Raw genomic sequence first — 72089 nt, 5'->3', positions numbered from 1 at the left:
ACACAGTTCTTCCAGCAGGTCCTAGAAGGTTCCACACTCATTTGCTCTTTGATACAGGTGACCCTGAGGGCACAGATAATCTCCAAGGGGCCTCAAGAGCTCTCAGGGAGAGTGCTAACAACAAGATGACTGCAAAGAAATATGATGGTTCCAAGCCAGCTCCCTGATCCATCCTGTCAGAACTAATCACCCACACCATCATGCCAGAATTGATGAAACGTCTTGGGATGAGAAGCAAAATGTCTTCTTCTTCCTCAAGGAAAAGAATAGTTCAGCTGCCTTTTGAAAAAAACATGTTTAAGACAACTACGACCTGGATGACTGAGAATCTCCACAGACCTGAAAGGGAGCAGTTATCTGTTTTGATTTGGTGATGGTGTGAGAGGAGAAACACGGCCCTCGTAATCCACCAGTCACTCTCCTTCACATCTTCTGCATTCAGAATAGGACTTTTTCCAGTTAGTTGCTGAGTTTAGCTATCACGGCTGTACAGATTATGCCAGCGTAGTTTTTTGCTGACTCAAGGAAGATAGTTGTGGGGAAGAGCTCTCGGGCAATACAGTAAAAAGGTGCTGGAGAAATGATTGAAGAGTAGGAAATTCCTCAATGTAATTGCCTGCTTCAGGAAGTTGCCCAATAATAAGGTGGTTAAATGTGGGTTGCAAATCTGGCAGAATAAAAATAAATAAAAACTAGGTCAAGAGCCAATGTCTTTTCTCCATTTTCTGATTATGACCTAATGGCTCGGATGGTGCTTTGCTGCTGACAAAAACTCCAGAAGTCAGATGTTTCTAGCTCTACCTCTAGACTGTAATTTACAGATATTAGGTTGCCAATTCCCATTTTCAGTCTGCTCTGTGGCCTCCTTCACAGAGTTAGTGGCTAAATTTATTTCCATAAAGACTCTAAGAAAGTTCAGAATGTAATTCTTTTGGAACCAGTTTCATTTTGTACTATAAACTGCTTTGGAACTACTTTCATTTTGAAACCACTTTCATACATTTTAGATTTCCCTCTAGGGTTCAAGAGTATTATAATGGTTAGCCCAGTGATGGCTAATCTTTTTGTCATTGCGTGCTGAAAGCAATAAAGCAATGTGGTGAACCCCCCACAAATGCAGGCGTGACAATGGTGGGTTCCGGTATGGTTGGAACGGGCCAGGCGTCACCCACATGGATGCATGTGGCACGCATGCACAGGCGCATGGCGTGTGCATGCATTATACCTGCCTGCGATGACTCCACAAGCCTCCATGACCCTCCAGCTGCTCGGTGGAGTGTTGTGCAGGCTGCGTCTGCGCTATGCACGTGCGCAGAAGCACCAAAAGCTTAAAGGGCAGGTAAGGAGCTCAGACAGGTGGGTGCCCCCCCCCCCCGGAGCACCATACTGGAATGTTACCCGGTGCTCCAGGCAGGCTCCACTACCCCCGTACCGGGGCATACTTTCTGCAACCCATCACTGACGCATGGCCCCCTGTGCATGCACATGTGACACCCCTACACTCCCCCACCCCCCACACATGTGCCCCGCCTCCCTCACCCATTTTTGGCTTCCAGGTTGGTGTTGAAGGATTTTTAGACCCAAAATGGCATACCGGGGGGGGGGGCCTTGCGTGTTGTCCACACACCCTGTTTTGGCTTTCAGGTTGATGAAAAAGGCCTTTCAGGCCTGAAACGGAGCATGGGCAGGCTGCATGCACTCTCCCCCATGCCCTGTTTTGTGCTGGAAGTCCTCCTGCGCCAACCTGGAAGGCAAAAATGGGTGAGGGGCCTGCACAAGCACCCCTCCCCCTGCACATGCATGCACACATCCGCTGCATGTGCCCCACCCCCATGCACACACAGGAGAAAACAGAAGACCAGCTGGCCGACAGGAAGCATGTGCCAAAGGTGGGTTCCTACTAGTTTGGACCTGTTCGACCGAACCAGTAGTGTTATGCCAGCCTTTGCAGAACCGTCAGCGACCCAAGCTCGCCAAGCCCCCGAACCGGTTCCCCGGTGCCGCTGCCACCATATTCTTTTGGAGTTCTGTGCATGCACATAACAATTTCCATTGAACTGTGCATGCATGTGAAGCACGTGCATGAGTGAACCGGCAGTAATGCTGGCTAGAACCCCCAGTGCGCACACATGCACAATGGAGCTGGGCAGCGAGGGCTCTGCATGACACATGTGGCCCATGTGCCACAGCTTCACCATCATGGTGAAATGAATATTGTTAAATACTAAGCTCCATTTGTTCTGAAATTTCTTAAATGCTTCCTTTTCCAAGTGCACCTGAGAATTTCTCTGGAGATGTTGAAAGCAGCAGAGGTGGCCATGTTTCCTTCTTATGCAACTTCCCGTCACTGAGAAATCTCCCTTACTGCTCATAGTTCCTGGCTGCTCTTACTTTCTAGAAAACAAGTATTTAATGAAAGTGTTTGAGTCTAGTGGACTGTACCCTGCTAGGAAAGACCGTGGAGATTCTCATTTACCTGTTAGCCCTCATTTCATCAAATATGTGTAAATATATAACTTAAATTTCACCAAAGTTCTCTTCTCATTTCAGGAAAAATGAGACCAAGCTTCCTTCCATCAGAGCAGAAGGGGACAACTCGCCACAGCCAACATGCTGAGAAGCAATTCAACAATTAAATTTAATTATTTAAATTTAATTTTAAAAAATATTTTAAATTTTGGTCATTCACATTTTATTTTGTCCCTCCTTTGGCATCCTTTCTTTAATGATTCCATTGGACTATTTATTTGATATTAGGGTAATGACAAGTTGGACATGGCGAGTTGGACAAGATGAGTTAGACATGATGAATTGGCTTCAGAAAGTTGGCTGTGGTAAGTTGACTGTGGTGAGTTGGTCACCGCAACCATGGCAAGTTGCCGTAGACCCCCATCAGACTGGATGAGAATGGGTAACATAGAAAAACACAAGAGGATTCCTTTGACTTCACAGATATGGTAGACACCCATGGAGACCTAGACAGAGACAATAACAAGCATCTTTCCACCATATTCATCCCACTCCATCATTGGCACAGACACCCACAAATCCACAGCTCCAGGCTTTGATTTAAGATCAACTTGCGTTTGTAGCAGAAGACTTGGGGCAACCCAAATGACAAGTTTAGTAGGGCTTGTTTTGTTTGTTTAATCAATAGTTCAGAGGGGAAGGCAGCAGTAGATCTGTTGCACTGACATTGGTTGGAAGGGAGACTGTCTTCTCTGCACACTCACATCAATTAAAATTAAGGGCTTAATGAATAAAAGATGATGAGACTAATTGAAGCCAAAAAAAAACCACATACACAACCCCAGCCCACCATCCTTTGCAGAATTACCCCAGCCAAAGAATTTTCCACTGTCTTTGTGCAATAAATAACCATCTTGGGTTTGTTGTTTTTTAAGCCTATAAATAACCACTTTATGCACCACTGAGAAACTGTAACTTTGTTTTATAATTTAGGCACGCTTGAGAGTCGGAAAACGGCGGCACATGGCATATAGACGGAGAAGGAGTGCAAATGCTCAAACCTGGGTGCAATTAGAAGAAGCACATGGACTCCAGATGCTGACTGTGGGGAGAAATGTGGTGGGACATTGTCAAATGGCACAACCCTATTGAAACGACTAAGAGCTGCAATATTACAACCAAGAACCAGCTTTTAATTTTTTGCTGCTTCCCTGGGCAAAGTGCTGCTGAATATACGGTGGTGGTTGTGTTTAAGTGTGAGACACAACCTCCTCCTCCTTGCAATTCTTGCAAATCTGGTATATATTTCCTGCCCAAAATATACTTGATCTGCATGCATGGTATAGGAAAATTCCATTACAGGTTTTCTCCTTAAGGATGTATGACTCTGGAGATTCGCAGTCATCCGGGTCATAGTTACTTCAAAGGGTGATTTTTAAAAAAGCAAGTGGACTGTTTTTGTTTTTGCTTGAGGAAGAAGAAAATGTTTTGCTTCTCATCTAAGAAGCTTCATCAGTTGGGCTTCATCAGAGTCACCTTTTGTCTTTCAAATGCAGACAGCAAATGAAGACAGCAAAATCCACATTTTGGATAGAGGGAACTATTGGTTTGAAAGTGGGGGTAAAAGAAGCTATGATAGAAGAGGGGGAGGAATAAGACACACGTGTTGGCTCAGTGGCTAAGATGCTGAGTTTGTCTATCAGAAGGTCGGCAGTTCAGCTGTTCGAATCCCTAGCACTGCATAATGGGGTGAGCTCCCATTATTTGTCCCAGTTTCTGCCAAACGAGCAGTTCGAAAGCATGTAAAAATGCAAGTAGAAAAATGGGGGCCACTTTGGTGGGATGGTAACAGCATTCCATGCGCCTTCGGTGTTAAGCCATGCTGGCCACATGACCACAGAGATGTCTTCAGACAGCGCTGGCTCTTCGGCTTTGAAACGGAGATGAGCAACACCCCCTAGAGTTGGGAACAACTAGCACTCATGTGCGGGGGGAACCTTTACCTTTATCTCCAGTCTACCACACAACAATTCCAAGAAGATTTCATAACCAATATCACTCTGATTCAGGTGACCCCTAAGAGCACAGATATACCCCCAAATGGCCTCAAGAGCTCTCATGCAGAGTACTAATGATCAGATGAATGCAAAGGGATACAATCCTTCCATGCCCCCCCCCCCATCCTACCAGAAGCTTCTTGGATGTGAAGTGAAATGCCTTCTTCCTCCTCAAAGAAAAAAAACCTGTCCAGTTGCCTTTTGAAAAAGCACCTTTGGGACTTCCTAAATAAATAGCTTCCAATATTACTTTTATTTATACATGCACCCACGTGGCTTCGTTTTCATCCCTGTAGACAAGATCAAGATGAATTTAAGATGCAAAAGTGTATGGACTCACAGAACGTTCAGAAAAGGATCAGATTTGGTAAACCAATTTGTGTTTCTGTTTGCTTTAATGCATGAAGATCATAGGACAGCCATGGCAAATCTTTTCGGCACCAAGTGCCCAAACCAGAATACATGTGTGTGTGTGTGCTTGCCCAGAGCACCAGAAACCAAAGACCAGCTGGCTGGCACACATGCACATGCCAGAAACCAGAAGAGCAGCTGGCGACAGTGAGTCTGCCCACAGAGAGGGCTCTGCGTGCCACCTCTGACATGCGTGCCATGGGTTCGCCATCATGGTCATAGAAGCAGTTGTGAATCTAGGTTAAATATAAGTTCAGGCATAAAATAACTTTCCCCAGCCTTGAGACATTGTGCTCGTGTGGACTCCCCATCTAGCATGACCTTTAGTTAAAATTTTGAGAAATCAGTGGCCACTGTTAATTAATTAACTAACAATGGCAACTTTATATAAAGAAAACTTATGTAAAATGGTTTATAGATGGCACCTACCACCTGCTGGGTTAACCAAAATGTTCAAAAATATGTTTAGTAAATGTTGGAAATGTAACCAGAAATCTGGCACATGTTACCATCTATGGTGGACTTGTGTTAAAGTAAAAAAAAAAGGGGGGGGGCAAAAATACACATGTGGTTAGAAAAGATGTTAGGAAGATCTTGAAGCAGAACTTTTCCCATTAGGTAGAGAATCAGAAAAAAATTGTTCAACAAAATATATATTTAATATTGCATGTATTAAGAGCAGCAAGGATTGTATTGGCTTTTTTGGCTGCCGCCGCACACTACTACCTCATATTTAGCTGGTTGTCCACTAAGACTTCAACATCCCTTTCACAATTACTGCTGTTAAGCCTGGTTTTACCCAGTCTATATGTCTATGATTTTTCTTGCCTAAGTGTAAGATTTTACTACATTGAATTTCATTTTGTCAGATAGGGCCCAGTGTTCAAGTCTGTCAAGATCCATCTGGATCTTGAGCCTACCTTCTAGGGTGTTGGCTATTCCTGCCAACTTAGTATTATCTGCAAATTTGGTAAGTTCCCCTTCTATTCCCTCATCTGTCGTTTATGAAGATATTGAATGGTACTGGGCCCAAGATGGAACCTTGTGGCACCCCAGTAAGGATTATATTCCAGAAAAAGTGTGCTTTCTCAAAAGCGTAACCAATTTTGTTGCATACATCACAAACAATGACAATAAAGGCTTCGAACTGAGCAAGGGTGGAAACGTAATGTGTCTTCAGATGTTGTTCTGCCCTGCACTGTTCACATGGCACACTTAATACGATCCTTTAGAGACCAACCTGCTTCATTCACCCAGTTTGCTATGCGCTGTTCACATGGCACACATAATACGATCCTTTAGAGACCAACCTGCTTCATTCACCCAGTTTGCTATGCTTAGTTACTGCTAACCTCTACGTTTCTGGTCAACACAATACAAAAATAAAATTAAAATGCTGAGGCCCTAGGAAGTGTGCAGAGAACAAATTTCCAGAGAAGAGTGACAAAGGTAATAAAGGATATGAAGATTAAACTGTATGGTGAACAATTAAGGGAACTAGGTATGCCTAGGCTGATGAACAGAAGGACTACAGGTGACATGATAACTGTCTTCCAGTACTTGGGGGTCTGTCACAGGGAAGAGGGAATGGACGTATTCTGCAAGGCACCTGAGAGAAGGACAAGAAGTAATGGGTGGAAGCTTGTTAAAGAAATCCAGTCTAAGGAGAAATTTTCTGATAGTGAGAACAATTAATCAATGGAGTAGTTTGCCTCCTGGAGTTATGGATGCTCCATCACTGGAGGTTTTCACAAATACACTGGATGACCATTTGACCAGATATAAGATCTTCCGCTTTGAGCAGTGGGTTGGACTAGAATACCATCAAAGTCCCTTCCAGATTTATGATTCTAGGTTCTTTGACCTGATTACTTTTGATATCTTAGCACAGTATGTTGATGTATGTCAGTTTGGTTAGTTTATGGTTCAGGGTATTAAATGATCCATGGAAATGTGTTTATTCATAATAATATACACAATCCTGTATAACCATAACCTATGATTCCCAGTACTCCAAACAACACAGAAAACGTCGAAGAACCAACTTTCTCCAGTTGTTTCTAGCCAGCCTCCCCGATCTGGCAGAAGGACCATGCTCTGGATCCTGTCTGTTATAGAATGTCATCTAGAGACCAGAAAGTGGTTTAGCATCCAGGAAATGTGCCTTTTCAGCCCCGGTATCAGCCCTTTGGAACTGCATATCACTCAAAGTTAGGTTGTCCTCAACCCTACTAGACTTTTAGAAACCTGGTGGCGGGGAAAATGGGAGTAGTTGATTCCACATGTGTTGGTGTTTCTGAAGGAACCATTTTAAGTTCTTCTTCTTTTGCTTTTGTTATTTCCAATTTATTGTATTAATTTTTGTTAGCCAGGGTCACATTTGGCAAGATGGGCAGCCACATAGTCAAATTGGATGGATGGATGGATGGATGGATGGATGGATGGATGGATGGATGGATGGATGGGTAGGTAGGTAAATAGCTAAATAGGTAGGGATGGATGATGGATGGATGGGAGAGTAGATAGATAGATAGATAGATAGATAGATAGATAGATAGATAGATAGATAGATAGATAGATAGATAGATAGATAGACATTTTTTTTTAGACATTTTATTAAGATTTATAGGCCGCCCTTTTCCCTGAGGGGACTCAGGGCGGCTTACAATCGCAGGGAAGGGGGTGCAATACCAAAAGACAAACAATATGTGAACAAAATAAAATAATAAAACACAACTTACATTCAACAGTCAACACTCGGGCGGGTAAATTGGGAACCTATCCCCAGGCCTGATGGGAGAGCCAGGTCTTAAGGGCTGTGCGGAAGGTCTGGATGGTGGTGAGGGTACGGATCTCGACGGGGAGGTCGTTCCACAGGGTCGGAGCTGCAACAGAAAAGGCTCTCCTCCGTGTAGTCGCCAGTCGACATTGACTGGCAGATGGGATTCGGAGGAGGCCCAGTCTGTGCGATCTGATAGATAGATAGATAGATAGATAGATAGATAGATAGATAGATAGATAGATAGATAGATAGATAGATAGAGAGGCAGGCAGGCAGGCAGGCAGGCAGGCAGGCAGGCAGGCAGGCAGGCATAAAAGGATGGATGGATGGAGGGATGGATGGAGGGAGGGAGGGAGGGAGGGATGGTAGAGTAGATAGATGATAGATAGATAGATAGATAGATAGATAGATAGATAGATAGATAGATAGATAGACAGACAGACAGACAGACAGACAGACAGACAGACACAGATATAAATGGGTGGATGGGTAGATAGGTAGGTAAGGATGGATGGATGGATGGATGGATGAGTAGATAAATGATAGATAGATAGATAGATAGATAGATAGATAGATAGATAGATAGATAGGTAGGTAGGTAGGTAGGTAGGTAGGTAGGTAGGTAGATAGATAGATAGATAGATAGATAGATAGATAGATAGATAGATAGATAGATAGATAGATAGATAGATAGATAGATAGATGATAGATAGATAGATAGATAGATGATAGATAGACAGACAGACAGACAGACAGAAATGGATGGAGAGGGAGGGAGGAGAGAGAATATTATGCTGAAATTGTGGAGATAGCTGTTGGTAATATCAGGAGGGTCCCCAGTCTTTGAGTTGATCTCCCATGAAGAAACTGTCTATTCCATTGCATTATCCTCCCTTCTCAAGAACTTAAAGCTTTCCTTTCCTTTGCTTGCCACCCTTGATTAAAATAAAAAGGACAAACAATCTGTTTGCCTTCGGCAAAATTCTTCCACAGGCATAATAAATAAAACAATAAATATGTAAATAAAAAGTAAACAACACTCTCTGCTCATTCCAAGTTGAATAAGCAACTGCGCTGGATAGTTGGAATAAGGCACGTGGTAAGGAACGCATTGGCCCTGTTGCAAAAGAGCCATCAAATCCCTCAAATCCCAGGTCTTTTCGAAACTTCCAGTTGATCGCAAGGATTCTTGGGGACAGAAAGAGAAAAAGAAATAGAGGAATGTCCAAATATGCTATCAGCGCTGACCACATTTCCAAACAAGCTTTCAGTCGCTTTCCTATTTTTTAAGTGTCAAATGTTTCCATGGTAGTTTTGGAAAACTCTTGATAGTTCAAAATTAGAAGGAGCTGGATTTATGCTTTGCATGCATGGGCTGGAGTCAATTGAGACCCCACCCAGTTTCCACAACATAGAAAAGCTGCCAAGGGTAGTCTACCAAAGCCTTGACCTTTGCAGTTGCCTTTAATGTGGAGGGGCCACGATTCTGAGTTTATCAGCCTGTCTAGAGACAGAAATGCCATCATTAAATCTTTCACAGTCTCACGTAGGTCACCTTCATGTAGAGGGGAATACCAAGGAACTCAAGGAGTCCCAAACCAGCAAATTAAACAAGGATGACTGCAAATTAAACAAGGATGATCTACCCAGGCTGTTTGCTAAAAATCAACAGCATCGCATTATATACGATACTAGCTGGATACCCATGCTTTATGACGAAACTATGTGATTGGGCAATGCAGGAGAAATCTGGTTCACTCCAGTTCAATCCATTGGCTCAGTGGTGGTCGGTGATTGAAATACATAAAGGAATATTGCACCCACCGCCTTGAGTCCGGAAGCAGTTCCATAGGTGGAAGGCATAGACATGTTGGTGCGGTACCGACATTTAGTACTGTAAAGAGCCCCAAAGTGCTCCTGAGGGAAGGAGTGGAACATCTGCCAGTTTGAACTGAGGTAACGGAATGTGAGTCAACTGGCAGTTGGAACAGAATTCTTTATAGATGGGGAGTGGGAGTAGAATGTCTAACTCCTTGGCATCAGAGCGTATTAATATAAGGCAACTGGCAGTTGGAACAGAATTCTTTTCAGGTAGGGAGGGTGAGTAGAACTCATTAGCATCAGAGCGTGTTAATTGTTGTATAAGAAGTGCTAATGATCTGATGGTCATTTTGAAAAACCCTTTCTTAGTGAGCACCCAGAAGCCAAGAGGAACATAGGTGCCAAATTTCAAGTTTGTAGGCTTTACGGTTCTGGAGATTTCCTGGTGAATGAGTGATATTTGGCTTTTGTATATATAATGGCAGGATTGACCCAGCCATACAAGTAGTCTTTGACTTACAACTGTACCTGAGACTACAATTTCCCATGCTAACTAAGGCAGTTGTTAACTGGAGTGCCAGCCAATTTTACATTCTTTTTGGCCATGGTTATTAAGGAAATCAATGTAGTTGTTACACAAATCACAGGGTTATTAAGCAAATCCAGCTTTTCCCCATCGATTGTGCTAGTTGAAAGGCAGCTGGGAAGATTGCAAAGATCACACTACCCCAGGATGCTGCAATCCTGGTAAATACATGTTATTTGCCAAACATCTGAATTTTGGTGACATGATGGTGAGGATGCTGCAATGGTCGTAAATGTGAGGAGAATCGTAAGTCACTTGTTTTGATGCTGTTGTAACTTTGGTTGCTAAATGACTACCTATTAAAAATTGGACAAATTTTTAATTTCATAGGCTATAGTTCATTGTGTTGGTGAAAGGCCAGCTATAGTCTTAGCATGTTGCACAAATCACATCATTAGCAATAGCACTTAGACTTATATACCATTTCACAGTGCTTTCCAGCCCTCTCTAAACAGTTTACAGAGTCAGCTTATGGCCCCCAACAATTTGGGCCCTCATTTCACCCACCTCGGAAGGATGGAAGACTGAGTCAACCTTGAGCCTGGTGAGATTTGATCTGCCAAATTGCAGGCAACTGGCAGTCAGCAGAAGTAGCCTGCAGTACTGCACTCTAACCACTGCACCACCATGGCTCATTAAAACATAATTTAGTGCCTTTGTTCTGAGCATAACGCCAGACTACGTACTGCTAATTCACTACATGATAACAGATACAGCGGAAGATACAGATATTAAACCACCTCTTATAAAATTCTAAAGCTGCTGAAAGTTTGAAACGTAATGATTCCAAGTCCCATTGTATTAAATCTCCTAATTAAATTGCTTTTATGAAATCATTTAAAGACTCCGGCTCAATCCCTGAATTGAACAGATTCAACCATCTGCAAAGGCTTTTACATTTATTAATCAAAACTCTGAATTGGTTGGACTCCATGTGTCAAATGACTCTGTTCCACAAACAAAATTCACAGTTTGAAGGGCATCATTTCAGTTATTTGTATCATCTAGAACAGGGGTGTTCAACCTCAACAACTTTAAGACTTGTAGACTTCAACTCCCAGAACTGAAGCATGGCTGGCCACTTGAAATTTGATTTTTTTAAAAATCCAAAGTGTGTTTCTCTTAAAAAACCCAAAAAGAATTCCTCTTATCTGCAGGCTAGATCTGAATTCCACAAAGAGTAAAAGGCACTAATTGGAACAATTTTGCAATCTGCTCTCCAGCACCACCTTATGACCAGAAAGCGTCAAAATGCACAAGCCATGGTAAATTTGTACAAAAGGAAATCCAATATCAAAGATGGTAGAAATGAGAAGTTTAATCTAAGGATTGAAGTGAAGCTGTGGTCTCAGAAGATAGAACAATAGTTTGAAAAATACAGGCTTCATAGCTATTGATGTATCCTGTTTCCCTGAAAATAAGACCTCCATGGATAATAAGCCCAATCGGACTTTTGAGGGCATGCGGTAAAATAAGCCCTCCCCTGAAAATAAGCCCTCCCTCAAAATATTGCAACACAGCAGTAACCATGAGGTGACCACGCTCACCACCTCCTGCACCTCAAAAATAATAAGACCTCCCCCAAAATAAGGCCAAGCACTTATTTTGTGGGTCAACAGAAAATAAGATCCTGTCTTATTTTCAGGGAAACACGGTTACCAAGGCCCTACCTTCATTAGAGAGCAAAATCTATTGCAAATTCTCATTGATGTGCACCACAATTTTCACTTTGAACTGCAGATAATCCTGTACTACAGGATACACATGAGCACAAGAAACAGAAGTTTAAAAAGTGGGGTGTCGTGATAATAATGTTCAAACATTTGAAGGGCTGTCACAGAGAAGAGAGGAATTCTCCAAAGCACCTGAGGGCAGAACAAGTAGTAACAGATGGAAATTTATCAAGGAGAGACGCAACCTAGAACTAAGGAGAAATTTCCTGCCAGTGAGAACAATTACTCAATGGAACGGCTTGTGGGTGCTCCAACATTGGATGTTTTTAAGAAGAGATAGTCCTTTGTCTGGAATGGTATAAGGCAGGGGTGTCAAACTCAAGGCCTGGAAGCTGGATCTGGCCCACAAGGTACTTAGATCTGGCCCATGGGGCTGCCCTGGAAACAGTAATGGACCAGCCCGTGGTGCCTCTGCCAACAAAAATGGAGCTCAGGAGGGCTGTGAGCAGCCCTCCCAAGCTCCATTTTTGCTGGTGGAGGGTTGCAGGAGGCTGTCCCAGCTGAAAACGGAGCTTGGGAGCCCATTTTCACTGGTGGAGCACTTGGGCCACTGCAGGCACCTCTGACATGAGTGATATCGAGCTGGCCACGCCCCCTTACCTCCTGAAGTCAAACACAACCCTGACACGGCCCTCAATAAATCTAGTTTGATACCCCTGGTTATAGGGTCTCCTGCTTGAGCAGAGGGTTGGACTAGGACACTGCCAAGGTCCCATCCAACTCTGTATTCTGTACATTGAGGGCAAAAAAAAGAATGAAGAACTCATAGCCAAGACTATAGAATATAGGATAAAGCAGGAAAGAACTAAAATGTGGCAATAAGAGAAGGCATTTCTTGGATTAAAAAAAAATCCTAGCCTTGCCCACTAAAAGAAGACCATGTGACTTCCAGTTTTAAAAAAAGTTCAGTCAGACCTTCCAACTTCTTGGTGGGAAAAAAGAACTTGCGACATTGGAAGGTCTGAGTGAACTTTTTTTAAAACTGGAAGTCACATGGTCTTTTGGACTGCAGGGGGTTGGCAGCCTCCCAGCTAATCGGCACTGCAGGCTCATTCACACTTTCACAGCCTGCCAGCTGATCAGCACAGTTCCCAGTCAGAATCCTGCAGTTTCCCCACCCTGAATGGTAACCCCAGAGGGGCAAGGGGGCAGGGCAGGAAGAGGGGAGGGAGATAGGGGCGGGGCAGGGAGTGGGGGCAGGAAGGATGGAGGCAGGGAGAAGCCAGTGGTGAGATTTACCAATTTACCGAACTAAGCAGAATCTTAACATCCAGTTCAACTCAACCGATACAAACCAGCTGAAGCCCCCACTGGAGTTTTGGCTGCCAAAGTATAGAGGTGAAGGCGCATCTTCCAATATGTCACCTCAGATGACAGCTGAAAAGGTTGAAGTGGTCAACTCTTCTTGAAGGAGACAAGGGATCTATAGATCATTAGCAGATACTGCAGACCAAAGGTTGAGCCACTGTATACCTCCAACACAACATTTGTGTTGGGATTTCTAGTCAACAGCCTGGAATAATTCTTAACTAGGCTCTGAAAGGAAGATGTGGGAGTGAAAATTCTTCAAATCAGCCTTTGATTCTGGGAAAAAGTGATGACTAATGGTTAGGGGAGAAGAGAAACTTCAGGATTTGAAGAGATATGAATAGGAGGGACCATAAGAAATTAAGGCTCTCCAAGGCAGTGATGGTGAACCTTTTCAGCACCGAGTGGCCCAGTGGTGGGATTCAAATAATTTAACAACCGGTTCTCTGCCCTAATGACTATCTGGGTAGGTGGGGCTCAGTAGTCATGTGACTGGGTGGGCTTGGCCAACTCAAGGTCACTCAGGTCGTTGGGCGCTTCGCCTTAGCTGTTACAATATAGTAAGGGTTAACCGGAGAGGCAGTTTCTGTAAGCAGGTCAATAAAGATTAGGCTAGAAACAACACTAGAATATTTCCTTCCTGCCTTCCTTACAGGATTAGCCCTGTAAAGTGGAAAAAAACAAAAGGAGATTTCTTCCAACAATCGGTTCTCTGAACTACCTAGAAAGTTACGAACCGGTTCTCCCGAATAGGTGCGAACTGGCTGAATCCCACCACCGGAGTGGCCAAACCGGAACACATGTGCATGTGCTTTCATGAGCAAGCGCCAGAGCATTGGAAACCCGAAGACCAGCTGGCCAGTTTGTGCATGCCTGTTTTTTGGCCATTTTCAGGCCGTTTTTGAGTCATTTTCAGGCTGTTTTCAGGGAGCTTTTCAGGCCATTTCCAGGCTGTTTTCCAGGGCTCTAGCACCCACGAAGATCAGCTGGCACCAGAAACGAGAAGAGCAGTTGGTGATGACATGCCTGCCCACAGAGAGGCCTCTAGTACGCATCCCATAGGTTCGCCATCATTTTCCTAACAAAGGTTGGAGCGCCATCAATCAAAAAAGATTCGGTCTATGGCTGTAAAAACTCCTAATATATATATATATATATATAGATGATTGATAGATAGATAGATAGATAGATAGATAGATAGATAGATAGATAGATAGATAGATAGATAGATAGTAGATAGATAGATAGATAGATAGATAGATGATAGATAGATAGATAGATAGATAGTTAGATAGATAGATAGATAGATAGATAGATAGATAGATAGATAGATAGATAGATAGATAGATAGATAGATAGATAGATAGATAGATAGATAGATATGGAGATGATGGAGATGATGGAGATGATGGAGATGATGGAGATGATGGAGATGATGGAGATGGAGATGGAGATGGAGATGGAGATGGAGATGGAGATGGAGATACAGATACAGATACAGATACAGATACAGATACAGATACAGATACAGAGACAGAGACAGAGACAGAGACAGAGACAGAGACAGAGACAGATACAGATACAGATACAGATACAGATACAGATACAGATACAGATACAGATACAGATATAGATATGCTCCTTAGGATTATCTGGCTGCGCATTTACTTTAAGAATAAGCAGAGAAGATAAAACGAAAGGATTTATGCTCATAGAGACAGTTACAAACAGGCAGGGAGCAGGCAACTATGTAGCCTCCAGATGTTTAATTATATAACTTATCTTAATCAACCCAAGCCTGTCCTCTTCATTGTTCAGCTGTCCTGGCTCAGACACCTCTTCTGCACACCATCCTTTTCAGACTGGAAATAGCAAGCATTCACAGCCTCTTTTCCCCCCACTCAAGGGCCTAAGTAAATTCATGAGGATACAAAACTCCTACAATGCATTAAACTTCAATGTGGCTCACTTACTTGGTCTTATGGTGTCAGCCTTTCTGATAAATTGATCCCACCCCAAAATGGTTTGTTCGACAAATCTCAATTAACCAAGCCTTAAGAGGGTTAACCACACCTTAGAACAAGGTGTGCTCCTGACCAGAGTTGGGGCATATGGACAGATTCTCTGTATGCAAACACTGTCTATATATGAGCAATGTTAACAGCATAATGGTTTCATATAAGGCAGAAGTGCATCCCTCTACCCTGATATAATCATATGAATTAAATAGGGCAGCAGAGACAATAGATCCATTGGGCAAACATGAATTTATAAACCTTAATTATATAAACCACAGGCAGGAAAGCAATAATCTCACGTGCTGGTGATCATTGTCCATCAGCAAAGAAGTTACGGAAAAATATATGCATATTTGGTTGGTAGGCCAACCAAATCAGGGCTACAAATTAACTAGGCAACCATTAGAGGCCAGCAAGGAATAGAATAGAATAGAATAGAATAGAATAGAATAGAATAGAATAGAATAGAATAGAATAGAATAGAATTAAGATGAAGAATGGAATGGAATGGAATGGAATGGAATGGAGTGGAGTGGAGTGGAGTGGAGTGGAGTGGGAATGGGAATGGGAATGGGAACGGGAACAGGAACAGGAACAGGAATAGAATTTGGAAGGGATCTTGGTGTTTATCCTGCCCAGAGCAGGAGTCTTTATTCCATCCCAGACAAATGTCTATGGAGATTCTGAGTCAACCAGTTCATAGTTGTCCCAAAGATTCTTTTTCAAGAGACAACTGGACTTTCCAGTTTTGCTTTGAAGATGTTTCGCTTCACCAAGAAGGTCCTTCAGCTCTAAAAGAGCTTCTTGGATGAGAAGCAAAACGTCTTCAAAGAAAAATCAGAAAGTCCAGTTGCCTCTTGAAAAAGCACCTTTGGTATTCCAAACAAATGTCCAATCTTTTTTTTAAAAAAAACCCTCCAGCAATGGAACACCTAGGTCAGGAGGCAAAGTGTTCCTTTGACTAATTGTCCTCACTGTCATGCAAAACTAAAAGTTGGATAAGGCAGAAGCCCTGAGAGATGACCAAGAAAGTCCTCCTATCTCTGACACTGCACTGGCTAGGTGAACCCACCAAATGCCTTCAATCTTTCTTAGTATTACCAGTTCTCGAGATGGGAGTTGCATCAGATCATCCAAGGAAGGAACAAATATTACCACCATCCTGGCATTCATGAAGGAGGCATCCATTCTTGGTTTCTCTTCTGAGGGCATCTCTCTCATTTGTCCCTTTAGAAATGCGCTGTGCATGAAAAGATTTGCCTAAACAAAAACAACAAAGTATTTGGAAGCTCGGTTGCTCGTGATATTTAATACTTTGATTGGACAAAGCCGTAGGAATCACACAGCCTTGGCCTGGTTGGAAGGAAGGATTATATGACCACCCACCCCACACTTTTTTCCACGACTTTCTAACCAGTGAGCCAGAGAAAAAAGTTTCCCTTGCTTGTAACAACTGGTTTCAGGTTGATGACAATACACAAAGAAGATCCAATTTCCTCTCCTTCAATTGGCCAAATTGTCAGGAAGGCTATCAGACAAGAAAGAGGCTGTTTGCCAGAGGCTGGGAAAGAGAAGACAAGTTCTTAGCCCGATTTGTGATAAAGACTAATGAATATCTAATTTATATATATATATATAAATGGCTCTGTGTGTGTGTGTGTGTGTGTGTGTGTGTGTGTGTGTGTGTGTGTGTGTGTGTGTTCCAACATAACTTTGGAATGCCTTGAGCAATATCAAGCAAACTTGGTACACAGATGACTTACTCGCTGGAGAAAAATACTGTGAGGGTAAGACACCCCTAAAACCCCTTGGGGGGGTGTTCTGTTAAGATACAGCCTGTTGTGCCATAAAATGGCTTCTACTGTACAGCCCATGGAATTTCCATGGTAGTGGCTTCACGGTACTCCACAAGGGGGCTCCCTCTGGTAAGGGGAAAAATCCAAAATTAGAAACTATGTATGGTCCAGACATTTTCCCCCTATAAAAAAATACCCAAGCAATACCGGGTTAGCAGCTAGTCTGGAATATATTAGCAAAGTTAATTACTTTGCTGAAGTAATCAAAGTTGATTGCATAATAGCAGACAAGCACTTTCTCTGTAACCCACTGATATTCTTATTTATTCTATTGAAATCGGGTTGCAGTCAATTGCAGTCACATCATTCAGAGATTCCTATATCAATCTGAGTATATCAACACACTCAAGCCAGGAGAAAAAAAGAATGAATCATTCATTTTACCTAAAGGGTTGAGCCCATTTTCCAATGATTTATCTCCTGTTGAGGCTATAGCTCTTTTACACCTCAATGTTTGCCTGAAATTTTTAGTTTTTCCCAAGCAATATCCTATACATACCTATCACTTTATACATACCAAAAGTTGTGAAGCTCAAAATGAGGAAATATGCAGTAGTTCTGAACGAAAATGCTCTGATCTTCTAGAGTGTGATTAACAAAGGCATGCATGGTAGTGAAAGTGTATATACATAAATTATAATATTATATAATATATAATGCAGTGGTTAGAATGCATTACTGCAAGCTACTTCTGCTGACTGCTGGCTACAGTTCAGCAGTTCAATCCTGACTGGCTCAAGATTGACTCAGCCTTCCATCCTTCCAAGGTGCGTAAAATGAGGACCCAAATTGTTGGGAGCAATAATCTGACTCTGTAAACTGCTAAGAGAGGGCTGTAAAAGCACTATGAAGCATTATGTAAGTCTAAGTGCTATTGCTTGGGATGGATGGATGGATGGATTGAAGGAAGGACGGAAGGAAGGAAGGAAGGAAGGAAGGAAGGAAGGAAGGAAGGAAAGAAGAAAGAAGGAAGGAAGGAAGACAATGAAAAGGAAGGAAGACAATGAAAAGGAAGGAAGGAAGCTGTGTTGGTGCAGTGATTAAAGTGCTGTATTGCAGACTAACTCTGCTCACATCCAGGAAGTTCGATTCTGACTGGTTCAAGGTTGACTCAGCCTTCCATCCTTCCGAGACAGGTAAAATGAGGACCCAGATTATGGGGGCAAGAGGCTGACTCTGTAAACCACTTAGAGACGGCTGTAAAGCACTGTGAAATGTATATATGTCTAAGTGCTATTGCTTGGGAAGGAAGGAAGGAAGCCATGTTGGTGCAGTGGTTAAAGTGCTGTGTTGCAGGCTAACTCTGCCCACAGCCAGGAAGTTTGATCCTGACCGGCTCAAGGTTGACTCAGCCTTCCATCTTTCCGAGGTGGGTAAAATGAGGACCCAGATTGTTGTGGGCAATATGCTGACTCTGTAAACTACTTAGAGACGGCTGTAAAGCACTATGAAGCAGTATATAAGTCTAAGTGCTATTCAGGAACGTGCAGTCAGGGGAGGCAGGGGAGGCAGAGCCTCACCACTGTCATCATGAAAAGAAAAAAAATGTAAAAGGAAAAAGGCAAGAGCTGAGGTCAGGCTGAGCTAGTTGCTGCCAGAGTCACCGTGGATGACTCTGCTTAGTGCTTAACTGTTTTAAAAAGCCTCTAAACTCTCTATAGGTGGAGGCAGGAGGAGGCAGGAGAATGATGTGCCTCATCTAGTCTGACTTTAGGCATTTTATGATCACTTGAGCAGAGTTAAGCAAGGGTTAAAAGCCTAAAAAGTCCTGATGTAGGTGAGGCACGTCATTCTCCTGCCTCTTTCTGTAGAGGGCGCTTTTTTAGAGGCTTTTTTAAACAGTTAAGCAGAGTCATCCACGGTGACTCTGGCAGCAACTAGCTCAGCCTGACCTCAGCTCTTGCCTTTTTCCTTTTACATTTTTTTCTTTTCATGATGACAGGCAAGAGCAGAGTTGAAATCCTCTCTGAAACAGCTGGAAAAGGTATGTGTGGGTTGGATAGAAGGGGGAAGAATTTAAACTTCATCCTCAAGTGTAGATCCCTCCCCAAGTGTAGTTTGATTGCAGGCAGAGCCATGTTGCCTTTTCAAACACACATACACACACACACACACACCTGGATAAACTATATAAGCCCAGTTTCACTGATTACAAGTTTGAAAAGGCAACGTGGCTCTGCCTGCAATCAAAGGCTCAGATTGGCTCCCCTCCAGCTTCTCTGCCTCTTCTCTCACCCCAGCCTGCAAGTAGGAGGTGAGTGGGTGGGTGGACTTTATTGCGTTTCAGGCATTTCCTACCCAGACAGCAGGCTGCATTTGCAATGGTGGAGACTTCTCGGTATGCGTGTGTCTGTTTGAGAGAGGGGGGAGGGAGGGAGAGAGGGAGGAAGGAGGGGGAGGGAGAAGAAAAAGAATGATGGAAACTTTTTCACAAAGGAGAAAAACAAATGCTCTCACTTTAAATTGGAACTGAGCATGCCTGGCTGTGGAATTCTGGGAGTTGAAGTCCACAAGTCTAAAAAAATTTGAAACCCACCACTGTGCCAGTGCCTCACCAGCCATAAACCTCACCACATGTCACTGGTGCTATTGGTATATATAAATTAAATTATAAATAAAAGAGCTAGAACTTCTGTAAGCCATCCGGAGCCACTGTGAGTGAGCTGGATGGATGGATGGATGGATGGATGGATGGATGGATGGATGGATGGATGGATGGATGAATGAATGAATGAATGAATGAATGAATGAATGAATGAATGAATGAATGAATGAATGAATGAATAAATAAATAAATAAATAAATAAATAAATAAATAAATAAATAAATAAATAAATAAATAAATAAATAAATATGGATATCAGAAATTGGTCTCATCTAAGGGGGCTGGACCAGAAGATCTGCAAGATGCCTTCCAGCTCATTCATTCTAGGTAAAGGTTCCCCTAGTCATTCCCCACTCTTGGGGGCAGTGCTCTTCTCTGTTTGAATGCCAAAGAGCCAGCACTGTCCAAAGATGTCTCCATGGTCATGTGGCCGGCATGACTAAATGCTGAAGGTGCATGGAATGCTGTTATCTTCCCACCAAAGGTGGTCCCTATTTTCCTACTTGCATTTTTACATGCTTTCGAACTGCTAGATTGGCAGAAGCTGGGACAAGTAACAGGAACCCACTCTGTTACACAGTGCTAGGGATTCGAACTGCTGAACTGCTGACTTTTCTGATTGACTAGCTCAGCATCTTAGCCACTGAGCCACTGCTCAGTTCCCAGCATTCAATCCAGTGTAAAGATGCTGTGGTTTGGTGTATTTGAGATAGCTGGTATAGTCAGGCAAGGAACCAGAACAAGGAGTTCTGAAGCACAAAATCCACTGGGTTGCTTTTGGGGTCAGTCCCTCTGTCTTATCAGAGTCAGGACATGGCTACCAAATATCAAAAACATCTGCCAGGCTATCCCTTTACATGGATGATCAGAAGCTGCATGGAAAAACAACATCCGAAACAGAATCCCTGTTCAACATTGTCCAGCCAAGATATTGCAATAGTGTTTGGACAAATGTATCATGTATGTGAAAATTCATTGTCACTCTTTGTTGAGGCTGAAGGGTTCAAATGTATCCCGAGCATTTCTCCTGCTGTCTCAGTTATTGTGAAAGCCATGTGTTGCTTCAATGGTGATGACAGCAGCTGGAAGGCAGCCAAAAGATGGGGTTTTATGTTGTTGTTGTAGTTGTTAGATGCAAAGTAATGTCTGACTCATTGGGACCCCATGGACAACATTCCTCCAGGCCTTCCTGTCCTCTACCATCCTGTGGGGCCCATTTAAGCTCACACCTACTGCTTCAGTGACTCCATCCAGCCACCTCATTTTGTGTCATCCCCTTCTCCTTTTGCCCTCCATCGTTCCCAGCATGAGGCTCTTCTCCAGGGAGTCCTTCCTTCCCATCAGGTGGCCAAAGTATTGGAGTTTCCTCTTCAGGGTCTGGCTTTCTAAAGAGTAGTCAGGGTTGATGTCCGCTAGGACTGACTGGTTTGATCACCTTGCAGTCCAAGGGACTTGCGATAGTCTTCTCCAGCACCAGAGTCCAAAGGCCTCAATTCTTTGGTGCTCAGCCTTTCTTATGGTCCAACTTTCACAGCCAAACATTGCAACTGGGAAAATCATAGCAGAAAAAACGGGAAAACCATAGCAGGCCGTAATTTCTCCTTGTAACTCAAAGCACTGGCATATGTCTTTCCCTGCTTACTTTCAGTCTGAAAGCAATTTTTACACTTTGAATTCCAAATCCTTAATATTAGCAAGGATCCTGTGGCCTTCAGTGGGTTTTCATTCAGGACCTCTGCCCATTTTCAAGACGTAACCATCCAGCTTTTTGTTTTTCCTTTTGAACTCTGGATGAAGTTCCTCTGATGAGGCTCCAAGTGACTTTTGGAAGCTCAAGGGAATCAACTTTTTTTGATTTTTGGAAGCAAAATCACTCCCGCGGCTATGATGTAGCTGAGAGCTATTTAGGGAATCAGATTAATACAAACTCTTCATGAGCCACTGGCTGTATAACTATAGAGGAATGAATCAGCAGCCTGGTAGCCTGGAGGCTAGTTCTTAATTGAAAATGAAGAGAGAAAATAGAACCGCAAATCCAAAAGTTAAATAGCCTGGAAAAGATTTTATGCAATTGGAATGTTTGAAGGACTAGCTGAGAATCTGGGCAGAACTTAGTCCACAACTGCAATAAAATAAGATCAATAACAACTCTATAACCAATCGTAATAAGAATAATTTTCATCTGCAATCCACTTTATAAGAAGGCTTTTATTGAAATAAATAACACGGGCCTCTACTTGGAAAAAAAAAACTTTGCAATATAAGAAACAAACCATCTACAAGTTGATTCATAATTGGTATTTTTTTATTTAAAATATCAATCTTTTGGGGGGGATTCCAGGTATGATCAGGAAAAAAGTACTTGACATGTCTTCTCATTCTCCTCCTTTGCTCACCAGATACTTCTGAATGCTTTTAAGCAAAAAAAGGAGTTGGATCAATAGAAGCAACAATAAACTGGATCTCATTTAAAACGTAACAAACCAGATCCCTAACCATCTTTTTGTCCTGTTAAACCCACATCATTCTCATGTAATCTTGTAGGAAGTTAGCACCCACCTCTCTCCTAGAAAATGAAATATTTTAGGAAATATGAAAGGGCAGAATATTTCCTCTAAAAGGGAGGCAGAAACTCTGTTTCTCCCCCCACACACACACACACCTTTGTCCATGGGCCATTAAGGCCCGAACCAGTCTATTCTACATAACAAAGATCTACCCCTTTCAGGCAGACCCATCTAGCAAACAGAAACTCACCACAAGGCACCTGGGAAAATTACATCAGCCAGCAAGACAAACAAGCTTAGGTCTAAGGACAGCCTACAAAGTTAGCTAAAAAAAAAAACACCCCCTGGGAGTCTGACAGCCAATCAGAGTGCATTTCTTGCACAGGAGCAGGAGGCCTTGGGGCAGGGCCCAACAGAGGGTGTAAAACCCAGGGACTCTTAGCAAGGCAGCCCTTTTTTTCCTTCTTCAACATCTTTGAGGCATGTTATCCCCTTTTCCCCCAGGACCTCAAACCATGTGGTCCTGTCCACATTAAAACCATCTTTCCAAGCGGCCTCCATGTTTCCAGTGTCTTTTTCCCCACTTGCAACTGAAGCCAGAGGACATTTCTTCCAACAATTTGAGGAGAACAATCCGAAAGTAATCAAGGAGAGAATCAATCTGGAACTAAGGAGAAATTTCCTGACAGTGAAAACAATTAATCAGTGGAATGACTTCCCTCCAGAAGTTGTGGGTGCTGCAACACTGGAGGTTTTTAAGAAGACGTTGGATAGCCATTTGTACGAAATGGTATAGGATTTCCTGCCTGAGCAGGGGTTGGACTGGAAGACCTCCAAAGGCCCTTCCAACTTTGTTATTCTGTTGTTCTGATGCTGAACTGCCCAGTTTTTTGGGGATTGGGTGGTACACAATTTTAATTATTATTTTCTTCTTAATATTCTCCCACACTGGAGGATCCATGTTTTAAATCAATCAAGTGTTGATCCATTGATTGTGACATGAGTTGGCTGATGAATTGTGGGCTAAGAGAATGTGACTGGCCCAAAGCCACTCAGCTGGCTTTCATGCTGGAACTGGAATTTACAGTCTCCTGGTGCCTTAATTATTAAACCAAACTGGCTCTACTGGTGTACAAATTTAATAATACATTATAATTATGACACTATTTTAACCGTTATCTAAACAAGAGATGATTGGAAGTGAATGTTCTGACCTAGGCCTCTGACTCTGAAGCTGACTCCTCGTCCTGATAAAACCTCTTTTATTTAGGTTAAAGGGATTTCCTCTCCAGTAAAGTCCCGGCAAACAATCTTCCATGAGATTTCACAACTACAGACCTTTATCAGGCTTGGAAAGCTGCCAGGCCGATATCTTCCAAACGCCACGCTGTAGCAGCAAGTACTTGGCAAGAAGTCAGGAACAGATCTTCACTCTAATGAATTGAACTAATTGTCTCCTGCAAATTCCCCTCCCCTTTTGCTCCTCTTTATTCCATATGGGAGGGGCCATTCATCGTCCACCTGTGGCCTTACTCCCAAGTCAGCCCTTGTTCCTTAGCTGTTCCCTTCTCCTGGCAGCTCTGTGCATGCGCACATCGGGACAGGTTCCAGCTGTTCTTCTGTCCCACTGATCTCCGACTCCAAAGACAGCTGATAACTGTTAGACGGCCCTGGCCCTCTCTCTGCCTCCGACGCAGAGCCCTCATCAGAACCTTTCCTAGACTCCAGGACTGGTCCATGTTCCTTCCCAGCCTCCTCGCTGTCCGAATCTGCTGCCAGATCCACTGGCCACCTGTGGGCCACAACAGTCAGACTTGCAGCACAGAAGAAGAAAGCAAGTTGTCTATCACATCAAGCTGGCATGAAAAAGAGGAGCAAAAGGATTTAGATGTTGGTCTTGCCAAACTTTGTCTTGAAACCAAACACATTGAAAAGTTTAATCTGCTTTCCTTGAATGGTTGAATCACAGTGGTTGAGTTAAGTCCGTTAAAAAAAAGATGTTTGCAAACAAAAATAGAAAAGAAAGGAAGAAAATATAAAGAAATGGTCTCTGATATCCTTCACAGCAGTTATAAGTCCAAATATGGTCAAAAGGTTTGGAATTTCCCATGTCATTCAATGCCATGACTTGAAAGGGTGACCCAATTCGATGTAACCCTTATGGTTATGATCCCATCAAAACACCTGATCAAATCTTGGCCTGCATCTCTCCTAATGGAATCCAAAACCTATGCATGTGTGTTGAGTAGTCTTCTTTGTGCCTCAATCAAAAGAATTTACCACACCAAAATAACTTTCCATTTTTATGTGGTCTTTTATTTTCAGCTAAAAAAGTTATTATGAAATTTTAGGACACTGTTGTATTTACAGGAAGGCAAACCGTGGTTGCATCTCTGATCTTTTTCTTTTCTTTTCTCTGAGCTGCAAATATTCTCTTCTATCAGGATTGTGGTCTTTTAAGTTTTTTGTTATCGCTTTTGAATGGTATGTAGATATTGTTTATCTCTATGTGCCAATTGATGGCTGATTTGTTTGAGTGCCAGGCTTCCAGGAATTCACTAAAATTTTTGAACTTAGCTTGATTGAGGATGCTCACTGTCTCCCACTTGAAACTATGGTGAACTCTGTCTAGGTGTTGCACAATTAAGGAGTTTTATATATACAGTATCTTCGGACTGTTAGTCAGTGCTCATGGATGTGTGAGTAAACATGGAAGCAGAGAGTAACCCCACTCCTTTCTAGTAATGATAATGTTACCTAGTTGGGTAATGAAACATCTGGAAGAAAACCACCAAGCTCAGAGAGCACCAAGGACCTCTCATTTCAACCCCAAGTTACAAATATTCTCCTTTGCTGCTAAAGTTATCTCTGTCTAGGTCACTTGGATATCAATAAAATGACCTTGTATTTAATTAATCCTCCCACTGAGGACACTGAAATTCAGTTTCTTGTTTTGTCTGAATCACATCAGCTGAGTTGCAAGCCTTCCTATAAAACATAGAAAAAAGTCATTTATTCAAAACTTGTTCAAAGTCAATATTAGCTAGGCTGTTTTGTAAGAAATGTTCTACATAGTTCCATGCCCTCCAATGGTGACTTTCTGCTATCCCCCCCCCGGCCCCCTGTTTTACCTCTTCTCATTATCTCTTCCACTTAACTTTCTCAAGAGTGCTTCCTTCTTCATACTGAAGAGAAAGGGAAGGATGCTGTTGATGGTGTTTGATCTTTTTTTGTGGGAGGAGAAGGGAACCTATTTTTTTATTTTCCCTTTCTAGTTTTAAAGGTTGACTGGGGAAACTTTCAATTGGTTGGCTGGGCGAATTGCTAATTTAGTTAAATAATTAAAGAATGATGTTCTAAAGCAGGGGTCACCAACCTTTCGGACCTCAAGGACTACTAAATTCATAATTTTAAGTCCCGCGGACCACTAATATGATCTGCCTAATGACCAGCTGGGTGAGCATGGCAAGGTGGTCATGTGACTGGGTGGGTGTGGCCAACTTGATGCCACTCATGTCGAGGGATGCCTCGCCAGCTTCTACTCGCCCCCCCCCCCTCACAGCCACTCCTCGCCTGCCCACCCGGGCTCCTTAGGGCCCCAACAGGTAGCAGTTGTTGGAGCTAAGCAGCCACCATGAGAAAGAGTTGGCAAAAGAACTCAGTTCAAATTGGATCTGACGACTGAGAAGGAGGCTCAGCAGAAGAACCTCAATGAGGACTAGGAGCATAGGCTTTCCAAGCAGAGGGCTAGGTACCGATGCCTGGAGGCTCAGTGGGTGAGATGGCCAGCCAGTTCCAGGCCATGATGCAGTCCCACTGGAACGAGGCTCTCCGGCTCTTTGCCAGCAGCGTTTCCCTCCAGCCTTCGCCCAAAGCACCTCACCAGGAGGCTGAAGCAGACCCCAAGTTGGAATTTCTGCCCCCCTCTGAACAGCACAAAAAGACCCCAAAGGGGGAGACTCTCTGCAGCAACACAAGCATTCATCGCACGTATCCATCCCGGGGGGCGTAATTTGAGGACCTCTGATTTAGTGCAATATAAAAAATGCAAATAATTTTTCTGCGGACCACCCAAATTTTCCCATGGACCACCAGTTGGTGACCACTGTCCTAAAGTGTTTGAGGAGCTAGTATTTGGATAATTTTAAAAACCATTCTTATAGTGCAATGACATATTTCTGTCTACGGAAGTTTGTTTCTGCAAAAACTGGCATTTTCACAAGAATCTTATATGAGAAAGGCGCTGCTTTCAGCTAGATAACAATCTGGGTTTGAAAACACAGGATAGCAATCAAACAAAAACGAGATTTAATCAGTCATCACACATGTCTATGGAGATTCTCAGCCATCCAGGTCATGCTTGTCCCAAAGGTGCTTTTTTATTTTTCAAAAGGCAACTGGACTTCCTTTGTTTTTCCTTGAAGTCAGAACTGAAGAAGCTTCTTGGATGAGAAGCAAAACATTTTCAAGGAAAAAACCAGGAAAGTCCAGTCGCCTTTGGAAAAAGCAGCTTTGGGACAGAACATCACACATTTGTGATGCTGCTTTGAAGCTGGAGAGCAAAAAGAAGCACGCTTTAGGAGAGCCTGAACTTCTGGAAGTATAAACCTTGCTGCTTCCAAAAACAATATAGTGACATAGCAAAGAGAGGACCAACTGCAGGCATTTATTGGAGAAGCAGCTGCGACAGATGAACTATTTCCTACACCTCTTGCAAAATAAAACTCCTTAAAATAGACTTGGCCCTATCTATCGGCCAAAAATGGAATTACTGTCTCAATGCTTGATCTTCTCTTTCCTCTTCTTTCTCTTTTCCTTTTCTATTATATCCATTAGATGTTTTGCTTGTGATAGACACTAACATTTCAGGATTCACTTAGAACTAGGGGTTTTACACAGAGGTGAGTTGCCCTTGGTTCAGCTCGGATTGGGTGAACAGGTAGTGGGGGCAGCAGGAGGCTCTGCCCACCCACCCAGATGCTTCTGCGCATGTGCAGAAGTGTCTCACGTGTGCGCAAGAGCATACACACACAAGCGAACCAGTAGTAAAAAATATGGAAACCCACCACTGAGTTTATAGTTACAGGAGGACCCTGTTTTGCAGTCTTCAGAGTAGTCTAAGGTAGAGAAGACAAACATTTCTACCATTTTTTTTAAAAGAAAGGTATGATGACAGTCCCTCTGCCAAGGGACTTGCAGAAACAAAGGAGCCAATTCCATCTTTTATGTCTCCCAACTATCTTCCAAAAGAGCTCAAATTTCCATGATGCATGCTGTCAGGGTTCCAATTAAATCATGGGCCTCGACTCAAGTTTTAAAAAAATCCAGTTATTTATTAGAAGCAACATGTCAGCACATACCCAAGAGAAGCCAGCTCTGACCCCACATAATCTATGGCCCAATTATGACCCTGTTTCTCCCCCTCCCCCCAGGGGGTGTCATAAATCACATTCTCCAATGGAGCACTTTCACGGGCTGTAGAGATCATGCCCCTCTGGTTGTTGCAGGTAACCTGGGATACAGCCTTGAGAAAGGTATGTGTGGAATGTGCTTCTGGTTGTGGCTGTTGTGCTTCTCCATCAGTTCCACCCCCCTCTTGCCTATAGCAATTCAAGAGCAGGCCAGGGATGCTTTGCAAGTTGACATTCGGCTCCCCTCGCTTCTCACTACTTCATTAATGGCCACAACCATTTTTAGTTTAGCATATTTTACAAAATTTTAATTAGGATGATTAGCATCCAGGTTAGCTTTAATTTCTATATGTTACCTCAGCTAACAGAGAGAAAGAAAACCTGGAGAGTCGTGTGTTATCTGCAATCCTTTGACATCCTTGTCCCCAGAGATTAGCCTAATCTTCACGACATTCTTTCTAATCTCCAACACTTTTCAGTCCAGCTCAGGTTCTTAGCTCACTCCTTGGTGCAAAATTTAAAAAAATAAGTGCATTAGAATTCATCCATAGAAAGGAATCACCATGTCAAGAAACCATAACCCACACTGACAGGGCAAGCCATTAGTATATAAAATGACAGCGAACCCTACTTCTTTACTAGCACTGATGATATTACCTAGCTTGGTAATAAAATATCTGTAACAAATCAACCAAGCTCAGAGAGTATCAAGGATATACTCTCTATATTTATTCAACCCTGAGCAACAAATATTCTCTTCTATCAGTTCACACATGGCTATATGTTATTATATAACTTGTTCACCTAAAAATGCCTGTTTCAGCCCTGCATTTCTTATCCTCTCCTTCTGGTTATAATGGTATGTGAGAATGACCTTGGAGGAAAGATGGAAGACCTGAAGACTGGAAAACCAACATATAAAGAATATCTTATCACACAGAAGGAGAGGAGGTGTGGGAAGCATTTCAAAAGAGACTCTCCCTAATTTTCTACTGAGTAAAAAGTAAAGGAGCGGAAAAATGTTTTCAATCTTGCAAGATTCTGTTAATGTACCCTTGCAATACAGATAAAGTTCCAGGGGACTGGAGGCTAAAATCTATGAAGAACAGTTGCAGGAACTGGCTATGTCTAGTTTAATGAAAAAAAGGACTAGGGATAACATGGCAGCAGTGTTCCAATATCTCAGAGGTTGCCACAAAGAAGAGGGAGTCAAGCTATTGACTCCAAAGCACCTGAGGGCAGGACAAGAAGCAATGCGTGGAAACTAATCAAGGCGAGAAGCAACTTAGAACTGAGGAGAAATGTCCTGACAGTTAGAACAATCAATCAGTGGAACAGCTTGCCTCCAGAAGTTGCAAATGCTCCAACACTGGGAGTTTTTAAGAAGAAGTTGGATAACCATTTGTCTGAAGTGGTGTAGGGTTTCCTGCCTAAGCAGGGGGTTGGACTAGAAGACCTCCAAAGTCCCTTCCAACTCTGTTATTCTATATTCTAGAATGAGGGGAGCTCCGAGAAATGTTTCAGAAGAGATCTTCCCTAATTTTCTATAGAGTAAAAGAAAAGAAAGGGAGAAATTACAACATCCATTAGTCGTCATTGTCGTCCCCCCCATTTTGAGAAAAAAATAGTTTTGGGAAAAGTATGCATACGGTGGTGTTTGTGCTACCATCACCTCAAAATAATATACTTACATAAAAGGATGAAAGAATATCACTGATTTGGGACTCTGATGGGGATCTGACAAAGAAATGTTTGGCAGCTCAGCTGAGAAGTTGGGTTTTTATTTTAACCTTTAAGAATGACACCAATTTCACAGCTGTTAATGGCATTTGGAAATTATTCATCAAGAACTTCAGGGCTCCGATAAATAGGTTGAGGGAGAAATCTCCACGTTAATTTGCTGGTTTCTTTGTTCTGCAGTATCTAATTTTATGCTTTAATCTGTTCATCTCATTTCTTTTTATTTATTAAAATGGCCCATAAGAAAATATGGCTTGACTATAGATCGGAAATGGAATTGAGAGAGACAGCGGACTCAATTTTGCAATTTTACAAGAAGTCTCTTAATTAATGTAACGCCATAAACACCTGTGGAGAGGGACAAGGAGAAAGTAAATGATTAAATATGTCTTAGGACTTCAGAAAGAAACTCTACCTTTTAGCTAGTTGGGAACAACATGGTGCCACCACAAAGGGGTGACTCTGCAATAAATACCTGTTCTGTCCCCCCTTCTCCGCTCGTTAAACAGACGACAGGCAGACAAACGTAAAAGGAACTCACTTTATCAGTTCTCGGTTCAGACTGGCTGCGAGCCCAAAAATAAACATAAATAAAGTCTCTGATGAGATAACAGAATGCCAAACAAATACTCTTACAAAGCAATGCACTTCTCCAAGTGTCTCCTTGAATCAGGGTTACAGAAAGCAAATCACTTCTCCAAGTGTATCTCAAATAAACCACGACCAATGATCAATGAATGTTGAATGAACGAAGGAACGTTGACTCCTGCCACCAGGGCATGGCACCATCCATCCTTTTATCACCAGAATACGCCACTAACGAGCCCCAGCTGCATTGGTAATCTTGCATCCCGAAAAGACTCACAGAAGACGTCTGCTGAGTCACAACAAATACCCTTTTGTCATTTTGGTGTCGTTGTGGTTACAAATGGACAACTATGGTGACCCACTGCTCTAAAAGGTAGGATCATCATCCCATAGATCCCAAAGGTGCCCTTTATAACGAAAGATGCTTTTTCAAAAGGCAAGTGGACTTTGTTTTTCCTTGAAGACATTTCACTTCTCATTCAAGAAGTTTCTTCTTCTGAACAGAAGACATGTCTTGGATGAAAAGTGAAATGTCTTCAAGGAAAAACAAAAAGCACCTTTGGTTCAACCATGATCTGGAGGCTGACAATCTCCATAGACCTCTATATACCTATTTTTCATGGCCCTAAGAAGCAAGATTATTAAATCCTCCACTAAACTTCAAATAAATAAAGTAGAGGATTCTTGAACTTATTTAGGGATGAAATGGCCAGTCTGGGCATGAGAATGTCCTTTCTTCATCATTTCTTTGGCAGGGATTCCTATTTTATAATATGTCGAGTGTTGATTATGGTAGTTTTATCTCTATGTAGTTATAGGATAATCAGATGTAGAAACAATATGTTTTTGGTCACAGAATGGAAATGGTACTGTTCAATCTTGGAAGATATCATTCATCCCTGTCATCTGCTGCAGTGGGAGGAGATTTTCCTCATTGGCTTACCCTTCTCCTTTCCTAAATGGATTCGGATAATTTATTAAATTGTCATTGCAAGGAAAACTGCATAAGAAGCAACACTTAACTGCATGGTACTTCTCTCAACCCTGAAATTTCTATAAAGCTATTTGTTTGTAATTTAACAGCTATTAGTCTGTCAGAAGAGAGACGCAAGGCAGATCATATTAGTGGTCTGCAGGACTTAAAATTATGAATTTAGTAGGCAATGGTATCTAGCCTTGCACTCCCACAGGTCTTCCCTCTGCTTGGAAAGCCTATGCTCCTAGTCCTCATTGAGGTGCTTCTGCTGAGCCTCCTTCTCAGTCATCAGATCCAATTTGAACTGAGCCAGCTTTTTTGCCAAATCTTTCTCATGGTGGCTGCTTTGCTCCAACAACCACTTCCTGTTGGAGCCCTAAGGTGAGGAGTGGGGAGTAGAGGCTGGCAAGGCACCCCTCGACATGAGTGACATTGAGTTGGCCACGCCCACCCAGTCACATGACCACCTTGCCACACCCACCCAGCTGGTCATTTGGCGGATCATATTATGAATTTAGTGGGAGCTGAGGACTGAAAGGTTGGTGACCCCTAGTTTTACTATGTTTACTTCGGACTGTCTGTTAGTAAATTGCCTACCATGGACTAAATGAATTCTTAGCTTGACCTACCAAGATTCTTTTGATGTCTTCTCTTCTTAATTTGTCCATCTATTTTAGCACTGCTGGAGCAGCTTTTAAGGCAGCCAGGTCCAAAGTCCGGCCCAGAGGCCAATTGCGGCCCGTTTTCAAATTTCGAGTGGCCCGCAGCCTCTTCTCCCTGCCAGAGTTATTTGTTTAGTCTTTGATAAAATAGTTCATTTGCATTTAATGTTAATGATTCAAAGAATGTGAGGCTGAATGGTTGGCACCACATATTAGCAATAGCAGTAGCAATAGCAATAGCAGTTAGACCTTAGAGAGGGCTTTCAGCCCTCTCTAAGTGGTTTACAGACTCAGCATATTGCCCCCAACAACAATCCGGGTCCTCATTTTACTCACCTCGGAAGGATGGAATGCTGAGTCAACCCTGAGCTGGTGAGATTTGAACAGCCGAACTGCAGAACTGCAGTCAGCTGAAGTAGCCTGCAGTGCTGCATTTAACCACTGCGCCACCTCGGCTACTTCACCTCACCAAATCTGGCCCTCCTTGCAAAAAGTCTGGACACCCCTGTTTTAAGGGTTTCAAATGATTTTCCAGTTGCCCCAGTCAGAGAGTAAGTCCAGACCCTTTTGCATCCATGACAAATGTTGCACTCCTGAACAAAAATCCTTGCCTGCTTTAGCTTCCAGCAGTACTTATTGTTGGTGGAGGGTTTCGCCATGCAACTGTGCTGCTTCTGCAGACAACTATTTAGGGCAGCCTAAGCTAGAGGAGCTGCAGCTTTTCGTAGGAAGAAATGCAAGATTGAATCAGACTCAAAATAGAACTAGAAAGGACCTTGCAAGTCTTCCTCCACTCGATGTCTCCAAAATCAAGTCCCAGTTCATAGGCCACTAGAGATTTGTGATCAGAAAAAGAATGATCATAATATATCTTCTAGGAAACAAATGTATCTTGATGAATTCTGTTCTCACATTCCATTGTTAAGTTCCAAGTGCTGTGTCGTGGCCTGCCAGCAGCCAGTGGAGCTGGCAGCAAATTTGGATAGTGAGGAGGTTGGGGAGGAACATGAGCCAGTCCTAGAGTCTGGGGAAGTCTCTGATGAGGGCTCTGTGTCGGAGGCAGAGAGGGGGCCAGAGCTGTATGCCAGTTATCAGCTGCCTTCAGAGTCAGACATCAGTGAGGAAGACAAACAGCTGGAGACTGTTCCCAGTGTGCACATGCACAGAGTTGCCAGATGAAGGAAACAGCTAAGGAACAAGGGTCAACTTGTGAGTAAGGCCACAAGTGGACAATGAATGGCCCCTCCCATGGGGAATAAAAGAGGAGCGGAAGAGGAGTGGAGTTTGCAGGAGACAATTTGTTCACTTAATTGGTTCATGACTCTGCGAGGCTCCTTGCCAAGTTTTGCAGGTATCGGCCTGTCAGTTCTCCAAGCCAGATAAGGTCTGTGACTGTAAATCCTCCCTTGAAAGACTTTGCTGGATGTGAATGAGCAGAATTCACAGTAAATTAATAAAAGGGGTTTTTGTTGGGACAAGAAGTTTGCTTCCTGCTCTTGGGAAGCCTAGGTCAGAACATGCTATAGACTCCCATTTGTAGGCCGATTGGCAGATCACTGCAATATGCAGAAATAATTTAAGGAAAATGAATGGCCATCATGCATTGAATATCAATGGGAAACTGTCCACAACAGAGAAAATCAACATAATACCTTCCTGATGGTTTGGACCTTGAGTCCCATCAACTCCACCAGCTAACGTGGACAATGGCAAGTGATTCTAGGACTTCTATTAACATTTAAAAGGTGTGACTCTGTCAACTACCCAATCACTTAGTAGCCATCAGACATTGGGCTGGGCTGATGTTCACCAAATGAAAGTCTCTGAGGTTCTCCAGAATGCTGCACTCCAAAATTTTCACTGGGAAACTACTTATGTCTCAATGAAGGAAAGTATGTGTAGCTCAGGGTTGAAAGAGGGGTCTTTGATGCTCTCTGAGCTTGGTTTATTTTTCTTGCAGACATTTCCTTACCCAAAGCAAGCAACATCATCAGGGCTGGTGAGGAATGGGGTTTGCTCTAGCACTGATGATGTTACCTACTTTGAGTAAGGAAATGTCTGCAAGAAAAGCAACCAAGCTCAGGGAACACCAAGGACCCCTCAAACTACTTAGTTTCCTCCATCTCAAAGGCAAATATCAATAGTAAGAATCCTGTCACTCAACTCCAGTATCTATAAAAATCTTAGGTCTTAGAAACAAGGTGGGAGCGGTATTTAACACACATACACAATACACACACATGCACACACACACACACACACACAGAGTATATACATATATACAATGTGTGTGTGTGTATGTATGCATATATGTACTGTATATGTGTGTGTGTGTATGTGTATATGTATATGTACAGTATATGCATACTAGCTGGATACTTGTGCTTCATGATGAAACTATGTGATCAGTCAAGGCAGGAGAAATCCTGATTATTCCAGTTCAATCTGTTTGCTCAGTGGTGGTCGGTGATTGAAACACATAAGGGAATATCACTCCCACCACCTTGAGTCTGGAAGCAGTTCCATAGGTGGAAGGCATAGACATTGTGGTGAGGTACTGACGTTTAGTACTGTAAGGAGCCCCAGGCTGCTCCTGGAGTGGAGTGGAGGAGTGGAACGTAATTTGAACTGAGGTAACTGGCAGTTGGAACAGAGTTCTTTTCAGGTGGGGAGGGGGAGTAGAACTCCTTAGCATCAGAGTGTGTTAATTACCATATAAGAATTACTAATGATGGTCATTTCAAAAAATACTTTCTTAGCGAGCACCTAGAAGCCGAAAGGAACAATAGTGCCAAATTTCAAGTTTGTAGGCTTTATGGTTCTGGAAATTTCATGATGAGTGAGTGGTATTTGGCATGTGTGTGTGTGTGTGTGTGTGTGTGTGTGTGTGCGCGCACGTATATTTGTGTGTGTGTATTCATTCATATGCATATGCACATACACACACACACACATACACACATACATACACACATGTAATGTAAGGAACTGTTTAGTAACACTGATCCTAAAGATTTATAACATGCTGCCTTCCTCTGTGCCTGTCAATGGGACTTCTTTTATTCTCCCTTTTCATTCATATGGAGGAGGGGGGGCTAATTGAACCTCTACCTTTTCATGTCTTCGGAACACATATCCTCTTTGCAAAAGATTTCCCCTTTCTTTCCTCGATGCGTCCGAGCACATCCACACTGATTCCGAAACTCGGGCACCAAGTCTCAACGGTCGTTTTGGACCCCAATCCCAGCCTAAGCGCTCAACCGCTCGGTAACACGAAGGGAAACGAAGAAGACGCGCGTGCGAGTCGGTGTGGTTTGCGATTCCGTCTGGAGGTCCTTTTAATAGGTTGGAAAATATTCTTCCTCTGAACTTTCCAGGCGTCCTGTGCTTGAATGAGCATCGCTTCTCATTGGCCGCCCACCACGTCCCCCGATTGGTTCCTGGTCGGGGAAGGACTTTTAAGGGGTGGGGGGAGATAAGAGAAGCTATAAAAGCTCCAGGTTGGTCACCTGCAGCGAGTGGGAGCCAGAATCGAAGAAGAAAGAGGGAGGGGGGCTATCTTGGTGGAGCTGATTCGGCGAGTCTTCATCATCTCCTTCTCCTCCTCTTCTTCCTCTCTTTTTCTCCAACAGCCAGATCTGTGTCTTTGCTCAAGCCGAAGAAGTGGGCACAGAGAGAGAGGGAGAGAAAGAGGCAGGGAGAAAGAGAGAGAGAGAGAGAGTCGAGCGAGCACGCCGCGCGAACTTGGCGGAAACTTAAGAGAATGCGCCAAAAGCCCACGCTTCTCCTGCTGCTGGCGGTTGCTGCTGCTGCTACTTCTGCATCCTATGAACCTGAGCAGAATGACTCCTCCGTCAGCTCCAGGAAGGTCAGGCTGGCAGCCCAAAACTCAGGTAACTTCTCCAGATCCTTTCCCTTTGGTGGGAGGGCGGGGGTGAGAAGCAGTGGGAAGCCGAGTGGGCAAACACAGCTCTGGCCACGCTCAAAAGCTCGCTCGCTCCGGTACCAGCGCTGGGGGGCGGGGAGTTCTGCGCAAGTCTCCCTCGCTGAAATCCAAAGAAGCCCTGGTGCCAAAGGGGGAGCTTGCGCAGGAAAACTTTCCGGGGTGGGGGATGAAATGGGTCTCTCTCACTCTCTGCCCGCTAGCTTGGCTGACTGGGGGCACGACAGGGAACAGGCAAGCGGATCCCTTGTGATCAGGGCTCTTCAGCCTTGTCGTGCTACCCTCCTAAGAATGCCATCCTTCGCGAATGACATTTCCCGACTCGAAATCCTGGATGATTTGGAGTTGGATTTGCTGAGACTAAATTCTCTGGGCATTCCCTCTTAAGCCCTGCCCTTTGCAGAAGTTAACTGAAGCAGGTTTCCACCACTCCTTAATTGCAAATTAATTTTAAATCCCCCCTCCCCTATTCTATTAGTTGGCTTCTCCAAAGAGAGAAAATACCAGGATTGGAAAAGGTGCCCTTAAGAGAGGGGGGGAGGGAGAGAGAGGGAGAGAGAGGGAGAGGCAGAGAAAGAGAGAGAGAGAGAGGCAGAGAAAGACAGAGAGAGGGAGGGAGAGAGAGAGGCAGAGAAAGACAGAGAGAGGGAGGGAGAGAGAGAGGCAGAGAAAGAGAGAGACAGAGAAAGAGAGAGACAGAGAGGGAGGGAGGGAGGGAGAGAGAGAGAGGGAAGAAAGGAAGAAAGAAATCGGCCTCCGTATTTAAATAGGAGCATAGATGCTGATTCCAGGAGGTATCTAACTTTTCTTTTTGGAGCCTCTTTCAGCAAACATTTTTTTTTTTGCCTTGTATACCTGACAAGCAGAGCTTGGGGTTTTCCATAGGTGCCTATCCTGCTGCCCTCAAAGAGCTTCCTTTAAAACGAAAGTCTTTGCACTGGGAACGTTCTCCGGCTTCCAGTATGGCAAGATATCGCTTGCATCTTAATTTTCAATCCAGGAAACTCCACTCCCCTAATCTGACACTTGCCAGGGGAATGGTTTTTATTTCAGATCCGCAGGGCTCTGCAGCACTGATGCTGGAGTATTTGCTCAATTTCCTTTTGTACTTGGTTACTATAGAAACCTAGGGTCTCAGTTCTTCCAGGGTGTCTAAAACAATGAAAGCCCCAAATGCTTATTAAACCTGCAGATTGCAAAGTTCTAAGTTGAATCCATGGAAACATCATAAGGGAAAGCAGATGTCCAGGGTACCTACTGATTTGATTTTTCACTCTTTCTCTCTTTTTCACTTGGCACATCTAAATAGCATTGGAAGAGAACATCTCTCTTTTAAAGTCTCCACTTGCAAGGGACTAGAATACAAGTAAAGGGTTGGTTTTGGGGGGGGAAAAATTACTGCTATTGCCCTCCAAAATTCCTTGATCTCCTGCAATATACCTTAGTAAAGCTTTTCTCTTTTTTTAAAAAAGAAACTTCAGTATATTCCTGATGCCAACAAGGTGATGGGGTAGAAAAGAAGGCATATGGTTTCAAGGTGGCATAAAGCTACATAGGAATTCAGCTTGGTGCGGGGGGGGGGGGAATAATTTAAAAAGAAATATTAGCATCAGGGTTTTTTTTTTAACCAAAAGTCCTGGAACAAAATAATTTGTACATCCAGATAGTCCTCAGTTTATGACTACAATTAGGACCAGAATTCCCACTGCCGAGCAAGGTTGTTAAGTGAGACACGCCTGGTTTTATGACCTTTTTTTGCCAAGGTTGTTAAGCAAAGCACTGCAGAGTTCCGTGCATCACAAAGCCATTAAGAGACTCCCGCTTCCCCCATTGTCTTTGCTTGTGAGAAGCTGGCTAGGAAAGTCGCAAGTTGGCGATCACATGACTCCAGAATGCTGCAACCATCATAAATGCATGGAGTTGCCAATCATCTGGATTATGGTCATGTGACCTTGGGGATGCTGCAATGGTCATAAGTCACTTGCTCAGTGCCATTTTAACTTCAGATTGTAAGTTTACTTAATTCAGTGTTCATTTGGGATAAATAATGTGGTTTTTTTTTTAATGAGATCTCTTACAAAATGCTGTATATCTTAGCTCTGGCTCAAGATGAGGTTCCTGATCTTTTCCCCTTCCTCAGTTTTACAACCTCCCTTCAAATTGATCTTGGTTGCCTGAAGATCATTCCCTGAGCTTCACGAAATCAAGAAATGATTTAAATCTGGGTCTCCGTGGGCCTAGGGGCAGCCTTTTAACCACGACTTTTCCTTGCCTTTCCACAAAATCTTCCACCTGTACTTCACTTTTATGGACTTCCGAAACTTATCTTTAGTGATGGCTTTCTAATGTATTTCTTTTGATTGGGTTCAAATGATAAGGACACATTTGCTCCTAGATGGTCTTCATAGAGTGTCCTATATTCACTATCCAATATGGTCATTTTCAAAAGTGCCCCTTTATAATTTTGATCCATATTATTAAAAAGGTGGTATGCTTATTATAAGGGACGCTGTGGCTCAATGGCTAAGGCGCTGAGCTTGTCAACCAGAAAGTTCGGCAGCTCAAATCCCTAGCGCCGCTTAGTGGAGTGAGCTCCCATTACTTGTCCCTAGCAGTTCAAAAGCATGTAAAAATGCAAGTAGAAAAATAGGAACCACCTTTGGTGGGAAGGTAACAGCACTCTGTACACCTTCAGCATTTAGCGATACAAGCCACATGACCACGGAGACATCTTCAGACAGCGCTGGCTCTTCAGCTTTGAAACAAGAGATGAGCACCGCCCCCTAGAGTTGGGAACAACTAGCACATATGTGTGAGGGGAACCTTAACCTTTACCCTTATGTTTATTATCTTATGGTTAGCCAAGATGGACAGTAAAGCCATTTTGGTTGATGACCATGGAATTCCTCAACGAAACATTTTTCCAGGCTTCCTCGTTCAACCCCTAGCTTGGGGACTTCAGATATACTGGCTTAGATTTCCTATAATTCTGAGCACTTTTCATCCTTTGGAGTAATTGGGTTAGGCAGATATTTCAATGTTTCATCTATCTGATGCTGCTTTTGTAGCTGCTGGGATTCTGAATTAGCTTTGAAATGACTTGGGTTGTCATGTTATGGTCATATTGCCCTGAATCAAATTGTACTGAATTTGTAGAGGACCTTTAGAGAATTATTTCCTTGGGAGAAATAATATAAAAAGATCTCAAATTCTCTGAGTATTGAAAGGTGGTATAGCAGGTTGCTCAGTGGCTAAAGGGGCACAGTGCTTGTCAATCAAAAAGCAGTTTGAATCCCTAGCACCGCATAACTGAGTGAGCTCCCATTACTTGTCCCAGCTTCTGCCAACCTAGCAGTTCGAAAGCACGTAAAAAATGCAAGTAGAAAAATAGGAACCACTTTTGGTGGGAAGGCAACAGTGTTCCGTGTGCCTTTGGTGTTTAGTCATGCCAGCCACATGTCCAGAGAGATGTTTTCAGATAGCACTGGCTCTTAGCCTTTGAAACGGAGATGAGCACTGCCCCCTTGAGTCAGGAACGACTAGCACATGTGCTAGGGGAATCTTTACCTTTATTTTAAAGCAGGTGGGTTATGGTCTGATAGAATTGCACCAGTTTTCTAGACTCCGAATAGCTTCAGCATCTTGTTGGATTTGGAAAATAATGTGCAGTTCTGATGCTCAGCTGGGCTTGATTTCTGCCCAGAATTTTGACCTTCTGACATATCAGAGTTGGGCCCCAATAAGTGAAAAACAAAGGCATTTTCTTCATCAAACCTTTGGAAATGAATTTGCCCCACTCTCACAGGCTGCAGAGAAACTAGTATTGTAATAGGAGGAGAGGAACATTATTCATGGATGTCTATAGAGATTGTCAGTCATCCAGGTCATGGTTGTCCTAAAGATGCTTTTTTCAAGAGGCAACTGGACTTTCTGGTTTTTCTTTTGAAGACGTTTTGCTTCTCACCCAAGAAGCTTCTTCAGCTGTGATTGGATGGTGGAGAATGGAAGGATTTATACTCCTTGCAAACAGCTGGTCATTTGCATTCTTTCAGGGGGTTGAAGAGCCCATTTAGGTCAAAATTGGGAGGCCAAAAGAGGCCATTTATGTCAGAATTGAACAACCCTCTCTCAACTGAGGGGAGAGATTCAACAACATCTATCTCCAATCTACAACACAGTCATTTCAACATTTCCAAGAAGGCTCCACACTCATTTGCACCACTCAATTAACCCTAAGGACAGAGATAAACCTCCAAGTGCTTCAGTGACCCTCTAAAAAGATGCAAATGACCAGCTGTCTGCAAGGAGTATAAATCCTTCCATTCCCCACCATCCAGTCAGAGCTGAAAAAGCTTCTTGGATGAGAAGCAAAATGTCCTCAAAGAAAAAACAGAAAGTCCAATTGCCTACTGAAAAAAGCACCTTTGGGACATTGTTCATGAACTGGCATTAGAAATTGCCTGTCTCTTGAAGTCTTAGAACATTCAAGTCAAAATGACTCGTCAAAAGGTAAAGGTTCCCCTCACACATATGTGCTAGTCGTTCCTGCCTCTAGGGGGCAGTTCTCATCTCTATTTCAAAGCTGAAGAGCCAGCACTGTCCAAGGTGCATGGAACACTATTACCTTCCCACCAAAGGTGGTCCATATTTTTATACTTGCATTTTTATGTGCTTTCGAACTACTAGGTTGGCAGAAGCAGGGACAAGTAACGGGAGCTCACTCCATTATGCGGTACTAGGGATTTGAACTGCTGAACTGCCGGTCTTTCTGATTGACAAATTCAGCATCTTAGCCACTGAGCCACCGCCTCCCCCCCCCCTTTTTTTTTTCCCTACGGTAGTAGGGGGCAATATTTCTTGACACAAAATCTTCCGGAGTAATCACTGGTTTGCTGAGACCCTGAAAGTTGAGTGTGGAAGCTAAAAATGCAACGAATCCCTCACTAAGGGTGGTGTGCTGAGGAGAGCTATCGGGGAGTAAAACATGACTCAGCAAATGTGGCAGATACCCACCATGCCAGCTGAGCTGAAAGCTGCTGTACTTGAACCAAGTGTGCTAAGATGTTCTCTGTTTCTTGCTCACCCCTTTCATTGCAGCGGATGTGGTTCGGTGTCTAAATAGTGCCCTCCAAGTGGGATGTGGGGCTTTTGCCTGTCTGGAAAACTCTACGTGTGACACGGGTGGCATGTATGACATCTGCCAATCTTTCCTCTACAGCGCTGCTAAATTTGACACTCAGGTACGGTACAAATTTGAATAATATCCTTTTTTACGTGCAGCAGGCTTTCCGATAGGCTTTTCTGAAGGAGCTTTGGCTCGTGAATATATGAAATTCAATGGCATATAAAATAGGGCACCTCTTTTTGTATGCAAAAACACCTTAAATTTCATTCCTAGAATCTCCTCTTGGGATTGAGAAAGATTTAGATGCGGAGGAACAGTAGCAAAATCCTACACAATTGATATGTAGTCCTCAACTTACAACCCCAATCGGGACCAGAACATCCGTTGCTAAGTGAAATGGTTGCCAAGTGGGTCACACCCAATTTTGCAATCTTGTCTGCTGTGGTGGTTAAATAAATCGCTGTGCTTAAGTGAAACTTTTGGTTGTTAAGTGAATCCATTTTTCCTCATTGATTGTGCTTGCTGGGAACTGACCAGAAAGGTCACAGTGGAATAGAAATTAATGGAATGGAATAGAATAGAATAGAATAGAATAGAATAGAAAAGAAAAGAAAAGAAAAGAAAAGAAAAGAAAAGAAAAGAATATAGAGAGAATGGAATGGAATAGAATAGAATATAGAGAGAATAGAATGGAATATGAAAAGGAAGAGAAGAGACAAGAAGAGAGAATAGAATAGAAATCTTTATTCTTTATAAATGTATTTATTTATTTTAAAGGGTGATCACATGACCCTGGGATGCTCCAACCATTGTAAATGCATTAATTTTGATCATGTGACCTTCTGTCACAGCCATAAGTGCAAGAATTGTTTTACAAGTCACATTTTTTGCAGCACTGTCATCATTTTGGTCATTAAACAAACAGTTGTAAGCTGAAGACTACCTGTAAAGATTTTTGAGTTTGGTTGAAGGTGTAGACATCTTTGACTATAGCCATTGCTATATCTGGAATTCAAACATTGGGAATCCACATGATATGGCTAACGCAGAGATTACTGGTAACTATGATTCTTATATTTAAGTCCACGGTCTTTCATTGATTGCATTTTATAAACCTAGCTGAGATGGCTAAAATATCTGCATATCTTAAGGACCATTCAAACGAGAGATATAAACTGGAGTGGAAAAGATGGACTGATTACACTCAAAATAAATATGGGACTAAGAAATTTCAGATAGCTTATGATTAAAGACCAGGAATGATATAAATTGTGTAGAGCTAGTCTAGCAAGGAGGAGCTAAAGCTCAATTGAAAGATGTTATTAACTATCTTTTTTTCTTTTTAAGTGTATTTTAGATTGTTTTTTGTTAAAGATTTATACCCTGTATTGGTTCTGGGAAGTCCGGGGGGGGGAGGCTGGGGGGGACAGGGGGGACAGGGGGGAGGGAAGTAAATATTTGTAAAAGTTTGTTTTTTAAAATTCTCATTAAAAAAAGGGGAACAGGAATCCTGCAACATTCCTTTCAAAGCAATAACCCAGAGGAAAGTTTATTTCAGGGTTCCAAGTAACACCCCCAATGAAAGAAGACTCTGAAGCTTGATTTTCCTCAAAGTTCCATTTTGTTAGAGATGTCACATTGGCACATCTGAGAAAATCCAAATGTGAAAGATCCCAGGTTTTCCCCACCCAAAAGAAAGTCCAAATCCCTGCCTAGCACCCACATTTCCGTCACATGGTCCAACCGTCCCAACTGGAGATGCCTCCCAGTTCCAACCGTCCAGGTGCCGGGCAAGACAGCTTTGACTGACTGAGAAAGAGATGTTATTATGACTATATAGCACCCTTGCTTCATACGATCCCTCCTCCCAGTTTCCCATAGTAGTAAATGTGGCAGGCCTGAAGACCCAATACAAAAGATGGCTTCCAGGCCTGACAGGTTATTCCTAGCTACACATTTTTGTGTGAACCAGCATGCCTTCAGTTATTGAGACCAGCTGCACTAGAACACTGGGTCAGCATTCCAAATATCATCCAAAATTAAATCAGAGTCCAAGGCAGAACTTTCCTCAAACTTCCAATTTATTAAGAGAGACATGTTGGCACATCTGTGGGAAACCCGAATCTGAAAGCTTCCTAAGTTTTCCACCCAGTTGAAAGTTCGTGATCTTGCCCCCATATCCACAAGTCCACCACATGGTCCAATCTTCCACTGCCATGCTGGCAGTTCCACCCATCCAGTTCTGGTCAGACTCAGAGGTGTAGAGACAAAGGATGACCTTGGGCTTCTAGAAAGGAATTTTTTATTTTGACAACAACACATTCTACTCCTTACTATTCCCCCTCCCAATTCCCTACTAATGAAACAGACTAGTAGAAAACAATATTAGTGTGGAAGGCCAAAGATCCTAAAAGGAACCTGCTGCAGGCTGGACACACTGCTTTTTTTTTTTTTGAAGGCCCTATTTCAGATCATCTCATCGTGAGCCAGATCCATTGATGGGCTGTGAACCCATTAATTGGTTGGGAGAAGAAACCATTGATGGGATCCTTCTCCCACGGATCTTACTGCACCAGTTCATTGATGTTGGGTTGGTTCATTTAATGGGTCTGAATCATAAAACATGCACCTTTATAGATAGGTATTATTCTCGGTAGGTGGAAACCTCTAGGCAACCATGGGGGAAGAGTCGGTGTGCCAGGGCTCCAAGTTAGAGCCGAGGTGGCGCAGTGGTTAAATGCAGCACTGCAGGCTACTTCAGCTGACTGCAGTTCAGCAGTTCGGCTGTTCAAATCCCACTAGGCTCAAGGTTGACTCAGCCTTCCATCCTTCCAAGGTGGGTAAAATGAGGACCCGGATTGTTGTTGGGGGCAATATGCTGACTCTGTAAACCGCTTAGAAAGGGCTGAAAGCCCTATGAAGCGGTATATAAGTCTAACTATTGCTATTGCTATTGTAACACCTCCAACGAAAGAAGACTGGCTTGAGTTTCGTCAGTTCCATTTTATTAAAAATGTCATATTGGCACATCTGGGAAAACCCGAATCTGAAAGCTTCCAGGTTTTTCCCACCCAAATGAAAATCCAAGTCCCTGCCCAGCACCCACATGTCCATCACATGGTCCAATCAGGCACCATCCAAAACTGGAGATGTCTCCCAGTCACACCACTCCAGGTACAGGGCAAGAAGTTCTTGACTCTCTGAGAAAGGAATATTATTTAGACTATATATCTCCCGTACTCCATATAATCTCCCCTCCCAGTTTCCCACAAGTAGAAAATGTGGGAGGCCTGAAGGCCCAAATGTAGAAGATGGCTTCCAGGTCAGACACTGTGAAGCTGAACAGGGTCAAACTCAGTTGGTGCTTTCATGGGGCACTACAAAAACTATAGATTCAAGTGAGTTATGTTTTTTTTAATCCCACCATTTTAGAAGAAGGCAATGTCATTTTATATGACTACCAGGAAAATGATCTAGATGCACTCCTAAAATCACCAGTGTGATTTGGACTTTTTTTTCAGATGCACATTAACTCTTTAGTTTGGGTGTCATGGCTAGCCAACTCGATGCTTTCAAAGGCTGCTATCTTATGGTCAAAAGGTAGTAACAGTTGTAATAAAATTATATAAAGTCTGCTAAAACAGACATTAAACTTGCAGTCTCACATACAAGTTTAATAAACTATAAACTATAACTCACATTTCAAGCAGGATTTTTTTCTTCCAATGCAAACTTAATTAGGTAAAATAAATTTGACTGATGAAGATAATGAGTGAGGACATCTGCTCCATTATCCATTTTACCCCAGCTTTTCAGGTACTTAGAAGGCAAGGACTGAGTAGCACAAACAAACAGGACAGCCAATGTCTTAAACGCCAGCCATCAACACAACCCAATCAGCATCTAAAAAGCACTCAGAACAGCAAGCACATGCTCTGATAGTGAGAGATTTCCTGAAGATGGGCACCAGCACTAGTCCAAAAGCTTGGAAGACAAAACCTCTAGTTACTAGGAGTGTAAATATTTGTTAGTTGCAAAGTCGTGTCTGACCCATCGAGACCCCATGGACAATGTTCCTCCAGGCCTTCCTGTCCTCTACCATCCTCTGGAGTCCATTTAAGCTCACACTGACTGCTTTGGTGACTCCATCCAGCCACCTCATTCTGTGTCATCCCCTTCTTCTTTTGCCCTCAATCATTCCCAGCATGAGGCTCTTCTCCAGGGAGTCCTTCCTCCTCATTAGGTGGCCAAAGTACTTGAGTTTCCTCTTCAGGATCTGGCCTTCTAAAGAGCAGTCAGGGTTGATCTCCTCTAGGACTGACTGGTTGGATTGCCTTGCAGTCGAAGGGACTCACGGGAGTCTTCTCCAGCACTTAACACTTTTGTTAAAGGAGTGTGCAAATACTATTAGTGAAAATTAGGGCACTTTCCTAAAATAATGAAGAACTAGAAGCTTATCGGTAAAGGAGAATACTTATAGCTGAGGATTGAAATAAGGGGTCCTTGGTGCTCTCTGCACTCTTGTTTTCTTGTAGATATCTATGTAGATTCTCAGTCATCCAAGGCATGGTTCTCCCAAAAGAGTTTCTTTTTCAAGAGGAAACTAGACTTCCTTGTTTTTCTTTGAAGACATTTTGCTTCTCATCCAAGAAGTTTCTTCAGCTGTTTGGTGTTCTCTGAACTTGGCTGTTTTCTTCCAAGCCCTTTATTACCCAAACTAGCTAACATTATCAGTGTTCTGATGATGTTACCTAGTTTGGGTAATGAAGGGCCTGCTCAGAATTTGAATTAAATTAATCTCTCTCTCTCTCTCTCTCTCTCTCTCTCTCTCTCTCTCTCTCTCTCTCTCTCTCTCTCTCTCTCTCTCTCTCTCTCTCTCTCTCTCTCTCTCTCTCCCTCCCTCCCTCTCTCTCTCTCTCTCTCTCTCTCTCTCTTTTACTGCAGTTACAGTCATTAGAACAAGAGCAACTAGAACCAGAACTAAATTGGACATTAGGCAAAATTCATCCTCTAACAGGGATAAGTGGTATTTTCAAAATATGCAACATTCTATTGGGGAACATAAAAGGAATAGGCTGAAAAACAATATATAAAATTGAATACAAAAGCCCAACCCCCTCAAATTGAGATAGAATGACTGACCTGAAGTCACCTTGTTGGCTTTAGGCCCAAAGTAGGATTAAAACTTGGTCTTCCCATTTCTAGCCCAGTGCCTTTACACCAGGGGTGTCCTAACTTGGGAACTTTAAGTCTTGTGGACTTCAACTCCCAGCATGGCTGGTGAATTCTGGGAGTTGAAGTCCACAAGTCTTAAAGTTTCCAAGTTTGGACACCCCTGCTTCACACAGAATGGCAACATGGCTGTCCTAAAAATCCCTTTCCTTTTCATTTGATGGTAACCCACCAGACATAGAAAACCATTGAAATCAATTTCCTCCCAAATTAGAGAAAACTCAAAAGTATTTTGTAGATGGTATTCAACACCAATGAAGGTTGGCCTTCCAAAGCCTAATGCACAGCCCTCTGTGTTGGAGAAAATGTAAAGAATTAGGTACATATTTTCTATAGTTGTCCAGTCTTTTTGGACTGATTTTTTTAAAAGTTAAAATAGGTTTTATATGACATATATGATAACCCAGCGTTGCCCGGGTATTTATTTATAGGGAGCTAATGACCGGACCAAATGTAATTTCTAATGTTGGATTTTCCCCCTTATCAGAGGGAGCCCACTTGCAGAGTACTGTGAAGCCATTACCATGGCAACTCCACTTAGCTGTACAGTAGAAGCCATTGTAAGGCACAACAGGCTATATCTTAACAGAACACTCCCCAAGGGGTGTTAGAAGTGTCATCCCCCCCCCCCAGTATTTGTTTCCAGAGGGTAAGTCATCTGTGTACCATGTGTGGTTGAAATTGTTCGAGGCATTCCAGAGTTATGCTGGAACACAGACAGACAGACAGATGGCTTTATTAAAGTTCTGTTTTGTTGGTAATCCAAACAACCTGTTGAAACATCAAAATGTGATACCTTCTTATTTGTCACAGATAGCCAGTAGTATCAAAATCTTGAAAAACAGGAAATGAAATGAATATTACCATTTCCATATGATACTAGATATGCTAACAGTTTGCTTTAATGGAAATGTTGGCCCCCAAAAAGGAATCACTATTACAATAATAGAGAAAAAATATTTTTTTAACTTGATTTAAACTTGTGAGTGATAAAGCAATCACAAGAGCTTTGCTGAACTATGTCTAAGCCGGTCAAAACAGACACTTCCATGCCTATGGAGATTCTCAGTCACCCAGGTTATGGTTGTCCCAAAGGTGCTTTTTCAAAGAAGCTTTTTTTTTTGTAGAAGACTTTTCACTTCTCCTCCAGGAAGCTTCTTCAGCTCTGACTTGATGGTGGGGAAAGGCCGAAGAAGCTTCTTGGAGGAGAAGCAAAACGTCTTCAAAGAAAAACCAGAAAGTCCAGTTGCCTCTTGAAAAAGCACCTTCCAGACAGACACTCCATGGTTAGAACAGCTCATCCTGGTGTTAAAACAGCCTGTGATGTTTTACAGACCTCTAGTTAATACATAGGAACGTGGTGGCTCAGTGGCTAGGATGCTGAGCTTGTCGATCAGAAAGGTCAGCAGTTCGAATCCCTAGCTCCACATAACGGAGTTAGCTCCCGTTACTTGTCCCAGCTTCTGCAGTTCAAAAGCATGTAAAAATTCAAGTAGAAAAATAGGAACCACCTTTGGTGGGAAGGTAACAGCGTTCAGTGCGACTTTGCCGTTCTGTCATGCCAGCCACATGGCGTCTGCGGACAGCGCTGACTCTTTGGCTTCGAAACGGAGATGAGCACCGCCCCCTAGAGTCAGGAACACATATGTGCAAGCGGAACCTTTACCTTTTTAAGTTAATACATCTGATGGTTGGGTGATCAAACTTCAGAGGGGAAGAGAAGACCTTGTTTTAAGGCCTATATTAAGTTGCCTGACAATATTTATTTTGTCATGGTAAGACCTTTGGAAGGGGGGTGTTATTAAGTTATTAATGAGGACCCAGATTGTTAGGGGCAATATTCTGACTCTGTAAACAGCTTAGAGAAAACTGTAAGGCCCTGTGAAGTGATATATAAATGCTTTTGCTATTACCGTGGGATCATTTTATACTCAAGAATAATTAGCTTTTTAGCTGTCTTTCCCTTCTAGTTGGTTTTGATCGCTGCAGCAAATGGTGCTGACTGAAGGGTTTGTGAATGCAAATAATGGTGATGTGGGGTGAAACGGAAGGCATCTCCTTGTGACATGGTCAGATGAGAAAGTCCCTTTGGTTATAGGTCAGGCAACCTCAGGTCTCCAAGCCAGAATCTTGGGTTAGTGGTATTCAGAATGACTCTGAATGACTTATCCGTGGGAGGAAGTGACAGTAAACCACATCTGACAATAAGAACTGTACAATGATAGAATAGCCTTATCTGTGGGGGTTGCGGGTTCATCTCTAAACCTTTTAAAGGCCTTTGACCTCCGCTAAATGCTTTAAATGGTTTTCCCTATCTATTGCAGAGAGTTAAGAGTTCTGCAGATGATCTTTTGGGTTTGTTCCAGTTCTACAATTCCATTCTGTTTTTTAAAAAAAGAGTTCTGTATACAGCTTCAGGCAGCTGCAAATAGCATAGCTAACAGTTTGTGCTGCTGTCACCCGGGAAAGCCCACAGTGGCCTTCAAAGTTTAAAGCATGATGTTCTACAAATAGCAAGTCAAGACAAGGCATCTCTTTTCTGCCGATACACTTTTTCCCACAAGCTTCTGTGTAAAGCCTTGGCAGAAGACACCTCATAGAGTGGAAAAGGAAGTTTTCTTTTTCAAGAGGAAACAAATGTGCTTTTCCCATTCTTGGAGTTGGCAAGGAGACTGAATTTTTCACAAGTTGGAAAGCTACATATGTTCCAGCTGTGCCTGATATGAGTCCCCTTCATGCAGGTGACTAGGAGTTTTAGGATAATCTGGCCCTTGCCTTCTCCAGAAGACAACCTGGCCCACTGAAATTGAAATGTATTTATTCGGTCAATGACCAGCAATATAAAGTAACAAAAAGAGAGATAAAAGATAACAATTACAATCAGGATCAACAGAGAGAAGTGGGTGCAATTTTATATTGGCAACTGTAAAATAAATTAAATACGCCATAATTTTCGGAGTATAAGATGCTCTGAAGTATAAGATGCACCTAGATTTTGTGGAAGAAAACAAGAGAAAAATATCTGCCTTTGTCACTCAGCAATTTGCCTCCTTGCAACAAACAGTGCAGACAATATACACGGTTTGTAGTGTTATGTTTCAGACTATACTTGTACAGATGATGTTAAAATTGATGTGCTTTCTGGAAGTATAGTTATTCTCTGCTTTTTAAAAGAATAGCACTTTTTAAAACAATAGCACAGAGCCTCTTCAGATCAAGTCTTTGTTTTAAAAGCGTCTTCATTTTGTTAAATTGTCTAGAACAATAATAAAGCAGTCTTTAAAAAGTAAGTTTAATAATTTGAACATTCTATAGGCACTTATAGTTGTTGACTTCCTCCTTGCAGCAAAACAGCCTAATTAGCCCAAGAAAAAAAATCTACCTCCCAGCAATTTGCCATGTGGAGCAAACAGCAAGTTTCACTTTCAATTTCTCCCTATCATCAGCTGTTACAGGATTGCTATAGCTTATTGAAGCCTCTGCATCTGTTTGCTGCAAAGAGATAAATTGCTGGGAGGCAGAGGCCAAAGGGTTGGGGCCAGTTGGTGGGTGGGGCTACATTAAGCGTATAAGACACACCCAAGATTTCACCCTCTTTTAGGGGGGGGAAGGTGCGTCTTATACTGATCATTGGTTGTGGGAATGACAGCCTTTGGTTGAGAAGCAAGCTCAACATTGCAATAAAGACTTACAAACTCTTAACTATTTATTGCATTTCTTTTGGCTAATCTAAGCACTCCTTAGATTCTTCCAAGCTTGGAAGAAGCTCTTGAATGCCATTAGGAAGCATTGTTCTTCATCTGGAGAATTCCAGCAATGTCCATTCCATTCTGCTGAAATATCTTAAAGGGGGCTTTCATTTTTCTACTTCATTCCCAGAGTGCTTCAGAATTTGTTGGGGAGGGGAGGGTATTTTCAGCTTACTTTTAGTGGTTGTGAGTTACCAAAAGGGAGGGATGATTTTCACTCCCTCTGCAGTGTCCCTGACTGCTCCTGATTTTGGAACTGATCTGAGGTTCCTTCCCTTGTGACTTGAGGTGTGGGAGGCTGCAAACAATTGATCTGAATGAAAAATAGGAACATGAAGACACCAGCCCTCAGAATAACTGTCATTCCTCAATGTAGGAGACTCTGATACTAAACTAGACATGAGATACTTGGCACACCGAGTTTATCGATACGAAACCCCTGTTTCTCCTTTCCTTGTGTGAGTAACAGCTGTGGCAAACTTATTTGCTACTGTGTTAACTTCTGTATTTTGGTAAAGAGAGCTTATCTGATTTTGGTTAACAATGGTGATTAATCAACTCTGGTTTTCTAGCTGAAGTGAATCATTCCTACCCAAATGTGCCTATTTTGGAAATGAAGAACAATGAGGGTAGAAAATGCAAAAAAAAATGCTTGAACTTTCATAAATCGTTTTTAAAAAGCTGAAAGTTTCTGTTGTAAAACTATTATCAAATCTTGCTGAACTTCAACAAACTATCCAGAGCAGGGATGGCGAAAGTTTTTCTGCTCGGGTGACAAAAGGGCCCGCGCAAACGCAATAGCAGACACGTGCGTGCCCACACCCACAATGCAATGTGTCCCCCCCTGTGCATGCCCACACAACCCCCCACCCCACTTGCATGTGCCCAGGCCTCACTGAAGCCCCCGGACCTCCTGTAGTCCTGTTGAGCCATTTTTCGCCCTCCTCAGGCTTCAAGAAAGCCTCCTGAAGCCTAGGGAGGGCGCAAAATGGCCCAACAGGACTACGGGAAGTTTGTTTGCATTTTCTGCCATCCCCCAGCCTCCAAAAGGCTGAAAATTAGCCGGCCAGCATGCACATGGGAGCTAACATAGGGCAATGCCTCACATGAACACAGGTATGGCACCATGTGCCACCTGTGGCATATGTGCCATAGGTTTGCCATCCTGGATCTAGAGGTTCTTTATTAAATGAAGTCTCTTTGTCTGCCTACCCCTGATGTAGAGGCCTAGACTTCCAAATGGTGAAGCTACTGGGAAATGCAAAAGTATTGTCCTTTGCATTTGACTAGCTTTCCCAAACATGGTGGTCTCCCAGATCCATTGAATTCTCATACTTCAGTGTCATACCAGAGCCCCTCCTCACTCAGGAAACATCTCCATATGTGCCCCCATAGAGAAGTTCCTGAACATGGGCTCCCGCACGACTCCAAAAGCTTAGAAGACTTAATCTCTGGCCCTGGTTACTGACTCAGATTGGATCCAGCAACATCATCCTGGGACACGTATATTTGATAAGAATCAAATATAAGAGGAAACTGGATGAGTTCATTTTGTTGCTTATTGTTTCCTACCCACAGGAAGCTCCTTACACAGAAAGGTTCTTGTGACAACGGTATGCATAAAGGAAATCCATCACTGACCTGCTTTGGGATTATCATTAGTGTAATAAGAAAAGTATAATATATTTTATAAATAGAATGTGAGCATGGCCTCGTATTTTTAAGTTGTGTGCATTTATAAAATCAGTTTTATGCACTGTGAATTACTCTAAATATATATAGTATAATATGTAGTATATATATACTCTAATATATAAACAGAATTTATAGAATGTAAGCCCAGAAAGGGTCTTTGGTAATCATGGTTAAGACCCCTACCTGTTGCATTCACAACAGATCATTATTTTTCAGCAAAAGGAGGGGTAGCTCCTGTCCGCTCCGTTGTTGAACAACTCTTAGATGCAGTACATTTTCTTGAAGTCCAACTATTTCCCAGTTGCCCTTTGGAACAGTGCAGAACAATTCAGGAACAACTCTGAGGAATAATGGTGGGAGTTTTTGAAACACATGACAACAATTGATGTGATGGGTCCTTGGTGCTTTCTGAGCTTGATTGTTTTCCTGCAGACGTTTCATTACCCCAGACTAGGTAACAGCATCAGGGCTCAGTTATGGGTTTTAGCCTAGGGCAGGGATCAGCAACCTGTGGCTCTTTCCATCCCTCTACTGTGACTCCCTGTCACCTGTTGGCTCCACAATTGATGGGGCTTTCGGTTAGGGCAGGTAGAAGAAAAAGGATGCTGCACTAGGAGGAGACTCTATGGCTGGGGAAACTGGGCTTCTGGTTGGCTCCAGAATTGAATGGGGGGCTTCCAGTTAGGACCTTTGTGGCTCTTTGAGTGTTTAAGGTTGCCAACCTCTGACTAGTTCCTTACATGTTCCTGTCCTTCCGGCTGCAGGGGAAGGCCTTTGTAAAGGAGAGTCTGAAATGCATTGCCAACGGCGTCACATCCAAGGTGTTCCTGGCCATTCGCCGATGTTCCACATTCCAGCGGATGATTTCTGAAGTGCAGGAGGAATGCTATAGCAAGCTGGACATCTGTGCTGTTGCAAAAAGGAATCCAGACGCCATCACAGAAGTGGTCCAACTCCCGACTCAATTCTCAAACAGGTAAGTTTGATACTCCTTTAAATGAACAGTTAAATTGACTGAGGGATGTCCAAGTCCCTGGCCAACAAGATTTCATTTGTTGGTTTCTTTGTACCCCGCCTTTATTATTTTTACAAATAACTCTAAAGTGGCAAACATACCCAACAAACTTCAAACTTCCCCTACAAAAGCAACAACAACCCTTGTGAGGTGGGTTGGGCTGAGAGAGAGGGAGTGGCTCAAAGTCACGCAGCTGACTTTCATGACTAAAGTGGGACTTGAACCCAGAGTCTCTTGCTTTCTAGCTTGGGGCCTTAACCATTAGACAAAACTGGAGTTCCTTGTGTGACAGGCGGATCATCTTTACAAGTTAATATATAATGTGTTAGTTTATTCTAGTGCAGGGGTCAGCAAACTTAAACACTCAAAGAGCCACAAAGGTCCTAATCGGAAGCCCCCCATTCAATTCTGGAGCCGACCGGAAGTCTGGTTCCCCCACCATAGAGTCTTCTCCTAGCACAGCATCCTCTACCTGTCCTAATTGAAAGTCCTATCAATTGTGAAGCTGACCAGCAAAAGGGAGCCACAGCAGACAGATGAAAGAGCCACATGTGGCTCCAGAGCTGCAGATTGCTGACCCTTGCTTTAGAGTAATCTCCTAGTGCGGCGTCCTTTTTCCTCTGCTGAACTGGAAGTCCAGTTCTCCCACTATAGAATCTTCTCCTAGTGTCCTCTACCTGTCCTAATCAAAAGCCCTATCAATTATGGAGCCGACCGGCAAAAGGGAGCCACAGCAGACGGATGAAAGAGCTACTTGGGGCTTCAGAGCCGCAGATTGCTTACCCCTGTTCTAGTGTATTTAAGTATATAAACTGCTTTTCTTGACTAGTTTCTTTTGTCATTTGGTTGTCAAAGAGAAGGCAGTCCTATGTATTTGCCAAGTGCTATTTTTATTTCAGTTAATGAAACAACTCATGGGAAGTTATGAGGATAGTCAAATCTACTACCATGTTTCCCCAAAAATAAGACAGGGTCTTATTTTATTTTGACCTCCCCCAAAATAAGCATTTGGCCTTATTTTCAGGAAGGTCTTATTATTTTTGAGGTGCAAGAGGTGGAGAGCATGGTCACCTCATGGCTGCTGCTGTGCAATATTTTTGGGGAGGGCTTATTTTAGCACATGTGCTCAAAAGCCCGATTTGGTTTCTCATCTGGGGAGGACTTATTTTCCAGGAAACAGGGTATTAGTGGGATTAAGCAGTGTGTTCAGAGTGTGGCAAGTTGGGAGCTCATTGTACCTCAAGATTACAGCTCTTTTCGGCAGCTCATGTCCTCCATGAATTACTTGGGATTCTCGCAGCATCATAGAATGAGAGAGTTAGATCTTCCTCTCTCTTTAAATTGTAACCTTCTTAGAAAGAAACTAAGACAGCCAACTGCTGAGGGATGAAATTCAGGCCTGGGTTTAATCTCAGTCAAATTGAAAAAGGCTGCAGTGTGAACCCCCCACTTTCCAGAGAAAGCACCTCCAGGGAACATGCAACAGTTCTGTTGGTTGGGAAATCTTGGTTTGGTAGTCCTGACTTATAAGAGGGGTAGGAGATTTAGCAGCTTTTATTGTTGATAGTTGCAAAGTCGTGTCCAACTCATTGCAACCCCATGGACAACATTCCTCCAGGACTTCCGGCCCTCTACCATCCTCTGGAGTCCATTTAAACTCATGCCAACTGCTTCAGTGACTCCATCCAGCCACCTCATTCTCTGCTGTCCCCTTCTTCATTTGCCCTTAATCTTTCCCAGCAGTGGGCTCTTCTCCAGTGAGCCCTTCCTTCTCCTTAGGTGGCCAAAGTACTTGAGTTTCATCTTCAGGATCTGGCCTTCTAAAGAGCAATCAGGGTTGATCTTCTCAAGGACTGACCAGTTTGATCGCCTTGCAGTCCAAGGGACTCGCAGGAGTCTTCTCCAGCACTTAACACTTTCATTAAAGGAGTGTAAATATACTATTAGTGAAAATTAGGGCACTTTCCTAAAATAATCAAGAACTAAAAGCTTATCGATAAAGGAGAATATTCCTGTCCTCTACCATCCTCTGGCTTTACAGCATCAGACTTTCCTTTCACTCCAGATACATCCATAGCTCAGCTTTCACCCAACCGCTTCACTCTTTCTGGCGCTACTAGTACAAGACCTCTGCTCTTCCTCAGTAGCATATTGGACACCTTCCAACCTGAGGGGCTCATCTTCCAGTGTCATATCTTTTTGCCTCTTGGTACTGTCCAAGGGGTTTTCATGGCAAAGATACTGGATTGGGTTGCTATTTCCTTCCCCAATGGATCACCTTTTATCAGAGCTCTCTGCTATGACCTGTCCATCTTGGGTGGCCCTGCATGGTATAGCTCATAGCTTCATTGAGCTATGCAAGCCCTTTCACCATGACAAGGCAGTAATCCACGAAGGAGTTAGACCACTTTGGGCTGGTTGAATGAAGGAAAGGGAAGTCAGAGATGAAAAAGGTTAAGAGAGTGGTAGGAATCGTGTCATCAAAGCTTTGCCCTTTATTCTGTCTACCAGATATGAAAAAGAAGCAAGACTTCAGTCACATGATTGCTAACATCATATTGATTTTATGACCCCCTTATGAGTGGCTTATGAAAATATTGTGGCTGCTGTGTACCACAAAACAAAACACCAACATTTGACTTGTACTATTTTTCCTGAATAGGCATGCGGTGGCTCAGTGGCTAAGACACTGAGCTTGTCAATCAGAAAGATTGGCAGTTCAGCGGTTCGAATTTCTAGCGCCGCGTAACTGAGTGAGGTCCCATTACTTGTCCCAGCTTCTGCCAACCTAGCAGTTTGAAAGCATGTAAAAATGCAAGTAGGAAAATAGGGACTACCTTTGTTGGGAAAGTAACAGAGTTCTGTGTGCCTTTGGCATTTAGTCATGCTGGCCACATGACCATGGAGACATCTTCGGACAGCACTGGCTCTTTGGCTTTGAGATGGAGATGAGCACCACCCCCTAGAGTCAGGAACAACTAGCACATATGTGCGAGGGGAACCTTTACCTTATTTTTCCTGAAAACATTGAAAGAATAGCCATCACACGGTCACAGAGTGTTCTTAAAAGGTGTGGGGTTTGGTAGGTTTTTTTTGGGGGGGGGGTGTTGAGTGACTGAAATAAAAGGCTAATACTACATCTAGAAATAAACCCAACAGGATTTCCTAGTAAGTAAGTTGACACTTCCCACACCCCTTTCAAAGAAACTAAGAATGGCTAAGTTGGTGATAGACTCGAACAGGATGTCATTAAAAAGTCAGCACATCTTCCTGTAGTTTAGCCTGAAGTGACATTTGTGATACAGGAAGCAAGGTTTAAGCTTCATATCTTGATATTTATCCTGAAAGACTGCCATTCTCAAGAGAGTTTTTTTTTAAAACCCAAAATATAATCTTCACCCTTGGTCTGGATGGTGGTTTTTCTGAATCGAAATCCTACAGCCAAGGCAAAGTTCCCCTAATGACCCTGAAGTGTAGAGTAGATGTAGGAAATGGTCAGACTGTATGAGGTCAGACTATACAGGAAATTTGAATTGGGAAAATCCACAGTGAAGCAAAAGGATTTTCCACTCATCCCCAAGAGAAGGGAAACTCAGATTCTGGATTCTCCCTGTCCTTTCATTGGGACAGGGAGAATCTATTGGGAAGATTATTGAAGCTGACAGCTTTGAGAGAGGGTGAAACTAGAATGATTCAGAACTATAGATGGAATAGAACGGAATCCCACTTATGGACAAGGATTTTCAGCGTTATTGTCCATTTATCATATGTTGGAACGGTTGAGTGAGCTAGGTATATTTAGCCTATTAAAGAGAAGGACGTGGTGGCTCAGTGGCTAAGAGCATGTCGACCAGGGAGAGAGGGAGGGAAGGAAGGGCTGGAGCTACTAAACAGGCAGCCAAGCTAAGTGCCTGAAGGACCCCTTCCCATCAGCGAGCGGGAGTAATTGCTTCAGCGGCCCGTATCTAGCCCAGGAGCCATAGTTTGAGGATCCCTGATTTAGTGCAATATAAAAAATGCAAAATTTTTCTGCGGACCACCAAAATTTTCTCATGGACCACCAGTGGGTAACCGCTGGACTAGAAGATCGCCAGTTTTATGATTCCCACATTCCATATGTTCTACTTTCTCTCCTTCAACTTGAGTAGAGAGCTAAAGAGCTTTTTTCTATTTTTAAAAATGTGTGAAGCCTAATTTAGGCTATAGCACTATTTCCAGAATAGCAAGAATATTTGCTATTTCTTTACTAGGTTCCTTAATAGAATATCCTGCCTCTCCTCCAAAGAGCTGAGGGAATTCCCTTTTGTTTTATCCTCCAAACAGCCACCCTGTGAGGTAAATTGAGCCAAGAGAGAGCGAATGGCCAAGGCATTCAGTAATTTTCCATGGTGAAGTGAGAGCTATTGGTTTGTTCATTCATTTATTCTTTCCATTTATATCCCACTGTAATCCATACATAGCTTTCAGCAGTTCAGAGGAGACATCTAGTAAAACATTTATGGCATTTATACATTTTTAAAAAATTCGCAAGTCATTGCATATAATTTTGAGAAATCACGAAGGATAATCATTTCAATTTAATTACATTCAGTCTTAGCCTTCCTGCTTAGAAGCATCTGCAGGAGATATCAGGATCTTCTACCCATACAATTAAATAGAGAGGTCCCTTATGGATCATTGAATTTATGAATACTTTAGGATTTCTGCTATATTATTTCACTAGACTCCTGGAACCCATCAGTGGCACTAATTTATAATCTCAAAAAGAATTTGATAATATCTATCAGGTTATAATCTTAACTATTGGGGTTTCAACTTTGACAATGACAGTACATTAAAATACTAAAATGGTGTGCAAAAATAGTATTTTTGTGTTTAATTATTCTGTTAATTAAGGTATTTCATTGATAAAATCTTCTACCAAATTAAGTTAGCTCTTTGCTGGATAAATATGTTAGTTTCTGTGCATCTTTATGTGCTTTTATATTGCCCCATTATTGTTAAATAACTTACTTACCATCATTTTATAGAATATCTATTTGTATTTTTTTTAAAAAAACAATGGGGATCTATAATTTTCATTTGTAAAATTGTACATTGTACCAATTCTACATAATCAATCATGGCCGTTCCTTTAGACGTAGTCTTACAATTTGACCACAGTGGAGAGGTTGGGCCAAATGTTTAACAGATTAACAGAGTTGGAAGGCACCTTGTAGGACATCTAGTCTAACCTCCAGCTCAAGCAGGGGACCCTACACCATTTCTGACAAATTCAAGTCCAACCTCTTCTTGAAAGTCTCAAGTGTTGAAGCTCCCACAACTTCTGAAGGCAACTTCTGTTCCATGCGTTGATTGCTCTCACTGTCAGAAAGTTCCTCCTTGTTTCTAGGTTGAATCTCTCCTTGGTCAGTTTCCATCCATTATGCCTTGTCTGTCCTTCAGGTGCTTTGGAAAATAGTTTGACACCCTCCTCTCTGTGACAATCCTTCAAATATTGGAACACTGCTATCATGTCTCCCCTGGTCCTCTTCACTAGATTAGCCATGTCCAGTTCCTGCAACCATTCTTCATATGTTTTAGCCTCCAGTCCCCTAATATTTTTGGTTGCTCTTCTCTGCGCTCTTTCTAGAGTCTCAACATCTTTTTTATAGTGTGGGGACCAAAACTGGATGCAGTACTCTACTACTCTAGGTGTGGTCTTACTAGGGCTTTATGTTCTCCAAAGTCCCTCTGATCCTCACATTCTGGCGTATTTAACCAGGTTAGAAACTTGGGGTCATAAGAGAGCTGAAGAAAGGGTCTCAGAGAGTCTCAATGTGGGGAAATTTGATTTTTAATGGAGGCAATTAGAAAATCAGTAATTGTTCTTATATATTTGTGATGAAACAGCTGTCTTTCATTTACCTATTGTTGCCTTTGTTAAACTGCATTTCCTAGGACCTGGTCTGAAAAGGATATCCCAGCTGGGGGAGGAGGGAACAACTGCCAGTCAACCAGATGTGTTCCCACTAAGGATAGTGGGACTGGTAGAGTCTCTCTCTCTTTCTCTCTTTGCTGTGGATTTTGCTGTTGGGTGGTTGTAGGGAGAGCTGCTCTGTGGGGAGACCGAGTGGATGGCTGCTGGGGGAAGCCCAGCAATGAGGACACAGAACCAGGACCCAAGTTTAAGTAAGAAATTGCTGGATTTACAGTTATTTTTAGTCTGTGTTTTCCCAGGCCTTGTTTTGCCAGACTTTTTTCTCTCAGAGCAATCTGGGGCTGGACCACACATGCATAGGCCTTGCCAGGCTGTGTGATTCACCTCCATTTACTGAACTACCAAAACATTTCCCCACTAAGCTGCAGGTTCAAAACGAGAGGGCGAGTAGGGGGGGTCATAGGTTACAACCCCCCTTTTGTTCATGACAAACTTATTGTTCATAAATTAAACTAAGAATGTTTTTTTAATTTCCCTCTTTCTGTGCCATCTTCTTTTAATAGTTATTTTTTTAATAATTTGCATCATTTCCTAAGTTTTGCTCACATTTATTTCTTTTAGTCCCAAACCCTATGCATAAAATGAGTAGTGCAGTAGTGCTTGTTTCAATCAAGTTAATGGCCATTTAGGTTTCCTCCGTGTGAGTAGGGTTCACTTTTTGAATAGTAAGAATTATATGTCATGGGTGCATGAGGATTTTAGTGATACTTAGGTGGGGCATGGCCAAAAAAAGGTTGGGAACCATTGATCTAGCCCTTGTGTTTTCTAGATGCCGATTCAAAATATCCAGAGAGTAACTGTACATTACATGAAATGTAAATGTACCCACTGATTATCCCAAAGGTGCTTTTTCAAAAGGCAACTGGACTTTCTTTGTTCTTCCTTGAAGACATTTCGCTTCTCATCTAGGAAGCAAAATATCTTCAAAGAAAAACCTTTTGAAAAAGCACCCAAAATCACAATGTGGATGACTGAGACTCTCCGTAGAGTCACACAGATTCTCTGCTATTAAGTCAGACTTGACTCTTCACAGCCCCTGTCCTCGACCATCATTTTTTTAGTGACCATTCAAAGTTACAACAGCACTGAAAAAGTAACGTAGGATCAGTTTTCACACTTAAAATTGTTGTAGCATCTCCATGGACACATGATCCAATTTTGGATGCTTGGCAATTCTTTCATATTTATGACAGTTGCAATGTCCCGGGGTGATTCCCTTTTGCAACCTTCTGACAAATGAAGTCAATGGGAAAGCCCATTCCACTTAACTGTGTTACTAACTTAACAACTGCAGTGATTCACTTAACAACTATGGCAAGAATGATCATAAAATTCACTTAACAACACACTGAGGGCTCAATTGTGGTCCTAAGTTGAGGACTATCTGTCATGATGTGTCCAAACTTGGTCTTTCAGTAGTGCCCCCATAGCCATTGTAACTGAGTCCTCCTTCCCATTTAGAATAACAGAGTTGGAAGGGACCTTGGAGGTCTTCTAGTCCAACCTCCTGCTTAGGCAGGAAACCCTACACCACTTCAGACAACTAGTTATCCAACATCTTTAAAATATTCACAACTTCCGGAGGCAAGTTGTTCCACTGATTAATTGTTCTCACTGTCAGGAAATTTCTCCTCAGTTCCAAGTTGCTTCTCTCCTTGATGAGTTTCCACCCATTGCTTCTTGTTCTGCCCTCAGGTGCTTTAGAGAATAGTTTGACTCCCTCTTCTTTGTGGCAGCCCCTGAGATACTGGAACACTGCTATCATGTCTCCCCCAGTCCTTCTTTTCATTAAACTAGACATACCCAGTTCCTGCAACCGTTCTTCATATGTTTTAGCCCTCCTCTTTTCTTGCACATTTTCCAGGATGAGAGAGAAAAAGAAAGCAAATATAAATTATGATTATCGGTCCTTTATATCTTTTGTATTTGTTTAGCCCTCTTGAGTGCTCAGAGAATTTGCCTACGGTTACGGTCTTAATTTAGATCTCCTTTTCTCCCAAGTTTTCAATTCCATTTGATCCCCATGGCACTCGGTGTGCTTTCCTGGCCAAGAACGGATTTGAAGTGTAGGTCCACCAAAATGATTACAACACACCGGGCCCTCCTGCATTTCCTCTATACTTCAGAGGAATTGAAAGAGGAAGATTTTGTGGCTGAGGCCAAGCAATTTCCTAAGCTTTAGCTCCATCTCTTAAACGCTATGCCATTTCAAGTTAATTGACTCCGGATGAGTAAAATCTGGAAGTCTTTTGTTGCCCTTAGATTAAAATGACACAGAGAGCATTCTTGACTGGACCAATTTAATAAAGGCCCCTGGTGCTTCTTTTGCTAGTCCTTGACTGAAACGGCAAAGTGGATGAGACTCTAATGGGATTTAAACCTGCCTCCCTTTGCTGTTCTCATCAGCCTTCGAAAATTGACATGTGCGCCACTAAAACAGGTTCTTAGTCCATGGTTGCGCAAATTTCCTCTCTGTAAAATGAAAATATGACCTGCATGTCTGGAGCGGTTATTATAGGGCTGGAAAAAATATTTCAGATTTTTAAGACGCCAGCGTCTGGATCATTGGAGGGGCTGACTTCCCGAGGCCTCGGAGGCAAATCTATGGGAACAATGCAGGAGATTAGCCTTCTTGCTATGTCATTCTGATGTGACTTCAGGCAGTTGCTGGGTGGGAAAAGGGCCTCTACTTGATTAAAGCTCTTTCTTTGCCACAGAAGGGGCTGGACAGCTGCTTTCAAGTTGAAAAAAACGATGTCATTGGTTAGCTCAGGAGACACTGTGTTCTGGTCAGCCACGTGGCTAATGGACTTTGACTTGATAAGTTGGCACGGAGGGGGCACTTTGATGTGATTTATTTGTGCTTTTTAATGGACAAATGTAGATGTCCCATTAAAAGACCCAAAGGTGCTTTCTTGCCAAAGGCAACTGGGCTTTTTTGTTTTGCTTTAAGTCAGGGGTCAGCAACCTGTGGCTCTGGAGCCACATGTGGCTTTTTCATCCCTCTGCTGCGGCTCCCTGTTGCCAGTCGGCTCCACAATTGATAGGGCTTTTGGTTAGGACAGGTAGAGGAAAAAGGATGCTGTACTAGGAGGAGACTCTATGGTGGGGAAACTGAACTTCCGGTCATCTCCAGAATTGAATGGGGGGCTTCTGTTTAGGATCTTTGTGGGTATTTGAGTGTCTAAGATTGCTGACCCCTGCTTTAAGACATTTCACTTCTCATCCTAGAAGCTTCTTCTGTCCTGTCTTTAGTAGTGGAGAATGAAAGATTGATGTTTCTTGCAGTAATCTTGCAGAAATCCTTCCATTCTCCACCATTCAGTCAGAATTTAAGCTTCTTGGATGAAAAGTGAAATGTGTTGAAGCAAAATAAGAAAGTACAGTTGCCTTTGGAAAGAAAGCAACTTTGAGACAACCATCACCTAGATGGGGGAGAATTTCCATAGACATTTCCTAATAGTAGGAAATATCTGTAGCTCAGGGTTGAACTGTGGATCCCTTAGTGCTCTCTGAGCTTCCAGTAGTTGCTTGTTTGCAGATGGTTCATTATCCAACAAGATAACATCAACCTAGCTCAGGGGTTAGCAACCTTAAACACTCAAAGAGCCACAAGGTCCTAAACGGAAGCCCCCCATTCAATTCTGAAGCTGACCAAAGTCTAGTTCCCCCACCATAAAGTCTTCTCCTAGCGTAGCATCCTTTTTCTTCTATCTGTCCTAACCAAAAGCCCTATCAATTGTGGAGCTGACCAGCAACAGGGAGCCACAGCAGAGGGATGAAAGAGCCACATGCACTTGAAAGTCATGGGTTGCCGACCCCTGACCTAGCTCAAAGAGCACCAAGGACTGCACAAATGTGGTGTCCTATTACAATTACATCAATGCATTTTCACTTCAGGCATCTTAACATTGTTCCTTGATGACCACCTAGGCTTTTATCGTATTTAAATTGTGGTTTTAGGGCAGGGGTGAAATCCAGCAGGTTCTGGAGAACAGTAGCGGAAATTTTGAGTAGTTCAGAAAACCAGCATATGCCATCTCTTGCTGGCCCCAGAATGGGGAAGGAATGGGGATTTTGCAGTATCCCTCCCCTGCCATGCCCACCAAGCCACACCCACCAAGCCATGCCCATAGAACTGGTAGTAAAACAAATTGAATTTCACCACTGTTTTAGGGTCATCGAATAGAAAGATTAGAAGATAACTTTGAAGACCATCTAGTTCAGCCTCCAGCCCATGGCATATATCCATTACAATAGCATCTCCAAAGTTGGCTATGCAGTCCCTGCTGAAATACCTCCAAAAACAGATTGCTTCATTGTCCAACAGTTCCTATCATTAGAAAATCTTTCTTGGCATCAAATCATTTCCTTGTAATTCGACCTACCCAAAGTGAATTGAATTAAATGGTAATACTACTTTACTGCAATATCCAAACACTGATTTGATTTACAGATGCTGATTTGAAGCACAGCAAACACATTTCTAGAATAAATGACATAGCACGCTTTGGCTTTCTCTTGTACTCTGCTCTCAAAGAACCAAGTGTTGTGGCCCAACAGCAGAGTCAGACAGTGAGGAGGTTGGGGAGGAGCATGGGCCAGTCCTGGAGGAGGGAAGGCTCAGATGAGGGCTCTGCATTGGAGGCAGAAACTGGACCAGGGGCGTCTGGCAATGATCAGGTGCCTATGGAGCTAGACAGCCATAAGGCAGAGGAACAGCTAGAGCCTGTTCCCAGTGTGCACATGTGGAGAGCTGCCAGAAGAAAAAAAAACAACTCAGAAATCAGGGTCGACTTGGGAATAAAGTCACAGGTGGAAGGTGATTGGTCCCTCCCATAGGAAATAAAAGAGGAGTGAAAGGGGAGCGGGCTTTTGCAGGAAACAATTCAGTCAGTCGGTCATTAGATTCATTTCAGGAATGTGAAGATCTGTCTGTGAATCTCAGAGTCTCTGTGCCCACTCTTTCCTTGCATGGCACCTCATTTGGAAAAAAAAATTACATTGCAGCTTTCCAAGCTAGATAAGGTCTGTAGTCATAAATATTCCTTTGAAAGACTGTTTGCCAAGCCTTGCTGAATGTGAATGAGAGGAATTCACATTCGTTTAATAAAAGGGGTTTTGTTGGGACCAGGACTCTGCCTCGTGCTTTTTGGGGAAGCCTAGTTCAGAGTACCAATGATGACTTGATGGTTGGAGAGTATTCACCACAAAGCAGCACCAAGATAGAAGTAGAAGTTCAGCTCCCAAAGTTCACACCTTCATAAGCTGACGAAGGACAAATAGAAGAAACAAATGGAAGAGAAGTAGCAGCAGGGATCATCCCAGGAAAGCAGAATATGGGATCATTTTAGATCCTAGCATACACTTAGGTTCCTGACATAACAGTTGGAAACTAAAGGTTATTTTTTTTAAAGCCATGCAGAAAACACAGGCTTTGTATACTGATTTAAATGAGAGAGGAATTTCATGAGCACTTTTTTGAATCAATGCTGAGCAGATGGATCGGTGGAAGAAAAGACTCTTGAGTGAGCAGAAAACGTCTTAGTTTGATGGAGAAGTCAGCGTAGCACCAGCATGTTGAGCTGCCAAAGGCAAAAGATACATGTTGAGAACCTGACTTGGCTGACAGCAATGTAGCATAAGCCATACAGGGCAGCAAACATTGCTCTGACTCAGTGGTGGGATTGAAAATTTTAATACCGGTTCTGTGGACATGGCATGGCTTGGTGGGCATGGCAGGGGAAGGATACTGCAAAATCACCATTCCCTCCCCACCCCACCAACCTGTTTTCCAGCTCCGTTCTCCTGTGCAGGGTAACAAAAGAAGACCCACCCAATCAGCTGGGATTCAGGAGGCACCAAATAGATGGGGGCAGGGCCATCCAGAGATGGTATTTGCCGGTTCTCTGAACTACTCATAATTTCCGCTACTGGTTCTCCAGAACCAGTCAGAACTGGCTGAATATGACCTCTGCTCTGCCCTCCACATACTTCCATCTACTACCTTCTCTCCTTCATCTGCTACTGGAAGGAGTCAACCTTACCATATGTGTACTGTGGCAAATCAGCCCATGAGGTTCAGGAGAGCCGTGTAAGTTTACAGTCATCCCAAATTTGAAGATGTTAATGAAACCTTTTTGCCATTTAAAAAAGGTGCTACCAAACTGATCATTTTGGGAGGGGCTGCTAGGAGCTTCCTCTGTTTCCTTCTGCTGCCTATTGATCGAGCTGACCCTATCATGGGCCATGATTAAAGCATATTGCAACCAAAAATTGCATTTGGGCTGTGCCAAAAGAGGCTGAGGTTTCTTAAGCCACAAAACCACCTTCATCTCCACCTCTAAATATCAAGCTAGGGGCCTGTCATAATAAGTGCTGGTCCTGAATATTGTCCCAAAGGAGCTGCTGATACAGTTCTACAGAGGAATGATTGAGTCTTGTCATCTGCACCTCTATAACTGTCTGGTTTGGCTCCGCAACCCAACAAGACAGACCCGGATTTCAGAGGATAATTAGAACTGCAAAAAAAAACCCCACCAATTACTGCCAGCTTGCCTTCCATTGAGGATCTCTACACTGCACGAGTCAAAAAGAGGGCTGTGAAAATATCTATAGGCCCCTCACATCCTGGGCATAAATTGTTTAAACTCCTACCCTCAAAACCATGCTATAGAGCACTGCACACCAGAACAACTAGACACAAGGACAGTTTCTTCCCCGAATGCCATCACTCTAGTAAACAAATAATTCCCTCAACAGTATCAAACTATTTACGTCTGCACTACTATTAATCTTCTCATCATCCCTAACACCCATCTCCTCCCACTTATGACTATGACTATAACTTTGTTGCTTGTATCCTTACGATTTATATTGATATTGTTTCCCGATTGCTTATTTGTACCCTATGACTACCATTAAGTGTTGCACCTTATGATTCTCAATGAATGTATTTTATTCTCCTTATGTACCCTGAGAGCATATGCACCAAAGATGAATTCCTTGTGTGTCCAGTCACACTGGCCAATAAAGAATTCTATTCTGATCTATTCTATTCAAAGGTGTTTTTTCTAAAAGACAACTGGACTTTTTTTGGGGTGGTGGTGTTCCTTTGAAATGTTTCACTTCTCATCCAAGAAGCTTTTTCAGCTCTTTTTCTTCAAAGGAAAAGAAAAACAGAGTCCGGTTGCCTTTTTGACAAAGTACCCCTGGGACAACCATGACCTGGATGATTGAGAATCTCCATAGATGTTCTGACTACTGGCTTCTGAATGCTATGAACTCTGTTGAGGCTGGGACAATCTTACAGAGTACTAACTAATATTGTCTTTACGCAGGTATTACAGCAAACTTATGAGAAGTTTGCTGGAATGCGATGAAGAAACAGTCGGGACCATTAAAGACAGTTTGATGGCCAAAATTGGACCAAACATGGCCAACCTATTCCATCTCCTGCAGACAGATCGCTGCGGACAGAATCATCCGAGAGCAGATTTCAATCGGAGACACATTGTGGAACCTCAAAAGTTAAAAATCTATTTGAGGAATCTCCGGGGGGAGGGACCTTCACCAGCCCACGTGAAACGTGATTCTTCAGAAAGTGTGTAACGTTCCACTGATTGAGTAGAGAATCCCAGTTGTACCAAACTAAGAAATTGCTCTTTTTTTTTCTTTTGCATTCACAATACACCAGAAATGTACTGTAACTGACTTCTAAGGACATTGAGCCAATCTATACATTCAAACAAACAAAGGAAAAGGGCATGGTATTGTTTTTCTGGGACTGTACCACTTAAAAGGTTGAGGTGGGGAAAACTGCCTATTTAAAGCTTAATGTTGCAAATGTAGTCATGCTTAAATAGTTCTTTCAGCAGTCTAAAATATTTCATGAGGACCTCCTTTAATTGGGAAAGAATAGGAAGAATCTAGTTCTTCTCCTCTGCCATTAATCATAATATATTCTGAAGTGGTACAGTCAGGAATAATTGGTTCTCCATGGTTTTTTTTTATGGAAGTATAGATTGGTCCTTGGTCCTCGGCTATAGAGTTTTTACTTCTCATCCCCCGGTCCCACTTCACCCTTCAAACAAACTGTATGAAAATAGAATTCTGGTTAGAACTGTGTAAAATTTCATCATGGAATGGTGGATCCCTTGATCTGCCCCCAACGGATCGAATGAATATAAGCTTTTGTGGAAAGTGATTGTAAGAGCACTTCAGCAAACACCAAACTTTCCTTGTACTGTAGCTCAAGCGACTTGACAGTCAGATAGTGTAGATATAGCTCTGCTTATCCTAAGTGGAAGACAAGAATGGGGGAGTCTAAAACAAAGTAAAAGAAGAATTTTTTTTAAAAAAAGAAGTATTCCGTAGGTCTCATTGGACCACTGATACGAATGGTACTGTTTCATAGGCAAATATCAGTGTCCTATCTAGGCTCTGAATCTCACTGCTGCAAGGTTTAATTGCCTCACTTTTGAGAGTTCCTGAGATGACTGTTTTTAATCAACATTGACCTCATCAAATTCTGGCCATAAAAGAGGGTCTTACAGCAAATGAACAGTTTATCTTGGATCACTTGGAATGTTCTCCCGTTCTTTCCAATTAAGTGAAGAAACAAAACCTTTTTGCTAGCCTGAGAACTGAGCCAACAAACAGTTCTTGAACTTTTCTAACAACTACACACACCCTCCCCCCCACTTTTCAGGTCTTCCTTTAAAAAAAGGCACTTTGCCAAAGATTAGATATTTATCTTTTTTTCCCTTATGCTACCTGCAATGTCTAGAGGTTGTAAGCAGGTGGGGTAAGATGACACTATAAAAGTGATGCCATGTGCTGCTGTCTTCTCATTGTGAGAGACAATTCCTGCCCACTTTCCATTTTAACATATGGCAAGGGCTTAGCCCTAGAATTGTCATTGGTGGCATGACAAATTATGCTCAAGATCCTTCTTCCTCATCCCACTGTTCTCCTGATGGGTTAATCCAGGGGTGTCAAATTTGCAGTGTCACAGCAGCATCATGTGATGTATTGGGACTTTTTCCCCTTCGTTAAACTGGGCAGGGGCGAGACCAGCATGTGACGCATCCAGCCTGCAGGGGCTGCAGGTTTGACACCCCTGTGTTAATCTATGTGTCCCATCACTCTCCAGCAGCATGCTTGCTATAGAGCCATGATGGCAAACCGGTGGCACATAGAGCCTTCTCTGTGGGCACGTGCACCGTCACCAGCTGCTCTTCTGGTTTTGGCATGCACACCGGACAGCTAGTTTTTGCAGGCATTGGAGTGCTGGAAAATGCCCCCAAAATGGCCAAAACAACAGGTCATTTTTGCGCCATTTTCAGGCTGTTTTCCACGCCGTTTGGAGGCCATTATTTGGGTGAAACATTGCCTGAAAACAGCCCCAAAACAGCCTGAAAGTGGCCTGAAAACGGCCAAACAGCAGGTCTACACGCGCGAAGATCAGCTGGCTGGATACCCAAAGACTAGCTAGCTGGCTTGCACACCGTTAGTTTTCTGGCACTCCAGCGCGTGCACATGCACACACATGCATGTGCATTCTGCTTTGAGCCCTCAATGCCAAAACAGTTCGCCATCACTGCTAGAGAGTGATTGTAGACATTCCAGCACATCGTAAGAATTCTGGCGGGAGAAGACTGTCTGGAATCTGGGCCTAGTTCTCACCGGGTTGGTGAAATTGTCTTGGACTGCACTTCTTGAGGCTGCAAGTGGAAAACCTCATGATGGAATGTGGCATGCTGAAAACGAAGTGTTTGCATGTAGAAATAAGCATGTGTAGGGATAAGTTTGGTTACAACTCAGTGGACATACTATCGTGCTAGAAGAAAGTCCTGTGTTATTTGTACAGAAGGGCAGTTCTTTTATTTTAAGAGTAGCCTCTTACAGTTTGAAGTGGAAGTTCTTCACTAGAGGACCCTTGCATGGTAGTGGAAGGAAGGGCTTTAAGGCATGGGCTTTAAGGTATTTTCTTGGGATGCTAATACCTCTTGCATGGTCTCTAAAACAGCTGATGAAACAATCTCACATACCATTACTTTTTCCTGGGTCACTTTAAGGAATCTGGTGACCACTGTCTTAAGAACAGAGCCTTGAGCCTTACTCTCTGATAGAAATGGAACAAGTTGTGCGTTAAGCAAAAGTTCCAAGGATTTATTTTTAATAATAATATCAAATAGCTTTTCAACTCATAGTTCCATTTGATAACTTTGCAATGATTGCTAGACAACTTTATTTCTAGAAGAACACCGCCTCTGTTGGAAAGCATCAGTACAAAAGCAGGACTCAATTCTAAAGGCCATTAAATTCTAAGGACTATTAAATTATTTTGCTTAGGAATGCCACTTGAATCAAGAGAAAGGGTTAGACAAGAAAATTACTTTGGCAGATGCCATGTCCTAACCCCAACCTACATTAAAGTGAGATTCTTGGGCACTGCTTTAAAAAAAATAACTTTGCAAAACTGAACTACACGTGACGTGCCTACACAGAGCTTAACAATCTAGTGAGGGCTTGCCTTAACTCAATGCATTGGGTTGGAGCAAGGCTAAGTAGTTCAACTCAGGTCCTCTCCAGATTCATGGTTAGGTTGGTGGTTAAATCTCCAAGGAGGGACCAAATTCAGCTTACTTAGTCCATTGTGATTGAACCCATTGATGTCAAAGTTAATGTCCCACTGAAACAGCCTTTCCGACGAATCATAAAACTCAGGGTCAGCTTATAGTTTAAAGAGGAGGGGTTGGCAAAGTAGGTTTGATGGATTCTCCTGAGATATCTCTTCTATTTTCTTGGCAAATTTGGATGGGCAAAAGCACCCCATTCCTGACTCTGCCTGGGCCCTGCCAGCTTGTATTTTATTTTATTTTACTTTTTTGCAATGCTTCGGCATGAGGTCACGCCAGGGAACGTAAAGAGTTTTTATTGGAAGATTTTGTAGGATGACTCTGGCAATATGACTGACTATGCTGGGTGCTGAAATTAATCTTGGAGAAATTGTTCCTGGAATATATTACCGTTCTGCTGGGAAGCCAGGCACGCATCTAGAAAGCTAGCACATCAGGAAGGACACTTTTCCCACGCTTTCTGATCCCTGGTTTTCTATTTGCAAGTCATTTATAAAGATGATATATATTCCATCGGGCACTTCTCTAATTCTCCAGTTTTTGGAAAAGAGGTCTTTTAGGAACAGCTTGAATTGAAAAGAGGTTGTCCAGTCCAGGCTTCGCTGCTTCCCCCTGAAAAATTAGCTTTCCTAATGCACTGGCTTCGCAACTTTGCTGGAAGGATTTAAACAGGCACTTTACCTATTGCACTTTCCAAATCAGAATAAATCTTGTTCATCATGTGTGAAGCTCATCTTCAAATGATAAATCTTTTGGACTGCCGTCAGGTTCCACAAAGCCTTGATCCATGTACATTCCAAATTTGTAGGGTCATCCACCAGAGGAAAGGAGTCCAAAGATAGTGGCATCAATGGTGCATCCACCTCTGTCCAGGGTGGGTTTGAAAATTTTTAGCAACTGGCTCTCTGCCCAGTTGCTGGGTGGGCATGGCCATGGTGGATGTGGCCTACTCAACCTCCTGCACCATGACAGAGGAAGTCTTTTCCCTCCCTAGGCTCCAGAGGCTATTCTCGAGCCTCCGGGAGGGTGAAAATGGCTTCCCCCAGACTCCAGAGGTCAGAAACAGGCCTGTTTCCGGACTTCTAGAACTTCTGGGAGGACTGTTTTTCGCCCTCCCAGAGCTTCCACACAAGCCCTGGACTTACCTGGCGTCCAAATGGGCCATGTGGAGACCCCTGGGAGGGGTGGATCAGGGTGGGCGTGGCCAGCCAGTCCTTTCAACTACAGGTTCGGTGAACCAAATGTAAAATTAGCAAATTTTACCAGTTCGAACCGGCTGAATACCACCTCTACCTCTATCTCTTTCTTTTGCTGCCCTGTATGTGGGAACACCCCCCCCCTGCAAACCTCTCCAGTAAAGGAAATGGCAACCACAGGTGACCATTACCTTACTGAAGAGAAGCGAATAATCACATTGAATATACTGAAAATATGCTTCTCATGGAAAAACTATTTAAAAAGCAATAGAATGTTTACCACAACGCCTTTAAGCATTAACTTGCTGCTAAAAATACATTTCTCACCCAAGGCAGTACTTCAGCCTTTGCTGTCTTCATTGAAATGCATGTAGCCCTAGAAAAATGTGGTTATAGAATCATAAGTAGCAAAGGAAGAAGGGAAGAATTGCCAGGAGCAAGATTTTTATATTCCATATTATGCAGTCAAGCTCAGTCTTAGGTGTGATGCTGTGGAATAGAAACTTAACGCTTTTCAGGTAAATTTGATTCTCCTTTGCTTGTTTCAGGATTGTGTCTTTTCAACAATGCTTTAAAATGAAGGTTGATTGGGGAAGCGAAGCGTGTTTCTTGATTTGTGAGTGTGGAGCATTGATATTCCACATTAAATTGCTTGAATATTAATGACATGTTGGAATTTTAGCTGGGGGTGGGGAGAGAATGCATATGGGAGAAGGAAAATCTATTTGGCAAATAGATTATATCGCATTAGAGCAGGGGATCTCCAAACTTGGCAACTTTAAGACTTAAGGACTTCAACTGCCATGCTGGTTGGGGAATTCTGGGAGTTGAAGTCCACAACTTTTAAAGTTGCCAACTTTGGAGGCCCCTGCATTACAATATATTGCTTTACATTGACAGGTCTAGTAATTCCTTAAATCCCATAGGTTGATTCACAAAGTAATTTTAACTGCACTGAAATTGATGTTTGATTTTGTAGTAGAATGGGGTTTCCTCAACAACAAAAAATGTGCACTCCTAATAATGGTCACTTGTCACAACAAAGGGGTCAAAAGAGGCCAGATAGTAGAGTGGCATCTCAATGAAAGGCCACACCCACCATCTTGCTTCTCTCGATTTCTTCCCATGGGTGCTGTTGTACTGTAGACCAGATGCAAGCTTGTTCAAGTGCACATCTCTAAGATGGCCAAACTGAATTGGGCCTTGGGAGCTAATCCATAAAATTGTCTTAAGGAACACAAAATTCATCCTCACCACAACCTCCTTAGGCAAAAAAAAAGAGCTCTCAAGATGGTGTAGATCTTCATCTCATCACAATGTGGGGATTGCGGGAGTTTATAGCTTGTGATCTAAAGTATAGTGAAATCTAGCTCTCCGGATTCTACCGAATTACATCTCTAACCATGCTGGTCTGGAACGGAAGACTTGCATCTTGTGCTTAACATCTAAAAAAAAACAACCATGGAGAGTAACAGCTTGTCTCCCCTCGCTCCAGGACCTCCTGCTTTCCCTTCCTCCTCTTCTTCCCCTTTTTCTTGATTATAACCCCTCTTCATTCCATGAAAGTGACTTGTACGAACAGAACTAGCCCCTCATAAGGAACAAAGTTGCTATTGGGGGATGGGAATCTGTAAGGAAGAAGAGGGATTTTTAAAAAAGAGAGAATGTGTGCAAAATATTGACATTCAAACCATTCTGAATTCTAAATTAATGGTTTCCAGTTCAAATCAGGCCTTTTCAAGCATTTCAGAAGTGTTGCGCTTCAGAAACGCTTTGCTTTTGGGCAGCTGTTTGCAGGTTGAAGGGAGCATTTCAAATTTTAGAAGGTCCAAATATGAAACGTTTTGCATACTATTAAAGCAAAATCATCCTCCTCCTCCTCCTCCTCCCCCAAATATGATGAGGAAGCTTAATTTCCACTTTGAATGGAAGAGGAGCTTGTATGCTCTCCATTTCATATCTGTCAAGCCTAAAGTAAGTA

At 42.7% G+C, this 72089-nt stretch overlaps 1 protein-coding gene across 1 annotated transcript; it reads left to right on the top strand.

Moving 5' to 3' along the window:
- The first annotated feature begins 35139 nt into the window (after positions 1-35139).
- Positions 35140-66947, top strand: STC1 (stanniocalcin 1). Its single transcript, XM_014068260.2, has 4 exons — positions 35140-35423; positions 40571-40713; positions 52039-52250; positions 65610-66947. Exons 1-4 carry the CDS (start codon positions 35294-35296, stop codon positions 65878-65880), a joined length of 756 nt encoding a protein of 251 aa, XP_013923735.1. The 5' UTR covers positions 35140-35293; the 3' UTR covers positions 65881-66947.
- Positions 66948-72089: the final 5142 nt, after the last annotated feature.

This window comes from Thamnophis sirtalis, unplaced genomic scaffold (assembly GCF_051295495.1).
Source record: "Thamnophis sirtalis isolate CommonGarterSnake01/CBP01778 unplaced genomic scaffold, rThaSir2_p1.2 scaffold_2, whole genome shotgun sequence".
Taxonomy (NCBI): Eukaryota; Metazoa; Chordata; class Lepidosauria; order Squamata; family Natricidae; genus Thamnophis; species Thamnophis sirtalis.
The sequence above is the reverse complement of the archived record's forward strand: the minus strand, read 5'-3'. Positions and strand labels throughout refer to the sequence as shown.

Coding starts and splice junctions, on each gene's coding strand:
- STC1 (XM_014068260.2), top strand. CDS start 35,294: ATGCGCCAAAAGCCCACGCTTCTCCTGCTGCTGGCGGTTGCTGCTGCT. Junction 35,424..40,570: donor GCTGGCAGCCCAAAACTCAG/GTAACTTCTCCA, acceptor CTTTCATTGCAG/CGGATGTGGTTCGGTGTCTA. Junction 40,714..52,038: donor CTGCTAAATTTGACACTCAG/GTACGGTACAAA, acceptor TTCCGGCTGCAG/GGGAAGGCCTTTGTAAAGGA.